General features: G+C 34.9%; 3 protein-coding genes, 1 long non-coding RNA gene and 1 other non-coding gene across 9 annotated transcripts in view; 4 read left to right on the plus strand and 1 right to left on the minus strand.

The window, feature by feature from the left end:
• Nucleotides 1-3,755: 3,755 nt before the first annotated feature.
• On the plus strand, nt 3,756-3,863 carry LOC112760876 (small nucleolar RNA R71). Its single transcript, XR_003181293.1, has one exon. It is a non-coding gene; the product is annotated as a small nucleolar RNA R71 (small nucleolar RNA).
• Nucleotides 3,864-28,570: 24,707 nt separating this feature from the next.
• On the plus strand, nt 28,571-30,049 carry LOC112756913 (uncharacterized). The gene is made up of 2 exons (XR_011874159.1): nt 28,571-28,774; nt 29,626-30,049. It is a non-coding gene; the product is annotated as an uncharacterized lncRNA (long non-coding RNA).
• A 23,251-nt stretch (nt 30,050-53,300) lies between these two features.
• LOC112758751 (protein NPGR2) lies at nt 53,301-58,442 on the plus strand. Of its 2 annotated transcripts, XM_025807490.3 has the most exons (7): nt 53,305-53,546; nt 53,704-53,797; nt 54,092-54,420; nt 54,913-55,165; nt 55,777-56,993; nt 57,381-57,534; nt 57,826-58,442. In XM_025807490.3, the coding sequence occupies exons 3-7, from the start codon at nt 54,142-54,144 to the stop codon at nt 58,134-58,136; spliced, it is 2,214 nt and encodes a 737-aa protein (XP_025663275.1). In that variant the 5' UTR covers nt 53,305-53,546; nt 53,704-53,797; nt 54,092-54,141; the 3' UTR covers nt 58,137-58,442. The 2 variants fall into 2 exon arrangements, with proteins under 2 accessions (XP_025663274.1, XP_025663275.1); XM_025807489.3 differs by lacking the exon at nt 53,704-53,797 and having other exon boundaries at nt 53,301-53,648.
• A 1,257-nt stretch (nt 58,443-59,699) lies between these two features.
• Nucleotides 59,700-62,854, plus strand: LOC112758754 (rho GDP-dissociation inhibitor 1). Its single transcript, XM_025807495.3, has 5 exons — nt 59,700-60,111; nt 60,550-60,613; nt 60,690-60,911; nt 61,201-61,325; nt 62,583-62,854. The coding sequence occupies exons 1-5, from the start codon at nt 59,866-59,868 to the stop codon at nt 62,649-62,651; spliced, it is 726 nt and encodes a 241-aa protein (XP_025663280.1). The 5' UTR covers nt 59,700-59,865; the 3' UTR covers nt 62,652-62,854.
• Nucleotides 62,855-63,019: 165 nt separating this feature from the next.
• Nucleotides 63,020-72,089, minus strand: part of LOC112758752 (phospholipid--sterol O-acyltransferase) — a 9,300-nt gene continuing 230 nt past the window's right edge. Inside the window, exons 1-16 of one of the 4 annotated variants that reach the window (XR_003179810.3) lie at nt 71,960-72,089; nt 71,405-71,540; nt 71,139-71,283; nt 70,119-70,288; nt 69,927-70,003; nt 68,446-68,659; nt 68,179-68,353; nt 67,738-67,837; nt 66,639-66,733; nt 66,247-66,298; nt 66,020-66,091; nt 65,197-65,365; nt 64,291-64,385; nt 64,132-64,216; nt 63,748-63,837; nt 63,020-63,607 (exon numbers count right to left, since the gene is read on the minus strand). The exon at nt 71,960-72,089 is cut by the window's right edge and continues 230 nt beyond it. Coding sequence is in view for 2 of the 4 variants with exons in the window: in XM_025807491.3 (XP_025663276.1) it covers nt 63,756-63,837; nt 64,132-64,216; nt 64,291-64,395; nt 65,197-65,365; nt 66,020-66,091; nt 66,247-66,298; nt 66,639-66,733; nt 67,738-67,837; nt 68,179-68,353; nt 68,446-68,659; nt 69,927-70,003; nt 70,119-70,288; nt 71,139-71,283; nt 71,405-71,540; nt 71,960-72,089 (1,807 nt within the window). In the remaining 2 variants the exon portion in view is untranslated. Of the gene's footprint in view, nt 63,626-63,747; nt 63,838-64,131; nt 64,217-64,290; nt 64,396-65,196; nt 65,366-66,019; nt 66,092-66,246; nt 66,299-66,638; nt 66,734-67,737; nt 67,838-68,178; nt 68,354-68,445; nt 68,660-69,926; nt 70,004-70,118; nt 70,289-71,138; nt 71,284-71,404; nt 71,541-71,959 lie in introns of all 4 variants that reach the window. The other 3 variants (XM_025807491.3, XM_025807492.3, XR_011874161.1) reach the window with 3 other exon arrangements.

The following is a 72,089-nucleotide window of genomic DNA, read 5'->3' on the forward strand; positions in this document are numbered from 1 at the left end:
TTTGGCATCTCACTTTATCCATTGAGGTTCAGAATGATTGGCATCTATAGGAACTCAGAGTTCAGATAGTGTTATTGATTCTCCTAGTTCATTATGATGATTCTTGAATACAGCTGTTTTATGAGTCTTGGCCGTGGCCCTAAGCACTTTATTTTCCAGTATTACCACCGGATACATAAATACCACAGACACATAATTGGGTGAACCTTTTCAGATTGTGACTCAGCTTTGCTAAAGTCCCCAATTAGAGGTGTCCAGGGTTCTTAAGCACACTCTTCTTTTGCTTTGGACCTTGACTTTAACCGCTCAGTCTCAAGTTTTCACTTGACACCTACACGCCACAAGCACATGGTTAGGGACAGCTTGGTTTAGCCGCTTAGGCCAGGATTTTATTCCTGTAGGCCCTCCTATCCACTGATGCTCAAAGCCTTGGGATCCTTTTTATTTCCCTTGCCTTTTGGTTTTAAGGGTTATTGGCTTTTTGCTCTTGCCTCTTGGTTTTAAGAGCTTTGGCTTTTTCTGCTTGCTTTTTCTTTTTCTTTTTTTTTTCTTTCTATTTTTTTTTTGCCTATTTTTTTTCTGCAAGCTTTGTTCTTTGCTGCTTTTTCTTGCTTCAAGAATCATTTTTATGATTTTTCAGATTATCAAATAACATGTCTCCTTGTCATCATTCTTTCAAGAGCCAACATATTTAACATTCTTAAACAACAACTTCAAAAGACATATGCACTGTTCAAGCATACATTCAGAAAATAAGAAGCATTGTCACCACATCAATATAATTAAACTAAGTTCAAGGATAAGTTCAAAACTCATGTACTTCTTGTTCTTTTGAATTAAAACATTTTTTCATTTAAGAGAGGTGATGGATTCATAGGACATTCATAACTTTAAGACATAGTTACCAACTACTAATGATCATGTAATGAAGACATAAACATAGATAAGCACATAACATAGAAAATGAAAAACAGAAGAAATAAGAACAAGGAATGAATCCACCTTAGTGATGGTGGCGTTTCCTTCTTGAGGAACCAATGATGTCCTTGAGCTCTTCTATGTCTCTTCCTTGTCTTTGTCGCTCCTCCTTTCCTTGCTTTTTGATCTTCTCTTATTTCATGAAGGATGATGGAGTGCTCTTGATGTTCCACCCTTAGTTGCTTCCAATAATTGTGTGGAAGAAAATGTATCCCCTGAGGTATCTCAGGGATCTCTTGATTTGCAGTCAAATGTTCTACCACTGAGCTATAGACCCTTGATGGAAGCTTTTGTCTTCCCTTTTTTCTTTCTAGAGGTTTCTCTAGCCTTAGGTGCCATCAATGGTTATGGAAAAAACAAAAAAGCTATGCTTTTACCACACCAAACTTAGAATGTTGCTCGCCCTCGAGCAAAAGAAGAAAGAATAGAAGAAGAAGAAGAAGATATGGAGGAGATGGATGGATGTGTGTATTCGGCCATATGGGTGGGATTGGGTGGGAGAGAGATGTTGAATTTTGAAGGTAGTGGGTGTATGGATGTGAGTGGTAAATGGAAAACAGAAGGAATGATCATGAATGGAAAGAGAGATGATGAGGTAGGTGGGGATCCTGTGGGGTCCACAGATCCTGAGATGATCCTGTGGGGTCCACAGATCCTGAGGTGTCAAGGCATTTACATCCCTGCACCAAATTAGGCATGTAAAATGCCCTTGCACACAACTCTGGGCGTTCAGCGCCAGGTTGGTGCCCATTTTGGGCGTTCAACGCCCATTTATTGCCATTTCTGGCGTTGAACGCCAGAACCATGCCTGTTCTGGCGTTCAGCGCCCAGAAGCTGCCCATTTTGGGCGTTCAGCACCAGAACCATGCTCTGTTCTGGTGCTGAATGCCAGACAGATGCTCCTCCAGGGTGTGATTTTTCTTCTGCTATTTTTGATTCTGTTTTCAATTTTTCTATTTATTCTGTGACTCCACATGATCATGAACCTAAGAAAACATGAAAAACAATAATAGAATTAGATAAATAAACATTGGGTTGCCTCCCAACAAGCACTTCTTTAATGTCAATAGCTTGACAGTGGGCTCTCATGGAGCCTCACAGATGTGCAGAGCTTTGTTGAGACCTCCCAACACCAAACTTAGAGTTTGGATATGGGAGTTCAACACCAAACTTAGAGTTTAGTTGTGGCCTCCCAACACCAAACTTAGAGTTTGACTGTGGGGGCTTTGTTTGACTCTGCTTTGAGAGAAGCTTTTCATGCTTCCTCTCCATGGTTGCAGAGGGAGATCCTTGAGTTTTAAACACAAGGGAGTCCTCATTCCATTAAAGGACTAGTTCACCTCTGTCAACATCAATCACAGCTCTTGCTGTGGCCAGGAAAGGTCTTCCTAGGATGATGGATTCATCCTCTTCCTTTCCAGTATCCAGGACTATGAAATCAGCAGGGATTGGCCTTCAACCTTTACTAACACGTCCTCTACTTGTCCATATGCCTGTTTTCTTGAATTGTCTGCCATCTCTAATGAGATTTTAGCAGCTTGCACCCCATAGATTCCCAGTTTCTCTATTACAGAGAGGGGCATGAGGTTTATTCCTGAACCAAGGTCACACAGAGCCTTAAAGATCATGGTGCCTATGGTACAAGGTATTATGAACTTTTCAGGATCCTGTCTCTTCTGAGGCAATGTCAGTTGATCCAGATCACTTAGTTCATTGATGAACAAGGGAGGTTCAACTTCCCAAGTATCAATACCAAATAATTTGGCATTCAGCTTCATGATTGCACCAAGGAACTTGGCAGCTTGCTTTTCAGTAACATCCTCATTTTCTTCAGAAGAGGAATACTCATCAGAGCTCATGAAGGGCATAAGGAGGTTCAACGGAATCTCTATGGTCTCTAGATGAGCCTCAGAGTCCTTTGGTTCCTCAGAGGGAAGCTCCTTATTGGTCACTGGACGTCCCAGGAGGTCTTCCTCCTTGGGATTTACGTCCTCCTCTCCCTCCTTGGGTTCGGCCATTTTGGTTATGTCAATGGCCTTGCACTCTCCTTTTGGATTCTCTTTTGTATTGCTTGGGAGAGTACTAGGAGGGATTTCAGTGATTCTTTTACTCAGCTGGCCCACTTGTGCTTCCAAATTTCTAATGGAAGACCTTGTTTCATTCATGAAACTCACAGTGGCCTTAGATAGATCAGAGATTAAGTTTGCTAAGCTAGATGGATTCTGCTCAGAATTCTCTGTCTGTTGCTGAGTGGATGATGGAAAAGGCCTGCTATTGCTAAACCTGTTTCTTCCACCATTATTAAAGCCTTGTTGAGGCTTTTGATCCTTCCATGAGAAATTTGGATGATTTCTCCATGATGAATTATAGGTGTTTCCATAAGGTTCACCCATGTAATTTACCTCTGCTATTGCAGGGTTTTCAGGATCATAAGCTTCTTCTTCAAAAGATGCCTCTTGAGTACTGTTGGATGCAGCTTGCATTCCATTCAGACTCTGGGAAATCATATTGACTTGCTGAGTCAATATTTTGTTCTGAGCCAATATGGCATTCAGAGTATCAACTTCAAGAACTCCCTTCTTCATAGGCGTCCCATTACTCACAGGATTCCTTTCAGAAGTGTACATGAACTGGTTATTAGCAACCATGTCAATGAGTTCTTGAGCTTCTGCAGGCATTTTCTTTAGGTGAATGGATCCACCTGCAGAAGTGTCCAGTGACATCTTTGATAGCTCAGATAAACCATCATAGAATATATCCAGGATGGTCCATTCTGAAAGCATGTCAGAAGGACACTTTTTGGTCAACTGTTTGTATCTTTCCCAAGCTTCATAGAGGGATTCACCTTCTTTCTGTCTGAAGGTTTGAACATCAGCTCTAAGCTTGCTTAGCTTTTGAGGAGGAAAGTACTTGGCTAAGAAAGCCGTGACCAGCTTATCCCAAGAGTTCAGGCTGTCTTTGGGTTGAGAATCCAACCATAATCTAGCTCTGTCTCTTACAGCAAAAGGGAAAAGCATGAGCCTGTAGACTTCAGGATCTACTCCATTAGTCTTAACAGTATCACATATCTGCAAGAATTCAGTTAAGAACTGAAAAGGATCTTCAGATGGAAGTCCATGAAACTTGCAGTTCTGCTGCATCAGAGAAACTAATTGAGGTTTCAGCTCAAAGTTGTTTGCTCCAATGGCAGGAATGGAGATGCTTCTTCCATGTAAATTGGAATTAGGTGCAGTAAAGTCACCAAGCATCCTCCTTGCATTATTATTATTTTCGGCTGCCATCTCCTCTTCCTGTTCGAAAATTTCTGAAAGGTTATCTCTGGATTGTTGTAATTTAGCTTCTCTTAATTTTCTCTTCAGAGTCCTTTCAGGTTCTGGATCTGCTTCAACAAGAATGTTCTTGTCCTTGCTCCTGCTCATATGACAAAGAAGAAGGCACAGAGAATATAATAATAATAATATGGATCCTTTATACCACAGTATAGGGATCCCTGTGTGAGTAGAAGAAGAGGGGGAGACAAAGAATGTAATATAATGAAAGAAACACAACTGTGAGGAGGGTTGAGATGTGAGATGAGATGTTAGTAAATGAATGAATAAATAGAATAAGATGGGAGAGAGAGAATTTTCGAAAAATATTTTTGAAAAACAGTTAGTGATTTTCGAAAATGGTTTTTGAAAAATGTTAGTATTTTTCGAAAAAAAAAAAATTTTTTTAAATCAAAAATAAAAATAAGAATAATTAGTTAATTAAAAAGAAATTTTTGAAAAAAGGGGAAGATATTTTCGAAAATGAGAGAGAGAGAGTTAGTTAGGTAGTTTTGAAAAAGATGAGAAACAAACAAAAAGTTAGTTAGTTAGTTGAAACAAATTTGAAAAGATAAGAAGTTAGGAAGTTAGAAAAGATATTTTTGAAATCAAATTTTTGAAAAAGATAAGATAAGAAGATATTTTGAAAAGATATGATTGAAATTAGTTTTTGAAAAAGATTTGATTTTTGAAAATCACAATTAATGACTTGATTCACAAGAAATCACAAGATATGATTCTAGAACTTAAAGTTTGAACCTTTCTTAACAAGCAAGTAACAAACTTGAAATTTTTGAATCAAAACATTAATTGTTATTGTTATTTTTGAAAATTTGATATAAAAAATAAGAAAAATATTTTTGAAAAATATTTTTAAAATTTTCGAAAATAACTAAGAAAAATGAAAAAGATTTGATTTTTGAAAAAGATGAGATTTTTAAATTGAAAATTTGATTTGACTCATAAGAACAACTAGATTTTAAAAATTTTTGAAAAAGTCAAATCTAATTTTCGAAATTTTAAGAGAGAAAAAGGGAAAGATATTTTTTTGATTTTTGAATTTTTATGATGAGAGAGAAAAACAAGAAAAATGATGCAATGCATGAAAGTTATGGATCAAAACTATGAATGTATGCAAGAATGCTATGAATGTTAAGATGAACACCAAGAACACCGTGAATATCATGATGAACATCAAGAATATATTTTTGAAAAATTTTTAATGCAAAGAAAACATGCAAGACACCAAACTTAGAATTCTTTAATGCTTAGACACTAAGAATTCAAGAATGCATATGAAAAACAAGAAAAGACACAAAACATGCAAATGCAAAGATCAAACAAGAAGACTTACCAAGAACAACTTGAAGATCATGAAGAACACTATGAATGCATGAATTTTCGAAAAAATGCAAGATGCACATGCAATTGACACCAAACTTATAACATGACTCAAGACTCAACCAAGAAACACAAAAATATTTTTGATTTTTTTTTTTTATGATTTTCTAATTTTTTTGGATTTTTATTTTATATTTTTCGAAAATTATTTAGAAAAGAGAAAAATAAGGATTCAGAATTTTTAATATGAATTCCAGGAATCTTATGCTCTAAAGCTCCAATCAAAGGGTCAGGCATGGCTTAATAGCCAGCCAAGCTTTAGTATGTAACTCAGACATGACACGTCTAACATGCCCTACAGTCGTATTAGACATGGCTTTACAGCCAGCCATGCTTCATGAAACACTAGAATTCATTCTTTAAAAATTCTGAAGAAAATTACATTTTTGAAAACATTTTTATTTTAAACTTTTTTTTTTTTGAAAACAAAGGAGAAATTTTTTTGAAATATTTTTGAAAAATTTTTGAAAACAAAACAAAAAGAAAATTACCTAATCTGAGCAACAAGATGAACCGTCAGTTGTCCAAAGTCGAACAATCCCCGGCAACGGCGCCAAAAACTTGGTACGCAGAATCGTGATTACACTTTAATTTTGTAAAATTCATTGCTCTTTCTTTCCCTGGAAATGGCGCCAAAAACATGATGCCAAGACCATGGTTCACAACTCCGTGTAACTAACCAGCAAGTGCACTGGGTCGTCCAAGTAATACCTTACGTAAGTAAGGGTCGAATCCCACGGAGATTGTTGGTATGAAGCAAGCTATGGTCACCTTGCAAATCTCAGTCAGGCGGATATCAAACAGTAATGGGTTTTCGAAAATAAATAATAGAATAGGGATAGAGATACTTATGTAATTCATTGGTGAGAATTTCAGATAAGCGAATGGAGATGCTTTCGTTCCTCTGAACCTCTGCTTTCCTGCTATCTTCATCCAATCAGTCTTACTCCTTTCCATGGCTGGCTTTATGTGATACATCACCACTGTCAATGGCTACTTTCGGTCATCTCTCGGGAAAATGATCCAATGCCCTGTCACGGCACGGCTAATCGTCTGGAGGCATCACCCTTGTCAATGGCTTCATCTTATCCTCTCAGTGAAAATGGTCAACGCACCCTGTCACAGCACGGCTATTCATCTGTCGGTTCTCGATCATGCTGGAATAGGATTTACTATCCTTTTGCATCTGTCACTAACGCCCCGCAATCACGAGTTTGGAGCTCGTCACAGTCATTCATTCATTGAATCCTACTCGGAATACCACAGACAAGGTTTAGACCTTCCGGATTCTCTTGAATGCCGCCATCATTCTAGCTTACACCACGAAGATTCTGGTTAGGAGATCTAAGAGATACTCATTCAGTTGAAGGTAGAACGGAAGTGGTTGTCAGGCATGCGTTCATAGGGAATGATGATGATTGTCACGTTCATCACATTCAGGTTGAAGAGCGAATGAATATCTTAGAAGCGAAATAAGATGAATTGAATAGAAAACAGTAGTACTTTGCATTAATCTTTGAGGAACAGCAGAGCTCCACACCTTAATCTATGGAGTGTAGAAACTCTACCGTTAAAAATACATAAGTGAAAGGTCCAGGCATGGCCGAATGGCCAGCCCCTCTGATCTAAGAACCAGGCGTCCAAAGATGTCAAATACAATAGTGAAATGTCCTATTTATAATAAACTAGCTACTAGGGTTTACAGAAGTAAGTAATTGATGCATAAATCCACTTCCGGGGCCCACTTGGTGTGTGCTTGGGCTGAGCTTGAGTGTTGCACGTGTAGAGGTCCTTTCTGGAGTTGAACGCCAGCTTTTGTGCCAGTTTGGGCGTTCAACTCTGGTTTTGGCTCCTTTTCTGGCGCTGGACGCCAGATTTGGGCAGAAAGCTGGTGTTGAACGCCAGTTTACGTCGTCTATTCTTGGCCAAAGTATGGACTATTATATATTGCTGGAAAGCCCTGAAAGTCTACTTTCCAACGCAATTGGAAGCGTGCCATTTCGAGTTCTGTAGCTCCAGAAAATCCACTTTGAGTGCAGGGAGGTCAGAATCCAACAGCATCAGCAGTCCTTCTTCAACCTCTGAATCTGATTTCTGCTCAAGTCCCTCAATTTCAGCCAGAAAATACCTGAAATTACAGAAAAACACACAAACTCATAGTAAAGTCCAGATATGTGAATTTAACATAAAATCTATTAAAAACATCCCTAAAAGTAACTAGATTCTATTAAAAATATACTAAAAACAATGCCAAAAAGCATATAAATTATCCGCTCATCAGTGGCCTATTGAAACAAGGCAAATGATGCTTGAACGGATTTCATCCAAAGCAACAGAACCATTGGTAAATACTCTACTAAAATTCCCCCAAAAATTTGCTTTCAAATGCTTTTAAAATACTCTACTAACTAAATAAACTTCTGTTTTAGGTTATAATTAATTTATTTGTCCTACTTGCAAATGTTAGTTTGTTCACTTGAATGTTTCTCCATTAAGAAATATTTTTCTTGATGATTAAATAGTTGTCATGTACTATTCACCATATGACTATTTTTCGATTTGGTGGGATTGCTTCATTTGTTTCACCGGATTGTTAATGTGTTTTCTTGATGATTAAATAATTGAGTCCTTGTTTCTATTTTAGGAACTTCTGTACAGAAAGGAAAAAAAAGAAAGAAAAAACAAAAACAAGTAACTTGGACAAGAAAGAAAAAGGAAAGAAAATAAAAAAGAAAATTGTCGAGACGTATTCTTCTTCGAAAGAGGAAAGACTTTTCGAATCTGAATCCGAAAGCCAATAAGTTTAGTTTTCATATTGATTTCATTTAACTTGTATTTAGTTAAATTTATTCTTATGCGCTTGTTCTTGTGTATTGCAGAGAAGAAGAAATAAAAAAAAAAACTGGAACAAAGAAAAGAAAACAACCACCGAAGGTGGTTAAAAAACAAACCAAAAAACAAAGCCTGTGCCGATAGATTCACAAAGCACAAGCGAATCTGAAAGCCAATAAGTATTGCGTAATTTCTGTGAGTTGTTTTGTTGATTGCATATGTATGACCTTTTGTTCAGCAAATGAATTAATTTCGGTTCGGTGAGCTTCTAATTTTTGTTTTAGCACTTTAATTTAGTTGGGTTTGGTGGTGTCTGTCAGTTTGGTTGACTTCATTATTACTGTCTTGTCTCCAGTATGAATTCGATGTGTTTGTCTGTATTTCAGAGAAAATGAAATCGATAAAACACCCATAATAAAAAGAAAACAACCGCAAAGGGTGGCAAAAACACATGCCCAATCTGACAAGGAGTAAGTTTCTCGAATCATATTTTCTTTTATTGATACTTACGTTTTAGGTTCCTTGATACTTATTTTATGAACTTTCAGAACTGAACAAGCAAAAGAGAATGCTGCAGAAAGAAGAAAACGAGCATTGGAGACGATAAGGGAAAAGAGATCAAAGAAAAGAAATGATGGAGCTCAGTCAACAAACATTGCTCCGGATCAGTTTGACTCTCCAAAGGCACAAAATGAATTCTCTCAGACATAAGATTCAGCTTATTATTCCCGAGTTCTTTTTCTTTCTTTGCTTACTTTTCCTACAACCTTTTCTAATTCCTCTAGATTCAATTACTAATATTTATTTATCTTGCTTAGAGTGCTGATTGTAAATCTGGATAGCGAGCAACTCTTACAGACTCAAGGAAGCTCTACACCTTCTGTAAATACCGTGAGCAATACCAGGTAAATTGGTTCACTGCATATTGTACTTTCGCTTCAGTGGTTGCCCAAAAATGAATTTAATGTGTTTTTAGACCTCTGCTTTTAATCTTGGTTTCTAATTTTAATTTGTTATCATTTTTTTAAGAAAAATATCCCGGAAAGCCCGGTCAAATATTTTAGAAAAAAAAATCTTCCCAAGAAAGACTTTTAAAACTCCACCAGTGTAAGTTAAAAATATTTATGTTACTCTTTTAGATTTAGTTAATAATTTTTGTTTAATTAATCACAAGAAAAATGTGTTTAAATGTCACTAGAGCTACACCTGATTCTGAGCTACAAATCATTGAGTTTCAACAAGAAACTCGTTCTCAACCTTTGGAAGTGTGAGTTTTTTAATGTGAAAATTCCTATTTTTCAAAACAAATTCTAATTATTTAACATTAACTTTATCCTTGTTTACATTCCTTAGACCTCCTCTTGCATTGTCTCTTCCAAGTTCTATTCAGGAAGAGTTGATCAGAGATGACTTCATATATGTCCCTCCACAAAACGAAACACAACAAACTTCTAATAATGAGTAAGTTAATAAATATTTATTCACCACATGAATCTTGTTCAATGTTTACTGCTTATACATGGTTTAATTATGGTTCAGTTGAAACCAAAAATGAATTCAATGTGTTCTTGTCTTTGGACTCTCTTCTATTTATTACAGCTGCCCTCCAGAACCCAAAAAGCAGGGTGTTACAGTGTCTCTTACGAGTTCTATAATTGAAGACTTATTCAAAGATGACTATGTCTATAAAGTTTCTAATAAAGAGTAAGTTTCACATAAAAATTATTTTTATTAATTTTAATGGTATAGGATAATAATTCTGGGTTGTTATTGAACTGTTTTCTATTTAATGCAATAGCCCTGCCAAAGAACAACAGCAACAATCCCAAGAATCTCCGGTGGCACAGCAATCAGAACAAGAAGCACCTGTTAATGTGTAAGCATAAAATTCTTTAATATCACTTTTGTTTAATATAATTTCGGTTCACTATAAGTTTGGATTTAGGTTCACTATTAGTTTGGATTTTAGTTCACTATAATGATTAATGTCATTTCTGTTAAATATCATTGTTAAATATGATAATAGTTTGGGATAATTATAGAAATGTTTACTGTTTAATGCAGCAGACCTCTGGAACAGTAACAACAGCCCTGCGAAGAACCAACAGCGCAGTAATATGAATAAGAAGCACCTGTTGATGTGTAAGTTTTACTGCTTATATAAATACCGATAATGTTTACTGCTTATACATGGTTTAAATATGGTTCAGTTGAAACCAGAAATGAATTCAATGTGTTGTTGTCTTTAGACTCTCTTCTGTTTCTTATAGCTGTCCTTCAGAACCCATAAAGCAGGGTGTTACAAGGTCTCCTACAAGTTTTGTTATTGAAGAGTTTTTCAAACATGACAATGTCTATGAAGTTTCGGATGAAGAACAATCCCAAGAACCTCCGGTGACACGGCAATCAGAACAAGAAACTCTAATCTTGTCATCATTTGATAGGTATGTTACTTGCTTTTCTTTAATATCATTTTTGTTTAATATCATTTCGGTTCACTGTAAGCTTGGATTTAGGTTCACTATAATGATTAATATCATTTTTGTTTAATATCTTTGTTAAATATCTATCATCTTGCAGTGCTACTCAACCTAGGGAAAGGAAAGATGAAAGGCATTCATTTAACCTTGGGATAAGTCCACCAGCATCTCAACCAACTCAGCCCTCTTAAACGAGTGTTTCACAGCTCGAAATCCTGGAAGAGGCGGTGGTAGATGCTGGAGTGACAGCAGCATTAAAGTTTGTTGAAGCAACACAACTTCAGAGCCATCCTTACCAGCTGCTGAAGTTTACAAAATCCTGGAGAAAAAGATAAAAATCACGAACGAGTTGATTGAAAAGTGTTATCATTGGATGACACATGTAAAACAGACAAGAGATGGTAGCAATGAATATGATACAATATTTGTCTTGAAACATGAGGCACTTTACGAGGGGTTAAGAGAATATTTTATGTCTCTAATGCCCAAAGAACACGTGCATGCCTCGGTAAATTCTTTGCCAGTTGCAATAACGTTAATGATTTTTCTAAACACTCTTATATAATATATCTCATAAATTTTTATCCTGTAGGTGGTTAGCATACAAAGCATGATTCTCAACCAAATAAAAGTTCGGCGGTATCAGGAACAAATGTACATTGTGCCACTGGATATTGAGGTAAGCTAAATTTCTTATTCACTGTTGATTACTTTTCAGTTCGGTGGGAATGTTAATAATGATTCACCTGATTGTTATGTGTTTTGTTGAGTTCTTTTACATGAAGAAAACTTTTCTCTTGATGATTGAATATTTTTCAATTTTATTCAGTATATGAATTGTGTTGGGTTCGGTGGAAATGTGATTTAATTGATATTCATTTTGCAGAATTTTATGTTGGGAACATATGGCGAGTCCTACAGTAATAAGAGGACAAACAAGGCCTACAGGTTTGATATTGAGCAGTATGCCCACCACCGCCAGTTTCTTGACAAAAAGAAACTTGCATCGCATCCATTTGTAAGTTGTAATTTCTAAAAAATTTTTGATAATTCTCTTGTTTGCTATTGTTTCGACTGAAATATTCTATAATTTTCCCAAACTTCAGCTATTTGTGCCAATTTGCAATGGAGCCCATTGGTGGTTGTGGATTGTCGATGTCAACAAAAAGAAATTCTATGTCATTGACCCTATCAATAAGCTGCCAAAAGATATACCTGATTCGAGGAAGAAACTGAATAAATTTGTTGTAAGTTATTTTCTTGTAAATTATTCAAATTATTCAGTACATGAAATGAGTTCGGTTGAGTGTTGTTGATTTATTTTTTTCAATTTTTGCATACCTTTCAGGGATTAATAATTTCTCAGATGAGGGTTTATACTGGGGTGGAACCCTTAATGGAGGATGGAGTGGGAGTAGAAGCAGAGTATATCCAATTGAATGGTCAACATACAAAATAAGAATCTTTCTCTTCTATAGTGCTATTTTTAATATGTTTTATTTTGTATACTATTAATCGTATTATACTCAATTCTTGCTTAGCTATGATTGTGGAATATACGTCATGAAATGGCTTGAAACAATTGATCCACAAAAGATCAAAAGCGCGAAGAGATATAAATATAGAGCTTGGACACAAGTAAGTACTTTATAAATTTATAAACTTCTTTCTTTTCTGATTTCAATTGGGTTCATTTCTTATATAACTAATTCCTTTCAATTGAAATGTAGGGAGAGATTGATAGCTTCAGGTACCAATATGGTCCACACATTCTGTTGCATGAAATGAACAAAATCAGAGATCAAGTGATTTGGGAATCTGAAGTAATAAGATTCCCGAAGCCATCTGCTGCCCTCTCTAGCCCTTATTGTAAATTCACATCTAGAGATTTAGATAGTAAATAGCATATACTATGATTGGCTATTGTAATTAACAATATTTTATTTAACTTGTTTAAAAAGCAAAAAATGCTTACTTCAAATGTATATATGTCAATATTAATCTAAATGTTAATGTTAATATTTATATTTGATTCAAGATGGAATACTCATCTGAGATGTTAATTCGGTTGGAATTGTTTGGCTACTGTTTCATTCCAGATTCTCAGTGATTGCAATCACTATATTTACCAATACGTTACGAACTCCAAAAGAACACAGTTAACCGAAATTAATACAATGGGCAAACCGAAAGTTGGAAACACACTGAACCCCTAAACCCTGAACCCTAAATCCTAAACTCTAAACTCTGAACCCTCAACCACTAAATCCTAAACCCTAAATACTAAAACCAGAATGTTGAACAATGAACCCTGAACCCATAAACCCTAAACCCCTAAAACACTAAACCCTAAAACCCTAAACCCTAAACCCTAAAGTCCTAAACCCCCAAAACCTTAAACCCTAAACCTTGAACCCTAAACCCCTAAAACCCTAAACCCTGAAACCCTAAACCCTGAACCCTGAACCCCTAAACCCTAAACCCCTAACCCTGAACCCTGAACCCTGAACCATGAACCCTGAACACAGTGAACCGAAATTAATACACTGGGCGAACCGAAATTTGCTCATGGGTGAACAAAAATTTACATTAATAAAAACTAAAACTTGTACAATCCTCTCTTGGATAATTAATATCTGGTGCATTGTAAAGAGTGGAGCTTGACTGAATTGATGATCCAGAGTCTAAAAGGTTCAACTACAAAAGACATAATTAATTGTATATTAGCAAAATAAACAATTGAATTTTTAACTAATCAAAAGCAAGTCAATTTTACCTCGCTTGGAGCTGTCTTTTTCTTTTTGTTTATGGAATTTGAGATCTTTTTTTCAGGTTTGATCCAAGTCTGTTCTTGGGCTGACCTCTTGTTTTGACACGTGGTGGGCTTTGAAGGTCATTCACATTGCTTAATGTCGCTTCTTCGTGGGTTAACAAACTTTTTCCTTTGCTTCTCTCTTGATATTCTTCCATCTCTGCCATGACCTTGTCAAATGCTTGGTGCAAAATTATGGTCAACTCTTCAGACTCTGATGCAAATTCACATATATTGTGCGACCAAAATACCAATTCGTCAAATCTCTTACTTCTTGGCTCCAGTAGAGGTTCATCTTGGCTGCTATTGATGTGTGTATGCCTCCTCTTTATGTTCTTACTCCAGCATTCCAATATGTATTTCGGTGCCACGTTATCTACTCACTCAAAGCTTAGGACACTTGGGGAATGGCGGCACAATATGTCCCTAGACTCAAACAGCAAGCAATGGCACTTTACATCTCGTGATACTGCGTCGTATGTGACGACAAACTTGTTAAATGTGGAGTTGAAAACCTGCTCTATGACTTCATATGTTGTGAAACCTAGGGTGAAATGCATTGATCTTGTGATACAGTTCACTTTGCCTCTGAATTGAGCTTGAACTTCCCTGAACTTCTCATGGGTATATACATGCTGAAACTGTGCCTCTATTGCTGATTTTGTTACGCACGGTATCACGGCATGAAAATCTGTAGCATCGAATTCTCTCTCTGCTTGCTCTCTACTTGCTAGGCAATTGTCGTATTGCTTCACGAATTGTCTCAAAGAGCTATTCCGTGTGATGAACTTGTTGAAAAATGAATGCATGCTCTCGCTTCTTTGTGTGCTTTTCATCCCGGCCTAGAAGTGGTGATCCAAGTAAACTGGAATTCATATATGCCGATCCTCGTACAGCTCTGTAAACCAAACCGAACCCATAAGGTGTGGTGAACCGAAAACAGTGCATGCTTTGGGAAAAAAAGATATGAGCATGAAAATAATTCAAATTGAAATCTCAATTACCTGAAAGCCACTTGTTGCCTCCGAGGCCGTACTTTCTGAGGAAATCGATCCAGTTTCTGTCAAATGCTTCTTTTGTGTACGAGTTCCAAACAACATGGCTCATCTCTTATTCAATTTCGTTGTGTCCCTTGTAGCCATTTAATTTTCTTGGTATCTTCTTCATAATGTGCCAGATGCACCAGCGGTGAATTGTTGTTGGCATGCACAACTCAATTGCTCTTTGAATCGATGCGCATTGATTGGTAAGAATACCTTTTGGTGCCTTCCCTCCCATGCAACATAGCCAACACTCAAATAGCCATTTGAATGATTAGATGTCCTCATTTTTCATCAGCGTCCATCCAAGAAGTGTCGACTAGCCGTGGTGATTCACGCCCACAAAAGAACCTAAAACCAAATTGTACCTGCATAAAAAACAAGCAGACGATGGTGAACCGAAATATATATACGCACTGAACATAAAAAATATATATGAATGAACCGAATACCTGTTTGTGTTATAGGTGGTGTCAAATGAAACCACGTCTCCGAAATAATCAAATGCAGCCCTGCTTCTTACATCAGCCTAGAATGCATGTTTAATGCAGTGATCGCCTTCAAGGTTGAGCTCAAAGAAAAAATTTTGGTTTTTCTCTTTCATTCTCACTAGGTACTTCCCAAATTCTTTGGCATCGTCTTCTTCGAAAATATTCCGTACTTCCCTTATGATGTAATTCCTCACATCTTTTTCAATAAAATCTAGTTCACGGTGGCTGCCAGCTGCTGCCACAAATGATTGGTAAGTTTTGCTCGGTCTTATTCCGGCTTAGCTTCCTCGTGGGTTTCGATGGTGTGACGCACAAACATGCTAAGCTCCCTGTGTTGTTTGAGCATCTCAGCTTGGTCTGAACAACAAGGATGTGAGTGATTTAAAACAACTTTGAAAATTGTCCAAAGACCAACATCCTTCATTATGTGTACGTAAATTCTGGCCGGACAATTTAACCCAGCTGAAGGGTTTGTCTTCAAAGTTGGAGATATCTTTGATTTCCACCTCCCCTCTCTGATGCATACAATTAGTTAATTCTTAATCTTGTCTCCGTCCCGAGTCGTGTTCCTTATTTTCGTAGAAAAACTGGCAAGTTTGGAATAATATTTGTAGAACTTTCCAACTTCTTCTAGTGTCTTGAAAATCATTCCCACCTTTGGGACAAATTTTTCATCCACAACACAGCTGGTCTGCACGGTGAATCGAAATCGTAATTATGGTGAACCAAAATTTTAATTATGGTGAAAGAATTATATAGTGCTTAGGGAACAAAACAGAATATATTCGTCTAATTTTTTTTACTCCTTTCTGCATACCGAACCGAACATATGAACATGGTGAATCAACTCTTTAGTACTTACCGAACCAAAAAGTTACTCATAGTTACTCACACTCACAGTTACTCACAGTTACATATTATCAATTCAATTCAATTCAATTCAGATATAGATCACCTCAGTCCATTCAATTCACTTCAAATAAAATTAGCAATTTCATTCCATTGAATTATATTCAAAATTCAATAATCCAAACCTCATCAAATTGATACGTTTTGGAAGAATTATCCAAATCGAACTCATTCAACTGATTTGAAGTTGATTCATTCATTGTTTCAATTCATAAGTGCAGATCGAAGAAGAAAACGAAGAAGAAGATGAACGACGAAGCTAATTACGTTGAAGTCAATCCAGATCCATAATGCAGAGAAGAAAAACGCGAATAGAGGAGAACAACGAATTTAATTAGGTTGAAGAAGAAGGAGAGCAGGAAGAAGAAGAAGAAGAAGAAGAAGAAGAAGAAGAAGAAGAAGAAGAAGAAGAAGAAGAAGAAGAAGGTACTTGGATTACGTTATATGGAAAAGTTTACGTTGAGAAAGGTTTACGTTGAGAAAGGTTGATCACGCAAAAGAAGGATTACGTTATATACGTTATATGAGGCGCGTGTAAAACAAATGAGTGTGTGGGTGGGAGAAAACGCGTGGAGTGGAAGGTACTTGGATACCATCCATGTAATTTTTACATGGATGTAGAGCTTTTTCCAATTTAAAAAAATACACCTATCTCGTTTACAATGTAATCGAAATAAGTGTATTATTATAAAAAAAAATTACGATTAAAATAATATCAATTTTTTTAAAAATTAACTCATTTAAATTAATACTCAAAAAAGATACATTAATAATTATTTCATTTATCCTGTAAACGAAATAAATAATATAATATAAATTATTAAATACGCTACAAATAATTATTTTATTTACTAAAAAAAATCCAAAAATGAAGGGGTTTAAAACAACCCCCTCCAGATATCAAGAAATTAAATTCATATTTAAGATCCCAAATTCATAACTTTTTTTTTATCAATGTGGTAAGATTTACTAATTACCGTAATTTTATTTCTTTTTTGCAGATCATTCCGATTATTCTATTGTTGCAAATAATGCAACTGACCTCATGCCTAAAGGGGACGTCAAAAACAATCAGCCTTATACTGATTAAGGTGATGCCTCGTTCTCCTTAGTATATTTTTCTTGTTCTTTCCAGACACACGAAAAAAAAATAATAATAAAAGAAAGATGTTTGTAAATTGTAGTGCTATTGAGGATGGTACATTGGTACTGACTACTGAGCATTGAATAGCAACGGATGATGGTCGAGAGTAACTACCGTCATCAATCACGCGCGTTTCTCCCTCTATTCAAGGATAAGGCTGGAAAAAACCTACTATAAAAATTAATTGTTCTTGACATTTGAATTGTAGTCTGGAGAAGTATTCTCCATAGTAAACCAGACTCAAATATTTTAAAAGATGCACTAGAGAGGATAAAAATTCTGTTGTGCACTGACTCATAGTTGTAAAAACCGGACCGGACCGACCGGTTCGATCGGAAAATCGGTGAACCGGACCTTATACCGGTCCGGTTTAGTATTCTGATCGCTTAAGGAAATGAACCGGTCAAAACCGGTACAAACCGATCAAAACCGAATCGAACCGGTCCGGTCAACAAGTGGTCAATGGTCAACCTGCGTGCCGATGACGTCATGCTGACGTCAGCATGCGGGTTGTGAAATCAGAAAAAAGGCATTGCAAGCAATGAGGGTCGAACTTGGCTCTTCTGGAATGAAGACCAAGTTAACAACCACTAGACTAACCCATTTCTTTGGCGTTTTAAATGCTTTTTAAAATATATATATCAATTCTTTCTAACTAATACATATATATATATATATATATATATATAAACATGGAAATACTTAACTCATTTTATAATTGAAGTATAAATTAATTAATTTTAAAATAAAAATGATAATGAATAAAAAAATAAAATAAAAATTACTTATTCTGAAAAAAAAAATTATATAATTATTTAATTATATAAAAATATTTAGACCTTGAAATTATTTTTTGGATATAATTCATAGATTGTTATTCTTATTGTATCTAATTAAGATACTATATAGTAGTATGAACTAATTATATGTTTATATTTGTATTAGTTATTTATAGAATTTGACTTAACTGTTCTTAAAATGTTAGTAAAAATATGTATTTCAAATTTTAATTTTAAGTTTTTGACTATTTTATATTTTTTATTCATGTGAAACCGGTTTTATCGGTTCAACTAGCGGTTTATCGGTTGAACCAATAAACCAGTGAACCAGTAACCTGATCGGTTTGATCACCGGTCCGGTTCTTACAACTATGCACTGACTTGTTGCATCACAGACCGTTGTCTAAAAGTCGGATATAAAATTTATTTTTATTCATTCTTAAATATATTTTAAAAAAGTGATTCTTAATCATTTTAAAATAATTATCTATTATTGTTAATAAAAAATAAAAAAAATTAGAAAAATGGCATTACAACTCAAGGAAGAAGCTGTAATGAAATGTAGGATAAAAGGCTAAGAGTAGTAGTGTTGATTTCTTAACTATGATGAAATTAAAAATATAAAGTATATTTCTTGCCAGATTTGCTTGCCACAACAACGCACCCTAATTCAAACTAACAATTATTCATGATAATATGACATATCTAACAAATTAAAAGTAATACTTCTACAATAGTGTCCGAATCGATTCCTTTCTCCACTTGAACATGTTATCACACGTTAGCTTTATTTTCTCAAAATTTTAATAGTGTTTTAACTAAATTCCTTCATTGCATTAAAACAAAAATTTCGTCACAAAATCAGTAAGCAAAAATAACAATATTAATTGTATCGCCATCAAATTATTGAATAATCACAAAAGTAACAAGCCAAATCCGAAATCAGAGAAGTAATCAATCAAACTAAATTAATGTGGAGGAAATCACAAAATTAACGAAAAAAGAAAAAAGCTTCCATAGAAATGCACAAAAAAACGCAGAAAGAGATTCTCAAAAAGTATCGTGTCGCGATCTCAAGAGACGCACCGACAGAAGAGGCAACTGGAAAGGAAATTGTCGAAGTACGTGGTAGCATTGGCACTAGTGACAAGGAGATGAATTGCTGTATGTGGTGGTAGTGACAGTGACGGTAGCGGCGACGGCGATAATGATAATGGCTACAATTTAGGATTTCGATCAGTTGGTCTTGTTTACTCTCTCTCTCACTTAAAGTTGCCTTATTTTGCATCTTTGATATGAACTAAGTATTTGGGTGGATGGCTGTTTTAATTATATGCAAATTTATTTAAAAAATTTTAAAAATTACTACAAATAGATGATATTAAAAAAATTTTCAAAAACTTTTACTATAAAACTTCCACCAATTAGTAAGAATTTTGTAGTAAGGCCTCATAGGCATAAACTTGGCCACAAGTGTTATATATATCCTATATCATATATTACATAATAATGCAAGATGACTAACAAATAATATCAATTTTTTTTATTTCTTAACTATGATGAAATTGAAAATACAAAGTATAGAATTGATTACGATTTATCCTTAAATGTCAGGTACGATCACTATATATAGACATGTTTTGAACTTTGATTACACACCAAGAATTACTAAGAAAGACAAGCTCTAACTAACTATTCATAACCAAATTTACTAACTAAAACTAACTAAACTAAAAACTGTTAGGTGCTGAACTATACAAACTGACTTAACTAACTCTAGTCTCTACTCCCTTATAATAGTTAATGGTCCTTCCTAGTAATGACAGCAATTAATAGATCTTATTACATAGACTTGCACTGCCATTAAATATTCAAAGGACCTCTGTGCAATTGGTAATCGCCGGTTAGCAGCGTTTGTTTTAAAAAAATTATAACTTATTTCTAGGATTTGTCCATGAAAATATATTATTTTTATATTTGTTTAAATTTTAAAATCTGGATATATAATATTACTAACGAATGAACAACTCTGAACTAAAAAAAATTGGTAAAATAATATTTATCACTTTATAGATTAATAACAACTTAATTATAATTTAGTAATAATTTTAAAATAAAATTAAGATCAATAAATATTATAGAACAAGGGAAAAAAGACATAAATGAAAAATTGAGGGAGTATTATTTTTTCAACCATAATATTAACTATCAAAGTATACATTTGCATAGAACGAATATATATATATATAACATTTTTTTTCTTTTACGGTTTATTAGTAACAATAAGATATGAACTTAGCCATGTATACCATATTAAATGTAGATAAGACTGGGAATTTATTCTTTGATAATACAACATTAAATAAAAAATATTATTTATACGTTAAAATTAATTATTATGTATTTGTGTATAAATATATATTTTATTTTATTTATTTTTAATATATATTTTATATTTAAATAAATATTTTATATTCGTAATGAATTTTGATAATTAATTTTAATGTATATCTAACATATTTATATTTTTTGATGGGGAAAGGGGCATAAGGCTCAAGAAGAACAAAAAAAAACTAAAAATTCATTACTCTAGCAAATTCAATATCCTTTCTATCTGCATCCAGCATATGAGCAATAAAAGGGATGGAGCAACGAATTGATGAAGACCCACTGGTAGGTTATAGACGTGTTTAACAAGCTCATCTACACTAAAATTAGCCTCTCTCAGAATATGATCAATTTTAAACTCTCCTGACTTGGCTTGAAGCTCTTTGTTGGCACGAATAAGGGTCGTGCTTCTATGAAGGGAGGTTGAGCTACTCTGAATCAACCTAACCGCGCAGGTAAAGTCAGATTCTATCTTAATCTTGTTAATTCCATATCAATTGCAATCTTAAGGCCCAAATAAATTCCCACAATTCTGCTTTCATAATGGTTACCTTATCAATGTTCATCATGAAACCAGTTAACACCAGACCATTAGAATCCCTGATAATTCCACCGCAAGCCCCTGAACAAGAAGTTTGGAGGACTGATCCATCAATATTAATTTTATTCCAATAATTTTTCGGAGGTTTCCACCCAACCAAAATCGACGCCATTGTTCTCAGAGTCATTCTACTTATCTCAGTAAGTTCTAGAACTTCATCATAATTCCTAGCTACTCCTTTGATTTCAGGAATGACTTGCTACTGGAATGGGATGTTTTCCTGTTGAAAAATTAAATCGTTTCTCTTTCTCCAGATGACATTACATGTGATGAGGAAGAAGGTAGGCCATGAAGTCTCACTGTCAGTGCGAGAGGCCTTATTCAGATTGTCCGTAAGCCATTCTTGAAGAGACTGGCTAAAAAACGGGTCGTGTGGATCTCTGTTTGAGTTGCTAATCCAAATACTTCGGAAAAAAGGACAGTCCCTCATAACATAGAGCAAACTCTCATCTTGATCTGGGCATCTGGGGCAGCACCCATTATCAATAAGTCCTCGGTTCCTTCTCTTGGCATTAGTTAATAGAACGTTGTGATTTAATAACCAAGAAAAAGTCTTTAGTCTCTGAGGCACTCTGGCTTTCCAACATAATCTATAAATCTTATCAGGATTTATGACTTCCACATAATAAGCCTTATAAGATCAATTAATAGAAAAGCTTCCATGTGGTTCCGAGCGCCAATTGATAAAGTCTCGACCTAGGGAGTGGTTTGGAGCTTTTAAAGTACGTATCATGTCAACAGCCTCATTTGGGAGGGCTTGAGATAATTTTTCCAAATTCCAGTAGCCATCATCCGTAGCATAGGCCTCCAGAGTTTCGTTATCCCTATCATCGCTAATTTGACTGAGCGATAACTCACTAAGATTTTCAATACCAGGGATCCAGTGACTTTTCTAGATCTTGATGCTCTTACTGTCGCCAATTCGCTAAACAAGATTGCGTTGAAAGTCGTCCCAGACTTTAACAATCCCTCTCCACACGTTCGAGCAGTTTAATCTCTTAGCCACCTTGAGGATAGGGCTATCACCACAGCCATACTTAGCCTTCATAACCTTTACCCAAAGTACTTGGTCATTATGGACTGAACTCCACGCCAATTTCATGAGATAAAGGTTGTTTGTTTCTTGAGCCTTACGCAAACCTAGGCCTCCCAACTCTTTAGGCTTGCAAATAGAATCCCAATTGATGAGATGGATCTTTTTATCTCCTGTGTCTGACCCCAAAAAAAATTTCTGCAAATCTTATCAATTTGATTACAAACTTCTTTAGTCATCTTCATAGTTTGCATAGTATAACTTGGTATCGTTGAGAGGATGGATTGAACAAGAGTGCTCCTTCCTGCTAACGAGAGGGTCTTCATATTCAAACTGGACAGCTTGGCGTGCATCTTGTCAATGATCGGCTGAAAGTGTTGCTTTCTGCACTTTTCATGAATAAGGGGTACTCCGAGATACTTTCCTAGGTTATTGGTTAGGGGAATGCCAAGGTCTCTTATGAGCTCTGCTCTAATATTGTGGTTGGCATTCTTAGAAAAAAACACATAAGACTTGCTGAGACTGACTTTCTGACCGGAAACTTTACAGAAAATACTCAAAGCCTCCTTAATGATTTGGACTTGAGCTTTATTTACATGAGCAAAGAGAACGAGATCATATAAAAAACAGAGATGAGATAATTGAGACCCATTTCTAGATAAAGTAATAGGTTTTCAACTTTTTTTTTCGACCAAGGAGTTAATTAAATGGGAAAGCCTTTTAATACAGAGGACAAAAAGGTAAGTGGATAAGGGATCTCCCTGTCTTATGCCTTTGGTCGGGATGAAAGTTTCTGAATGAGACCCATTCCAAAGCAAGTTCATAGTTGGAGAGGAAATTCAATGATAAATAACGTTTAGTATATTATCCGGGATGACAATGTCTTTAAGAGTGCCAATGATGAATAAGATATTGTCTGCACTAACCCTTCCTTGGATGAAGCTTGCTTGAGTATTAGACACGATAGCCCCTAGGGTCGGCTTAATCCTTTTAGCTATCACCTTGGTAACGATCTTATAGCAAATGTTACATAGGCTGATCGGTCTAAACTGGGCAAAGTTCTCCGGGGAAGGGACTTTAGGAATAATAGAGATAAGAGTCTGGTTCACTCTAGCAATATTTTCTGGGTTTCTAAAAATCATTTGAACCCAACTTACTAGGAAATCTGCTACAGTATCCCAAGAATGTTGAAAGAACTTTGCTGGGAGTCCATCACTCCCGGGAGCCTTCCAGCTACCCATATTGAAAACTGCGTGCTTGACTTCCTCGAAGGTGATGTTCTTGTTTAGGTGGACAAGGTCATCTTCTGCCACTCTAGGAAATTTACCTGCAATAGAAAAGTTAGGAAACACCAAAGAGTAATTATCAGTAGCATATAAAGATTTAAAAAAGGATACACCCAGGTGTTTGAGTTCATCCACATCGTCAATCCATTATCCTTCATTGTTCTTGAGCAACGTGACATAGTTCCTTCTTCTTCTCCCATTTGCTTTTTAATGAAAGTATTTAGAGTTCTTGTCCTCAAAATTGATGATATTACACCTAGACATCTGCATCCAATAGCTCTCTTCTTGAACAACAATCTTTTCGTATTCCCTCCAATGGTTGTTATGGAGTTTCTCTAGAAATAGGTTATTGTTAAAAGAGAGACTTTGGTTAATTCCATCAAGTCTGAGGAGGATTCTTTACTTCTTTCAAAATATGTGACCAAAAACCTCTTTCTTCCAAATCTTAGCTTTATCCGTAAAATTATTAATATTAGAGACAAGATCTCCCTACTTGATCCAACTGTTTTTGACTAATCTTTGGTAGGCTTCATGAAGGAACCAAGCTGCAAGAAGCCTGAAAGGTTTATCTTTTCTTCTCGTCTCTAAGTTATTGAAGTCTAAAAGGATGGGAATATGGCCAAACTTCAACTTAAGGAATGTTTAACACCGGCTGATGGGAAGAGATCATTGAAACCCAAGTTGCAAAGAAACCGATCCAGTCTTCGTTTGACTCTATTCCTCTTCCAGGTGAAGGGGGGTCCCTGGAAAACCTAAGTCCTTTAGGCCACAATTCTGAATACACTCTTGGAATCTTCTTGAGTCTTGAGAAAGATTGAAACTGCCCCCTGTTTCTTCAAGGAAAATGATAGAATTAAAATCCCCGCCAACGCACCAAGATTCTTAGATAGTCATTTCAAAATTTTCTAACTCCTCCCAAAGGCTACTCTGGGTCCCAGGTTGTGGGCTGCCGTAGACACAAGTGCAGTACTAGTTTTGATTTTTGTTATCTTTGATATTCAGATGGATAAATTGCTTATGGACTTCTACAGGTTTGATATTCCACTCTTTATTATTCCAAAGGCACCAAATGCTCCCTGCAAAACCTTCAGCTTCGCTTCTACACCAAGATTCAAAACCTAGCTTGTGGATAATCACCTCAACTTTAGATCCTAAAACATGAGTTTCAAGAAGGACACACAAATTCAGATTATACCGATAGGTTAAATCTTTAATAATAATGGGGAATCCTTTAGCAGACACACTTCTACAGTTCCAAATTAAAATATTCATGAGAAAAACTATGATGAAAACAATTTCAAAAAACTCCCTTAAAGAAAAGGATTCACTGAGCCTCATTGGCTTGCTGTTGATGCCTTGAACGTCCATCTCTACATTTTGATAAGCGACTTCTCCCTTTTGGAGATCAAGTTCTTTTATGTTTTTTTCCTTCCTTTTGGAGCTGGACTCGCTTGGGTTGGAGATTTGTTCCCTTCTTCCTTACTGACCTCATTATTATACCCACTTCCCATGATACTAGTGATGAGCACTTTAGTTGTATGATCTAAAGAGCCCCCTAGGAGAGTTGGTTGCACATACTCAGCTTTAGCAATCTCCTTGTTTAGGTAAGAAAATTGTCTCCAATATTCATCATGAATTTTATCCTTGCCTTTCTAATTCTTTTGGGAAGCTTCATGACTGCTTTGGTGTGCTTCTATAATTTTCTCTTTATCCTGATTTCTGGGGATGCTTTGGATGATCTTGGTCTTTTTCCTAAACTGCTTGATTTGCTTAGCGGCGGGTGTTATTTTCTTACTTATTGCTGTATATTTTCCTTTAATGATAGGAATGGAATTTTTTTTTTCTGTTGATTTTTTTGTATATGGTGAGTATTTCTGTTTCTGAGATTCTGATTTGCTGTTATTTTTTTTGCTAGGTTCTGCTGGACATGCGTCCTTGTCATCTCCTGAATTAATAGCTTGGGTCCCATTTGAGGGTAGCTCTTCATTGGAATGATTATCTTCTTGATTTGCCTCTGCAAGGATGTGAAACCTTGAATTTTGGAAACCTTCCTTTCTTTTTTTCTTCGAAGAATCAGCTTTAGTTTTATTCCTTCTTTGATATCTTTTCACAATCATCCATGGCCCAAAGGAGTTACCATTTTTCTCCTCATTAATGCTTTTCTGATTGGTGGCCATATTTTGGGAAACTTGCTTGTTTTGGTGCCTAGCCTCAGGTGTGATTGGTGGGTCATTCGTAATAATTGCTGCGAGATTTTCTTTCCTTTCTAGATTCGATTGTTGATTCTGTGTGTCCTGATTTGTCTCTTGACCGTTAAGAGATTCTCGATGGCCAGACCGAGTGCCCTCCGTCATCCCGGCAGCAGCTTCAGTGGCTGTTTCGATCCTCCTCGTTACAATACTCTATTCTGTGCCCATACTTACTGCAGTTGAAACATATTTGGTGTAATCCTTCATAGACAATGTTGAACTCTTTCCCAAAGGCTGTGATAGTCAGAACCATCTTCTTTCGCAAATCAATTTCCACGCATATCCTTGCAAATTTCCTTTGAAAGTGTATGGAGGTGAGTTCATCCACTTTGAGCATTGTTCTGAGAGCTTTCCCAACTTTCTCTAGAAAGAATTAATTGTATAATTCCGCAGGAAGGTGGGGATCCTAACCCTTACTGCTACTTTCTGAATATCTGTCTCCTGTGGTAAGAAGAGTGGTCTCCACCTTTGCACCAAGAGATAATGATCAGCTATCGTCCAAGGACCTTCAAAGAGTGCATGTGCATAGTCGTCTTGATCCGTGAACCTAACCAAGAAAAGTTACCAGCTAGATCCATGACTCGTATCGCTCCTTTTTTCATCCATCTTCTCTGTACCCATCTATCAAGAGCTTGAAGGTTAACGGTTTTTCCAAGCGGCTTAACAATCAACGATAGTTTTCAAGGTCTACACCACTCGTTATACTCTTCCAGAGAGACATCAATGTTGGGCTTAGGATCGAAGGGAGCTTCATCGTCTATAGAAGATTCCATGACTAAGTCTTCTGAGTTATAATCTTCTGAAACCATTTCTACAATCTCTTGTGGATTTAGTTTTCCGAAGCCATTCTCCACTACCATGTCATGGTAGGATATCTTGGGCTTCATGAATTTCTCTGAATCACCTTTGTTCTCGGTTTAATTTTTATCTTCAGTCTCCTTTTTCTATTCTGAGGCGTGGTGTGGAATTTAAAATCCACAAACTAACCGACAAGTGCACCGGGTTGTACCAAGTAATACCTCAGGTGAGTGAGGGTCGATCCTACGGGACACAAGGATTGATGGATTAAGCAACAATGGTTGAGTGATTTATTTAGTCAGACAAACAGAAAATGATGTTGAGAGTTCAATGGCATTAAACAATAAATTCAGAGAATTAAAGACAAACACTAAAATTGATATGAAGAATATAGGAGAAAACAGTTAAGGTTTCGGAGTTGTTTATCTTCTGGATTTCTATTTCTTACCAACTATTTTTATCATGGAAGATTCAATTCATGGCAAACTATATTTGACTAAACCCTAATTCCTTAGTAATTTAGTCTCCTCTAACCTAGTTAACCGCCAATTCCTTGGTCACTCAATGTCAATTAGAGGTTTAAGTCCAATTCTAGTTTATTAGCCACAAAAACCCTAATTACCCAAAGCTAACAAGATTATATGTCATGTATTCCAATTAGTTCATGTAATTAGCAATTTAGGAGGAATTTATTTTTAAGCTGTGTTTAGGTGAGAAACGCATCTAGAATAAGGGTCATACTTCCATTCTACCCAGATTCATAAAATTAAGTACGAAAGTAATCCTTAAAACTAAATCAATACATTAATTAAAATAGAAAAGAAATAATTTCAATCCATAGAAATAAACAGAGCTCCTAACCTTAACAGTGGAGGTTTCGTTGCTCATGGCTCAAAGAGAAAACTAAGATTCAGAAAAACTATAAAGTGTGGAATGAGGTGCGTAAAAGAGAAGAGCCCGAAGAGCTAAATATTTTTCTTTTATATCTAATTCTAATTAATGTAGAATATATTTTCTAAAACTAAATAATATCTTTTCCTATTTGTAATTAAAATAAAAATTTTAATCAAAATAAAAATATAATCTTCAAATGCTTCTTAGTTAATGGATGCGGGACCAGTATTTCCCTTTGAATTGGTGCCTAACTTCAAGAAATTGAAGTTAGGCATGGCCTTGGCAGCATGCTTTGGAGCGCAAGTTCTTCTTCCGGCGCCTAACTTGGGATTTTCCAAGTTAGGTGCCAATATGACCGTACAGGTTAGAGAAGAAGTGTATACTATTATATATCATTGGAAAGCTCTGGAAGTTAGCTTTCCAATGCAACTAAAACCGCGTCAATTGGACTTCTGTAGCTCAAGTTATTTCTGTTAGAGTGCAAGGAGGTCAGGATTGACAACATCATTCACTTTCTTCCTTTTTTGTACACAAACTTGTCAAATCCATCCGAATGCTACCTGAAATAAACATAATTGCAAACAACTCAAAGTATCATTCATAGTGGCTAAAAAAATATTTAAATCTTGATTAAACTTGACAATTCAAATGCAAATTCACTAGGAAAAGATAGAAATGATGCTCACGCATCAAGGCACTTCCTCCTTTTTCCATGTCATCCGTTACCTGTTCTTCTATGTTACCTTCATTCATATTTAATTTTTTGTACTCCTTAAGACCAAATCTTCCTCTTTCCGGCGAACGTTTATCAAGGTCAGAGGGAGAGAGTCAAAGCTCATTGAGAGAGAATGCTAGTAGGCTTTTAGTAAGGCTAGCATATTTATATTAAATAACAGTATAAATAAAAATTACGAATGTTTTGAAAACTGGACCAAACTGGTCGGTCTGACCAGTTCAACTGTGAACCATTAGCTAAAACGGTTCGGTTTGCCATACAAAATCATTAATTTAAAAATTAGATTTAAACCGCTAAACTGGCTGAGAATCGATTGGTTGGACCGGATTGGGACCCAGCCGATTCTCATGAAACGATGCCGTTTTGCGCTAAACAAAACCAAAAAGAAGCACGCGTGAAGCCACAACCAACCCTTTCTCCAATTCTTCGATCTGCTTCCTCCTCTCCAAAGAAACAAAAACCCTAGCCTCACCACCGCAAGGAGTGAGCCACCTACGCCGTCCGTCACAATCAGGGGCTCCTATCTTCGTTTCGTCGGTGTCCTGCAAAGAAGAACCCTTGTTGGCTCTCAGTCTTCGTTTTCTACTATCGACGTCGTCCAGTCGTCCTTCGAAGGTTAGTACTCACTGCTCGCAGTCTTCGTTCTCTTCTACATCGTCCTTTGTCCTGCTCGTCACCTGGTCTCCGTCGCGCTTCTGTACCTCGGCTTAGACCACTCAGAACGAAGACAAAGGCTTCATTTTCTTAAATTTTGTTCTCTATTCTTCATTCTTTACTCAAAACATTGTTTATTTTTGGATTCTGCTAATGCTACTCAGATTGGAATTTGAATCTAGCTGTATTATACTCGATTTTCTTATTTTGGATTGAGTCATTGAATGATTAGTTGATTTATTTTGCTGGTTAATCTTTGTTAAAATTGTGTTGATTCAGTTGATTTAGTTCATTGGTTAATCTTGTTAATCTTCATTAAAATTGTGCTACTGGTTTTTGTTTTGTATTGTGCCTCAATTGTGCTTAGATTGTGACTGTCTTAATGACTTAAAATTGTGCTTAGATTGAATGATTAATTGATTATTGATTAGCTATGGCTGTTTTGCTGTGTTGTTGTTTTGTGTTTTATGATTTTTATATATAGTGATGTGTTGTTGTTTTTTGTTTTGTGATTTAATTGTACTTAAATTTAATGATTAATTGATTGATTAGGATGATTCTTCTGCTATGCTGCTATTTTTTGTTGTGATTTTTATATAGGATGGTTGTTCTGTCATGTTACTATGCTAGTACTAGGAAATATAAATTATGTTCTATAAGCATACTTTTATTTGGGTCTTAAGAGTGTGTAGCTTCACAAATTATTTTGGATCTTAAAAGTGTGTAGCTTCACAAATTTATGTTGCATTATGACTGTCTTAAGTGTAACCCCACTCTCATGACTCCTTCGAACAACGGTTTTCATTTCCAAGGGCCCAAAAAGTCCAGCAGAAGAAGCCCACATAGGCCCAAAAGGAACGACACGCGTCAAGAAGAAGGAGAGGGATGAGAAAGAGTCGTCGAGGCTAGATGAAAAGAAGAAAAAGAAAGAGGAGGAAGTGCTGACAGCCGGGTACCTTGCCCACAAGTACCTTATGAAAGGAACACTTTTGAGAAGAATGTGGGACCCACAGCGCCATGAGAACTGCTACAATTACGTGAAGCTGGCCCAATTATTGAAGATCGGTAGGGCCCACTTTTCCGGCGTCGTTAACCCTGCCCAATTGATTTGCTATCTCCGCCCCTCACCACCACCATCATCCTCAAAATTGGAATTGTAAAGTTTAAAGGGAAATATCTCTTATATTTAACTCACTATTATTAATTATTATTTATATACGTAAACTGTAAAGTGAAGTGATTACGTTGGAAAATAATAATAATAATAATAATAATAATAATAATAATAATAATAATAATAATAATAATAATAATAATAATAATGTGTGATTATATATATTATTAAATACTGATAAAGCAACATCATTTTACATATATCATTAATTAAAATAAAAGATTCTAATTAGTTATTTACATAGTAAGTGGGTATTCATCTGAAATAATAGATTTGGTTCACAAGATTCAAGAGTTTTTATTTTGTTCTTGGCTTGTTCACGTTGAGTGGGTGTCCCGAGAGGCAAATAGAGCTGCGGATTGGATGGCTAGATATGGTGCTAAGAGTAACTCTAATCATGTTATTTGGTTTGAGTCTTATGTTGTTCTCCAGCAAATCATCCGCTCATCCGCTCGAATATAGGATAGTGTTTGTTTTGTTTATTTTCATGTTTAGACACCAAAAAAAATTTTCATATATCCAAAAAATAATTAGAAATTATTACAAATATCAATAAAAGAAAAAGAGTTACTCAACAATGTCAATTTTTTTATAGACCTGTAATATATGTTAATAATAACTAAAATAGTAATATTTATATAACGATACTTTTTTAGAAGATATAATATATATTTTGATATTATTTATGAGAATTACTGAGACCAAATTTTTATAATTTAAACAAATTTTAAATGCATTATTTCTTAAATTTCTTTTGAAAAGAATAAAAGATGACCTAAGAAGTATATGTGAAAAAAATATATAACTATTATTATACTTGTACATATTTAAAAGATACAAATAGAAATATTTTTTTTAAAAAAATTTTATTACTCATAAAAATTAATATAATGGATAGTTATGCATCAAAAAGTAGTAGATAAGATTAAGAGTTGCAATAATAATATAGAGTAATAATTAATGATAAGATGGAAGGAGAAGAAAAAAACGAGAAAAGAAAAGAGAACAAAGACAATATAATAATAGTAGTGTGACCTTGATAAATATATGTATAAAGAATGATAATAAAAAAATACAATGTGTAATATGAGATATAATAAAAATAAATATTAATAAATTTAAAAGAATAATAAAAAGATTACTTAATATGTTAAATATAAAATTTTCCAAAAAAAAAATATTTTTTTATTTATGAGAATTACTTATAGAGATAAAAAAATTTGGTTTAATTTTTTTTATATTTACTTCAAATTTGAAATAGGATTGAAAAAATAAATAAAATTAATAACATTTATAAATAATAATTTTATAAATAATATTTGTAAATTTTTATTTTGATTTTATTACACATAATAATGTATTAATTTTTAATTATATTTAATTTAATTATTTATTTTATATATTTTAAATGTTAAATAATTTAAATAATCTTTTATTTTATATTTATTTTTAAATAATTTACTATTTTTAATTTTTTTATTATTAATGTCAAATTAATATTTTTAAAAATAAAAATATAAAAAAACTAAAGTTGGAATATGTTTAGTTTTTACCGTCCACTCCTGAAACTATCGCTTTCTAATTTCAGTAAGGATCTTCATGTAGGTCAGACATAGGTAGTCATACATCAGTTTAATGACATTAGTACACTACTGTATACATGCATTGATATTTGGTGCAAACCTATCAATGAAAAACTTAAGATTAGTAGTTTACTAAAAAATTATTTGAAGTAACCTATAAACTTCAATTATATTTAGATTTTTTAGACATTTTGGCAGAATTTCATCTATAACTAGAAGGTGCTAAAAATTCTATTAGTCAACAATTCACTTAAACAACTCACAAATAAACCAATATCAAATTATAAAACTTAAGCAGCAACATCTATCAACAACCAAGAATTCTCAAACACTTTTTTAGCAGTTCAAACCTACTATAACCTAATCAAATCAAACCTATCTTAACAACCTAAATCTACTAAAACCAGAAAAATGAGTGTAACTAAATTAAACTAACTAACTAAAATAAAAAATTTAAGATTAGCAACCACATATGTTGAATAACAATGTCAAAATAGTTTGCGTATAAAAGACTTAAAATAGTATTCACACCGTCAAACTATAAGACTAAATCGTCATCCGTACGATGGGAGGAGGAGGAGGGGTATCTGGCTGAGATCCGTGAGAGGATTCTGGCACCGTGGTGTCTGTCACTGGAGGCGTCGTCGTCGAAATAGTGAGTTGCTGAGCAGATGGATGTGGTGGAGGATTCCACTTTGGTGAAGCCGCCGGACAACTTCCTGGTGGCAGGGGTGGCACAGCAGAAAGAGCCACGTAGTTGGGATCAGGGACCATGATGAACGATTGATTTTGTGCACCCATTGACTATGACGTCCCAAGGATAGAAGGCAATGACTGAAAAGTCCTAGAGGTACCAATAGACATGCTCCCTTTACCACGACACGAGGTCGGTTCATGCTACCTCTACCTAGGGCTGGAAGTGAGTCAAGCCAGCTCATAAGTCAGCTCGAGCTCGACTCGTTAACAGCTCGATAAGCTAAGCTCATGAGCTGGTGAGCCAAGCTTGGGCCTGAAATTGAGCTCATAAATTAAATGAGCCGAGCTTGAGCTTAGATAAGCTCAGCTCATTAGCTCGTGAACTGGCTCGATTATATATATATATATATATAACAATCTTAATTATTTAATATTTATATTTATTTTTTACATATAATTTTAATATAGGACATAAATAAAAAATTTATAATTTATTGATAGATAAACAATATATAAAATTGATCTTTTCAAATATTTTTAAAAATATATAAGTTATAATTTATTGATATAAAATTATAGATTATGTATCTATGTTTCTCTTATTTGAGCCAACTCGTGAGCTCGAGCCAGCTCATAAGATTTTGGTGAGCCGAGCTTGAGCTTAAGAAATAAGCTCGATTGTTAATGAGCCGAGCCGTGAGCCAAGCTCAATTTTCGTGACCCGAGCTTGAGCTTGGTCTAGCTCGACTCAGCTCGGCTCACTTCCAGCCCTAGGCTCTACCTGTCGTCATATTTGCAAAGAGCAAACTAGCAAACACATATTTCACAAAAATAACATAATAGCAAAAAGATGTCACGACCTACAACCCAGAGAAACACATGGATGCAATGTAACTGATGAGCGGATAATTTATACGCTTTTTGGCATGGTTTTTAGGTAGTTTTTAATATGTTTTAGTCACTTTTTATTATATTTTTATTAGTTTTTAAATAAAAATTACATTTCTGAACTTTACTATGAGTTTGTGTGTTTTTCTATGATTTCAGATATTTTCTCGCTGAAATTGAGGGACCTGAGAAAATTCTGATTCAGAGGCTAAAAAAGGACTGCAGATGCTGTTGGATTCTGACCTCCCTGCACTCAAAGTGGATTTTCTGGAGCTACAAGAGTCCAAATGGCGCGCTCTCAATTGCGTTGGAAACTAGACATTCAGAGCTTTCCAGCAATATATAATAGTCTGTACTTTGCTCAAGGATAAACGGCATAAACTGGCGTTCAACGCCAGTTCCATGTTGCATTCTGGCGTAAAACGCCAGAAACAGGTTACAAGTTGGAGTTAAACGCCCAAAACAGGTTACAACCTGGCGTTTAACTCCAGAAACAGCCTAGGCACGTGTAAAGCTCAAGTCTCAGCCCCAGCACACACCAAGTGGGCCCCAGAAGTAGATTTCTGCACTATCTATCATAGTTTATTCATTTTCTGTAAACCTAGGTTACTAGTTTAGTATTTAAACAACTTTTAGAGATTTATTTTATACCTCATGATATTTTCGATATGAACTTTGTACTCTTTGACGGCATGAGTCTCTAAACTCCATTGTTGGGGGTGAGGAGCTCTGCTGTGTCTCGATGAATTAATGCAATTATTTCTGTTTGCTATTCAAACACGCTTGTTTCTATCTAAGATGTTCATTCGCACTTCAATATGATGGATGTGATGATTTGTGACACTCATCATCATCCTCAACCTATGAACGTGTGCCTGACAACCACCTCCGTTCTACCTTCGATTGAATGAATATCTCTTGGATTCCTTAATCAGAATCTTCGTGGTATAAGCTAGAATCTATTGGCAGCATTCTTGAGAATCCGAAAAGTCTAAACCTTGTCTGTGGTATTCCAAGTAGGATTTAGGGATTGAATGACTGTGACGAGTTTCAAACTCACAAGGGTTGGGCGTAGTGACAGACGCAAAAGGATCAATGGATCCTATTCCAGCATGAGTGAAAACCGACAGATGATTAGCCGTGCGGTAACAGCTCACCTAGACCATTTTCACTGAGAGGACGGATGGTAGCCATTGACAACGGTGATCCACCAACACACAGCTTGCCATAGGAGGAACCTTGCGTGCATGAAGAAGAAGACAGTTGGAAAGCAGAGATTCAGAAGACTAAGCATCTCCAAAACTCCAACATATTCTCCATTACTGCATAACAAGTATTTATTTCATGCTCTTTTATTTTTCGCAATTCAAACTGATAATCATAATTAATCTCCTGACTAAGATTTACAAGGTAACCATAGATTGCTTCAAGCCAACAATCTCCGTGGGATTCGACCCTTACTCACGTAAGGTATTACTTGGACGACCCAGTGCACTTGCTGATTAGTTGTGCGGAGTTGTGAAAAGTGTGAATCACAATTTCGTGCACCAAGTTTTTGGCGCCGTTGCCGGAAATTGTTCGAGTTTGGACAACTGACGGTTTATTTTGTTACTTAGATTAGGAAAAATTTTTCTTTTTGGTTTAGAGTCTTCTATTATTGTTTTTGGTTAAAATTTTAAAATCCTTATTTTATTTTTCTAAATTATTTTTGAAAATTTTCAAAACCAATAACTTCATGATTTAGTCCTCTGTTTGAGTTTGGTTTCATATTTTAAGTTTGGTGTCAATTGCATGATTTTCTTTTTCTTTCAATTTTTCGAATTATATGTTCTTAGTTCTTTCTTAATTCTCAAGTTGTTCTTATTTATTTTCCTTGTTTGATCTTTAGTTTTTCTTGTTCTGTGTCTTTTCTTGTTTTTCTTGTGCTTTTTCAAAATATCAGTTTCCAAAGAAAATTTTATTTATTAAATACAATATTAAAACACATTAAATTTTTAGCTCAATTGGCTAGAGAGTTGTGCCTATGTTCTTGGTAATTGGCTATCTTCTTTTTAAAACTTTTCTAAAAATAAATTTTCTTTGATTAAATCTTGTGCCAAACTTTAAGTTTGGTGTTTTCTTGTTAGCTTTTCTTTAGTTTTCGAAAATTTTATTGTGATTTTCTAAAAATTTTAAGTTTGGTGTTCTTTCTTTATGTTCTTGTTGTTCTTGTGAGTCTTCAAGGTGTTCTTGAGTTTTCCTTGTGTCTTGATCTTAAAATTTTTAAGTTTAGTGTTCCTTGGTGTTTTTTCTCCAAAATTTTCAAAAATAAGGAGCATTAGATCTAAAAATTTTAAGTCTTGTGTCTTTTTATTGTTTTTCTCTTTCCTCATTGAATTCAAAAATATCTTTCTCCTTTATTTTAATTGATTTTTCGAATTTTCCTTTTTAAAAATTCAGATTTTATTTCAAATTTTTTATTTTATCTTATCTTAGTTTTAAAATTTCAAAATTCAAATCTTTTTCAAAAAAAATTCATATCCTTTTCAAAATCTTATCTTATCTCATTTCAAATTTCAAATTTCAATTTCCAAAATTCAAATTTCAAATTTCAAAATTTAAATTTCAAAATTCAAATTTCAAAACTTTTTAATTTAAATTCCTTATCTTCTCTTACCTAGCTTATCTTATCTTTTCTAATCTCAAATCTTTTTCATATCTTTTCTTTTTTTTTATTTATTTTATTTTTATTTTTATTTTCTTACAAGTATCTTTTATTTTAAGACATATCTTTTTCAAAATTTCCTAACCAATTTCTTTCTCTTCATTTTTTTTCGAAAATCCTCACCCACATCCTTTTCAAATCTTTTTAATTAATTAATTTAGTTTTTAATTTTCTTTTATTTCTTTTTCTTCAAATTTTCGAAATTATAGTCCATTTTTTATTTATTTTATTTTATTTTATTTAATTTTAATTTTAATTTTAATTTTCAAAAAAATAAAAATAAAATAAAAATATATTCTATTTGCTATTCATATCAATTTCCTTTTCTCCATCATGGACCTAAGTGGAAATGAACAGTCCAGAAGAACTCTGGGGTCATATGCTAACCCCACTACTGCTTCATATGGGAGTAGTATCTGTATACCCTCCATCGGAGTCAGTAGCTTAGAGTTGAATCCTCAGCTCATTATCATCGTGCAGCAAAGTTGCCAGTATTCCGGTCTTCCACAGGAAGAACCTACAGAGTTTCTGGCACAGTTTTTATAAATTGCTGACACAGTACATGATAAGAAAGTAGATCAGGATGTCTATAGATTATTACTGTTTCCATTCGCTGTAAAAGATCAAGCTAAGAGGTGGTTAAATAACCAACCTAAAGCTAGCATAAGGACATGGAAACAGCTGTCAGAAAAATTCCTGAATCAATACTTCCCTCCAAAACGGATGACACAGCTAAGGCTGGACATCCAAGGCTTTAAACAAGGAGATAATGAATCTCTTTATGATGCCGGGGAGAGATACAGAGAGATGCTAAGAAAATGCCCCTCTGAAATGTTTTCAGAATAGGTGCAGTTAGACATCTTCTATTATAGGCTTACAGAGAAAACTCAGATTTCTCTAGACCACTCAGCCGGTGGATCTATACATATGAGAAAGACAATTGAAGAAGCTCAAGAGCTCATTGATACAGTTGCCAGAAATCAGCATCTGTACCTAAATAATGAATCTTCCATGAAAGAAGAGGCTAAAACAGTAACTGTTGAACTCAGTCCTGCAGAACAAATTACTGAATTCAATCAGCAATTAGACTTTCTAACAAAACAGCTGGCCGAATTCAAGGAGATATTACAAGACATATGAATGGCTAATATAAATATGGAGGTACATTTGAAGCAAACAGAACAATAGTTATCAAAATAAATAACAGAAGAGTGCCAGGCAGTTCAATTAAGAAGTGGAAAAACATTAAATACCTCACTTTAGAGCAGCAGAAAGCCAAGAAAAGAACAACTGACAGAGGATGAGCAAAATATTGTCCAAAATCTCTCTGAGGACAGTAAGAGCCCAGAGAGGAATGATTCTGGCGTTCAAACGCCAGAAAGGGATGTAAAGCTGGCGTTAAATGCCCAACCCATGCACAATTCTGGCGTTCAAACGCCAAAAATAGGCAGGGAATTAGCGTCAAACACCCAATGGAAGCTCAGTTCTGGCGTTCAAATGCCAGGAACAAGTAAGGAGTTGGCGTCCAACACCAATCCAGCTTCTAACCCTGGCATTCAAATGCCAGTGAGGGATATGACACACACAAGTGCTGATAGCAACCCCTCTAAAAAGACTTCTCTAACCACCTCTGTAGGAAATAAACCTGCAGCAACTAAGGTTGAGGAATACAAAGCCAAGATGCCTTATCCTCAAAAACTTCACAAAGAGGAGCAGGATAAGCAATTTGCTCGCTTTGCAGACTATCTCAGGACTCTTGAAATAAAGATTCCGTTTGCAGAGGCACTTGAGCAAATACCCTCTTATGCCAAGTTCATGAAAGATATCTTGAGTCATAAGAAGGATTGGAGAGAAACTGAAAGAGTTCTCCTCACTGAAGAATGTAGTGCAGTCATTCTAAAAAGCTTCCCAAAAAAGCTTAAAGATCCCGGGAGCTTTATGATACCATGCATATTAGAGGGAAATTGCACCAAGACAACTTTATGTGATCTTGAGGCAAGCATCAACCTAATACCTGCATCCACTATCTGAAAGCTTGGTTTAACTGAAGAAGTCAAACCAACCCGGATATGTCTCCAACTTGCTGATGGCTCTATTAAATACCCATCAGGCATAATTAAGGACATGATTGTCAAGGTTGGGCCATTTGTCTTCCCTACTGACTTTGTAGTGCTGAAAATGGAGGAGCACAAGAGTGCAACTCTCATTCTAGGGAGACCATTCCTAGCAACTGGACAAACCCTCATTGACGTCCAAAAAGAGGAGATAACCCTGAGAGTCAATGAGGATGATTTTAAGTTGAATGTTGTCAAAGCTATGCAACATCCAGACACATCAGAAGACTGCCTGAGCATTGATATTATTGACTCCTGGTGGAAGAGGTCAATATGACTGAGAGTCTCGAATCAGAGCTAGAGGACATTTTTAAAGATGTTCAGCCTGATCTAGAGGAACCAGAGAAAATAAAAGAACCTCTGAAAACTCCTCAGGAAGAGGAGAAACCTCCTAAACCCGAGCTCAAACTACTATCACCATCCCTGAAATATGCATTTCTGGGAGAAGGTGACATTTTTCCTGTAATCATAAACTCTGCTTTAGAGTCACAGGAAGAGAAAGCACTAATTCAGCTTCTAAGGACACACAAGACAGCTCTTGGGTGGTCCATAAGTGATCTTAAGGACATTAGCCCAGCCAAATGCATGCACAAGATCCTATTGGAGGATGATGCTAAGCCAGTGGTTCAACCACAGAGGCGGCTAAATCCCGCCATGAGGGAGGTGGTGCAGAAAGATGTCACTAAGTTACTAGAGGCTGGAATTATTTATCCTATTTCTGATAGCCCCTGGGTGAGCCCTGTCCATGTTGTCCCTAAGAAGGGAGGTATGACAGTGGTTCACAATGAAAAAAAATAAACTGGTTCCTACAAGAACAGTTACAAGGTGGCGTATGTGTATTGACTACAGAAAGCTCAATACAGCCACCAGGAAGGATCACTTCCCTTTACCATTCATAGACCAGATGCTAGAAAGACTAGCAGGTCATGAATACTACTGCTTTTTGGATGGCTATTCAGGTTACAACCAAATTGCAGTAGATCCTCAGGACCAAGAGAAAACAGCATTCACATGTCCTTCTGGAGTGTTTGCCTACAGAAGAATGCCTTTTGGTCTGTGCAATGCACCTGCGACCTTTCAGAGGTGCATGCTCTCTATCTTCTCTAATATGGTAGAGAAATTTCTGGAAGTCTTCATGGATGACTTTTCAGTCTTTGGAGACTCATTCAGCTCCTGCCTTAACCATTTAGCACTTGTTCTGAAAAGATGCCAAGAGACTAACCTGGTTTTAAATTGGGAAAAATGTCACTTTATGGTGACTGAAGGAATTGTCCTTGGGCATAAAATTTCGAACAAGGGAATAGAGGTGGATCAAGCTAAGGTAGAGGTAATTGAAAAATTACCACCACCCACCAATGTTAAGGCAATCAGAAGCTTTCTGGGGCATGCAGGATTCTATAGGAGGTTTATAAAGAATTTTTCAAAAATCGCAAAACCTCTGAGCAATCTGCTAGCTGCTAACACGCCATTTGTATTTGACACAGAGTGTCTGCAGGCGTTTGAAACCCTGAAAGCTAAGCTGATCACAGCACCAGTTATTTCTGTACCAGATTGGACATTACCTTTGGAACTAATGTGTGATGCAAGTGACCATGCCATTGGTGCAGTATTGGGACAGAGGCATAACAAGCTTCTGCATGTCATTTATTATGCTAGCCGTGTTTTAAATGATGCCCAGAAAAATTACACAACCACAGAAAATGAGCTGCTTGCAGTGGTTTATGCCATTGACAAGTTTAGATCATACTTAGTAGGATCAAAAGTGATTGTGTACACTGACCATGCTACTCTTAAATATCTACTCACAAAGGAGGATTCAAAGCCCAGGCTCATAAGATGGGTGTTGCTTCAGCAATAGTTTGATATAGAAATAAGAGACAAAAAAGGGACAGAGAATCAAGTAGCTGATCACCTGTCCCGGATAGAACCAGTAGCAGGAGCATCCTTCCCTCCTACTGAGATCTCTGAAACCTTTCCGGATGAGCAATTGTTTGCTATTCAGGAAGCTTTGTGGTTTGCAGACATTGCAAACTATAAGACACAAGGTTCTCCTTCTGTAACCATGGAGAGGAAGCGTGAAAAGCTTCTCTCACTGCAGAGTCAACCAAAACCCCCACAGTCAAACTCTAAGTTTGGTGTTGGGAGGCCACAACTAAACTCTAAGTTTGGTGTTGAACCCCCACTGTCAAGCTATTGACACTAAAGAAGCGCTTGTTGGGAGGCAACCCAATGTTATTTAATTATTTATTTTCTATTGTTATGTTATTTTTTTAGGTTGATGATCATGTGGAGTCACAAAAACTACTGAAAAATCAAAAACAGGATGAAAAATAGTATTAAAAACAGCACACCCTGGAGGAGGAGCATTCTGGCGTTTAAACGCCAGAAACAAGCACCAAGCTGGCGTTTAACGCCAGAAACAAGCATCAACCTGGCGTTAAACGCCAGAAACAGGCTACATTTGGGTGTTTAACGCCAGAAACAGGCAGCAGTCTAGCGTTAAACGCCAGGATTATATACAGAGGGTGTTTTACACGCCTAATTGGAGCAGGGATATTAAGTCCTTGATCCCTCTGGATCTGTGGACCCCACAGGATCCCCACCTACCCCACCTCTTCTTCTCTCCTCTTCACACATTTTCATAACACTCTTCCCCAAAATAACCTCCACCAATCACCTCCATTACTCCTCCAACCCACCTACACCCACCCACTCAAATTCAAACCATTCACACACCTCCATCTTCTCTATCTCTTCTTCTTATCATCCTTTCTTTCTTCTTTTGCTCGAGGACGAGCAAACATTTTAAGTTTGGTGTGGTAAAAGCATTGCTTTTTGTTTTTCCATAACCACTAATGCCTCAAGGGATGCACTTCCCTCCACAAAACTATTGGGAGCAAATCAACACTTCCCTAGGAGAGTTAAGTTCCAACATGGGACAACTAAGGATGGAGCATCAAGAGCATTCCATCATCCTCCATGAGATTAGAGAAGATCAAAGAGCTATGAGGGAGGAGCAATAAAGACAAGGAAGAGACATAGAGGAGCTCAAGAGCACCATTGGTTCTTCAAGAAGAGGAAGACGTCACCCTCACTAAGGTGGACCCGTTCCTTAATTTCCTTGCTCTTATTTTCCTGTTTTTCATTTACTATGCTTTATGTTTATTTATGTTTGGGTCTTATTACATGATCACTAGTATCAAAGTGTCTATGTCTTAAAGATATGAATGTCCTATGAATCCATCACCTTTCTTAAATGAAAAATATTTTCTGAAAAAGAAAAAGAAGTACATGAATTTTGAATTTTAAAATAGTTTAATTATTTTGATGTGGTGGCAATACTTTTTATTTTCTGAATGAATGCTTGAACAGTGCATATGTCTTTTGAATTTGTTGTTTATGAATGTTAAAATTGTTGGCTCTTGAAAGAATGATGAAAAAGGAGAAATGTTATTTGATAATCTGAAAAATCATAAAAATGATTCTTGAAGCAAGAAAAAGTAGTGAAGAACAAATCTTGCAAAAAAAATGAAAAAAAAAAGAGAGCAAGAAAAAGAAAAAGTAAGTAGAAAAAGCCAAAAGCTCTTTAAATCAAAAGGCAAGAGCAAAAAGCCAATAGCCCTTAAAACCAAAAGGCAAGGGCAATAAAAAAGATCCAAGGCTTTGAGCATCAGTGGATAGGAGGGCCTAAAGAAATAAAATCCTGGCCTAAGCGGCAAAACCAAGCTATCCCTAACCATGTGCTTGTGGCGTGAAGGTGTCAAGTGAAAACTTGAGACTGAGCGGTTAAAGTCGGGGTCCAAAGCAAAAACAGAGTGTGCTTAAGAACCCTGGATACCTCTAATTGGGGATTTTAGCAAAGCTGAGTCACAATCTGAAAAGGTTCACCCAGTTATGTGTCTGTGGCATGTATGTATCCGGTGGTAATACTGGAAAACAGAGTGCTTAGGGCCACGGCCAAGACTCATAAAGTAGATGTGTTCAAGAATCAACATACTGAACTAGGAGAATCAATAACACTATCTGAATTCTGAGTTCCTATAGATGCCAATCATTCTGAACTTCAAAGGATAAAGTGAGATGCCAAAACTGTTCAGAAGCAAAAAGCTAATAGCCCTGCTCATCTAATTAAGACTGATCTTCATAGATGTTTTTGGAATTCATTGTATATTCTCTTCTTTTTATCCTAATTTGTTTTTAGTTGCTTGGGGACAAGCAACAATTTAAGTTTGGTGTTGTGATGAGCGGATAATTTATACGCTTTTTGGCATGGTTTTTAGGTAGTTTTCAATATGTTTTAGTCACTTTTTATTATATTTTTATTAGTTTTTAAATAAAAATCACATTTATGGACTTTACTGTGAGTTTTTGTGTTTTTCTATGATTTTAGGTATTTTCTGGCTGAAATTGAGGGACCTGAGAAAATTCTGATTCAGAGGCTGAAAAAGGACTGCAGATGCTGTTGGATTCTGACCTCCCTGCACTCAAAGTGGATTTTCTGGAGCTACAGAAGTCTAAATGGTACGCTCTTAATTGAGTTGGAAAGTAGATATCCAGGGCTTTCCAGCAATATATAATAGTCTATACTTTGCTCAAGGATAAATGACGTAAACTGGCGTTCAACGCCAGTTCCATGTTGCATTCTGGCGTAAAACGCCAGAAACAGGTTACAAGTTGGAGTTAAACGCCCAAAACAGGTTACAACCTGGCATTTAACTCCAGAAACAGCCTAGGCACGTGTAAAGCTCAAGTCTCAGCCTCAGCACACACCAAGTGGGCCCCAGAAGCGGATTTCTGCACTATCTATCATAGTTTATTCATTTTCTGTAAACCTAGGTTACTAGTTTAGTATTTAAACAACTTTTAGAGATTTATTTTATACCTCATGACATTTTCGATCTGAACTTTGTACTCTTTGACGGCATGAGTCTCTAAACTCCATTGTTGGGGGTGAGGAGCTCTGCTGTGTCTCGATGAATTAATGCAATTATTTCTGTTTTCTATTCAAACACGCTTGTTTCTATCTAAGATGTTCATTCGCACTTCAATATGATGGATGTGATGATTTGTGACACTCATCATCATCCTCAACCTATGAACGTGTGCCTGACAACCACCTCCGTTCTACCTTCGATTGAATGAATATCTCTTGGATTCCTTAATCAGAATCTTCGTGGTATAAGCTAGAATCTATTGGCAGCATTCTTGAGAATCCGGAAAGTCTAAACATTGTCTGTGGTATTCCGAGTAGGATTTAGGGATTGAATGACTATGGCGAGCTTCAAACTCACAAGGGTTGGGCGTAGTGACAGACGCAAAAGGATCAATGGATCCTATTCCAGCATGAGTGAGAACCGACAGATGATTAGCCGTGCGGTGACAGTGCACCTGGACCATTTTCATTGAGAGGACGGATGGTAGCCATTGACAACAGTGATCCACCAACACACAGCTTGCTATAGGAGGAACCTTGCGTGCGTGAAGAAGAAGACAGGGGGAAAGCAGAGATTCAGAAGACTAAGCATCTCCAAAACTCCAACATATTCTCCATTACTGCATAACAAGTATTTATTTCATACTCTTTTATTTTTCGCAATTCAAACTGATAATCATAATTAATCTCCTGACTAAGATTTACAAGGTAACCATAGATTGCTTCAAGCCAACAATCTCCGTGGGATTCGACCCTTACTCACGTAAGGTATTACTTGGACGACCCAGTGCACTTGCTGGTTAGTTGTGCGGAGTTGTGAAAAGTGTGAATCACAATTTCGTGCACCAGTAACTTAGTAAGAAAAACACATTAATTAAAATGAAGTACATAACAAGTATAGTTCAATATAACTTGAAATTTTCCAAAAAGATGTTAACAGGTCAAATCATCATTCCAACTTCACAATTTCAATGCATGCCAAATCAATTACCTAAACTAAGCGAAGTATCAACATTCAAAAAATATAGGTTCTAGTATGTCCACAACAATTAAGTGCATGAACTTGATAACCAAAGCAATAATCAATATGAACAAACATCACCAAGTAAGAAGCAATAATCAATATGAACAAGCATCACCAAATGATTCCAGCAGCATATTCATTAGAACTTAAGAAATTTCAAACTCTTCTAGCAGTCTCAAAACCTAGTTATATTACTTATTCTAATCCTATGTTAACCACCTAAATCCACTAAAACAGAAAATAACTCTAACTAAGCTAATTAACTAAAAATCAAATTAATGAAACTAAAGCTAACCAAAATAGTAGAATTGATAGCGAAATTTGATTAAAAACCTAGATTGCAACAGCAGAAAGGAAATTAAGCTCAGGGAAGGAGTTGTAGTGGCTGCCAGAGGGGAATGAGTTGCATCGAAGCTCACCTGAAGGAGAGACGGATGTCGAGAGGAGGCTGCTGGAGTGGAGGGCGGCCGGAGATGTCGCTAAGGGAGAGACGTGAGGGTTAAAGAAAGAGTGAGAGACGAGAGAGCGGAGTTGCGTCGAAGCTCGCTTGTCCGAAGAGACGGACGGCAATAGGCCGTTACCAGAGGGGTTGCTGGAGACGTCTTTAACGGGGAGAGAAAGAGAGCCAGAGTCGAGAGGGTGAGGAGAGTGAGTGAGAGATGAGATGGTGAGGAGAGAGAGACTGTAATTCAAAATGAGGGGCAGAGACAGTTTTCGATTCGAATTTAGGACACGATTACCATCTGATTTACTGGCAGATTTATCCTCCGCCAGTAACAAATCAACGAGTAAACAAAATGCAGCGTTGCACTAACTAGATTTACGGTCAGAAAAATCAAACCCTAAATTCGATAGTAATTAACACACCAATTTTTCTATTTTTTTTCAATTATTATGGGCAATTTTACCGTCGGAAATCCTAATCCACCGGTAAATGTTTTGCCCGACAAATTTGTTGCCAAATTTGATGGTGAATCCGACGGTAAACCCGCGGCTAATTTGCGACGCTAAATCTGACGGTATTCAACGCTTTTCTTGTAGTGTAAGAAATTCTTATGTCATAGTTAACAAATTCTTGTGTCATATAGCTAAAAAATTTTGGTACTATTTTTGTTTCTGATAACTTCTAGTTGGTTAAGAAATTTATTTTGGTATTATTTTTGTTTCTGACAACTTCTAGTTGGTTAAGAAATTTCAGTGTCAAAATTAAGGAACTTTCTGTGTCACAGTTAGAAAATTTCAGTGCTATTTTTCTGATAAATTATGCACAATTCAAAACTCTCCTTCCTCTCTTCTTCATCGTCATCATCTCCTTTTTTTTCTTCTTCATCTTCATCCTCTCCTTCTTGTTTCACCTTCTTATAATTATTTTTGTTTCACCTTCTTAATTAACAAGAATCAATATTACGGTTAAGAAATTTTAGTGTCAAAATTAAGAAATATTTTGTGTCACGATTAAAAAGTTTTGGTGATATTTTTTTGATAAATTATGTACAATTCACAATTTCTCTCCTCTTTTTCTTTTTGTTGTTCTTCTTTTTCATCATCATCTTCTTCTTTTTCTTCTTCATCTTCTCCTTTTTGTTTCACGTTCTCATCATTCTTTTTATTTCATCCTCTTAACAAGAATAAAAACAAGAAATAAAAAAAAAATTAAAAAAAAAAAGCTACAATAATCACCAAGAGAAGAGAAAGAAAAAGGAGGAGAATAAATAAAAAAATGTAGCAATAGGAGCAATAAAAGAACAACAATGAAGAGAAAATTCTTGTGAGTGATTTTCGTTAGATTTGGATCAATTTGGTTAGACTAAGTTGACAAAAATGCTTAGATATATAACGTGATTTAAAAAATAAAACCAAATTGTAAGTTAAAAATTGTAAGAAAAAATGTAAAATCAGTACTGTAATTCTATCTACACAACTACTATTCTCTTCTTTTCCATTTTATTCTCTATCAATGTGAATTAATTTATTAACGTTCCAATCCTTAAAAAAAAAAAAGCCTAATACTTTGAAGTTGCTGAGTGATGAGTGTTTAATCGAAGACTTGTAATTTTTTTTTTAAATTAAATAAGAGAAAGAAAGAAGCAAAGTACAACTCAAAGAGCTAACGGATTCCGTTGAAGAGTATTCTCAATCTTAGACTCTGGAGATAAGAATTTCATATAATCTTGGCATCCCAAAACACCTGATTTCGTTAGATCATCTGCAACCTTGTTACCTTCTCGCAAGATCAGACTAAAATCCACCTCCCAATAAAAAAGAAGCATATCTCGAATCTTCAAACTCAGATCACCATTGTCACTGGCATAAGCAAAGGCGCGGTTCTTATAAGCCAAAAAGACATCCAGGAAATCAAATTCACAAATAATAACCGGCTTGAATTCACATTCCCATGTAAATACTAGAACTCTCCACACTCCAAAAAACTCATCTCTCTTTTAATAATATATTTCTTGTTGCTTCAATTTTTTTTGGCCTTAAAATAATATTTTTTTTATTATTCTCCTAGTATTATGCTTGGATTTTGTTTACTTTAATAATATGATTTGTTTTTATTCAAAATATATATAATTAAATGTCCACATTAATTAGTCTAAAAAGAATTTTAAATAAAATACTTTACTCCTTTCGGATTATTTTTCTGCTATTTTAAAGATTAAATAATTTACTTTATAATAATATTTTTAAATTTAATTATTTTATAATAAAATTTATTAGAAATAATAAAACTTAATTAAAAATGATGAAAATACTACTACTAATCTATACAACGAAACTAATTCTTAAAAGTTTTTAAAATAATAAAATTTTATTAAAAATCAAATTGTTGCATACAATATTTACATTGACTGCTTATATATTCAACATAACAAATCGAACTTTTATTTGTCTCTGACAAACGAGGAGCTTTTTAGGGCATCTATCTATCTGCCACCATTATAGATCAGACTTACACTTTGATTTGTTTAGCTATGTGTCTTCTTTTGCTGCCAACATGGTGTATGTGTTTAATTAGGTCCTTGATTATTTTAGTCTAAGACTAGTTTCTATGCCTTGCTTGCTTAAGGTTCAAGATTACAATATGGAAAAGTATAAGTAGATAATGAAAATACTAAACAAGGTAGATAATGGATATATCGGATGTTCATCTCACTAGGTGTGCGGATAGTTATTCTAATATAAAGATTTAGGTGAATAATTTGGAGGTGTAGTGTGTTTTAATTTGATTAGTGATTATTCATATTGTTCAAAAAAGTTATTGATTACCTACCATAACCCTTACTATATATATCCGTACGAGGTCATCATGGAGAACATACAAGAAAATAATAATTTAACACAGTCTAGTCTTTATTAGAATTTGACCCAAAACAAATTTCTTTTTTTCAAAAAATGATACTATAATATAATGTAGCAGTGTACAAGTAGTTCATCATATATACTAAACAATTATAACATGGATCGGAGTTGGAAGATAGACTACAGAAAATATAGCAGAATCTTAGGTATGATGAATTGAACCTATGTTCTTATTCAAATATAGTAATGCTTTGTTAGGTTTCTTAGAAGAGACACAAAACTTTCTACGGCATTTTGATTAAGAAACTTTATTCAACATCTATATATTTTATAAATATGTATCATTATTTTATTTTTATTTTTGATTTTATAAATATATAAAAAATAATTATACATAGATTTTAATTGTTTATATTTATCTGCGATCTATCTATTATTATATAAAGGAGACGTGATATATAGGAGTTTGATACATAAATTATAAATTGAATTCATTTATTTTTTATGGTTTCAAATACGACGGTGATAATATACATATACTACGTACTAGGATTCGAGTTGTAACGCACAATAACCTAATTTACTAAATCAAATTGAACTTTGTATGTCTGAAGCTCGCATGATGCTTCTTATTGCAACATAAACTGATGAGATTTATTTCTTCATTATTAGTTTCTCCAATTCTACGAGTCTTCTTTTCTCGAATCTGATACCTTTGAAAACCTAAACCTAAATGCATGTTTAATTTGTGTGCTTAGCTTTTCCCCTCTAGGCCTAATATATATATCTTCTATCATATATATATTACAGAATAATGTTCGTTCCATAACTACTAAATAATATCATTTTTGGTTAACAATTAATCCGTAATAATTCATATCCATATTTATAGGGTGTTTTGCATGAAAAAACATATAATTTATACTAATATTTATTAAAATTTACACATATAAATTAATATTATTTGTATCTATATATTTTAAAATTTACACACATAAATTAATAAAATTTATTTGTTAAAGACAATTTAGTATTTGTGTTGGTCAAGTGATGACCAAAAATACTAAAAATTGATGCCACAAAATTTTATTATTATTATTATTATTATTATATATATCTATGGATCTAACAAGTGTTTACTTTTTATTAAAAAAATTTATAATGTGAATATAAATAATAGTTTTATACGTATTTAATTATGTCACAAAGATGAAAAAAATAATGTATATTTAATAACATGTAATAATTAGATATTCATATAAATAAAAAATTCATGTATATGTATAACAATCGGTAACGACACTAATCTTATATATTAATTCCTGCATAGCTACTAGAATCTTCTCTGCAGCCACATTTGGCTCCCACAAATTAAAGATGACAATTGTTGAAACTTGAAGCCATTGTTTATTTCATTTTTATTTTTATTTTATTTTTCCTTTTCAACTTTGACACCTCGACCAAACACTATAAAACCAGGTTTATGCAAGTTCCACTTATCAGCTCTCAAAACCTAGGGAAACAAAAAGAAAGATATATAGAGTTTCAAAACTACCTTATTATATATATATTTGCAGGAAATTAAATCCGATCCATTCAACAGTTGCAATCAAAGCATCAAATTTGAGAGCAATAATATCACCATATATCAAGTAGTGTTTAATTTGTTTAGAATCATGGGAAATGGAACCTCATCAACATCATCAAAGTCGTCCAAGGTTCAGCAAGGCCAGCAAGTAATAAAGGGTGTTCATTATTATGCTAACAACAACAAACCAAGAAGAGAACAACAACAACAACAACATTATGGTCTTGATGGTGGTGCTGTGGAGCTTCTAGAAACTGATGAAGCTTTCAGTGAATACATCCGAAGAGCTAAGCAAAACATGAGAACCGTGTCGTACGTTGGTAACGACGAAGATCATAGTAACTACCCTGCACCTGTGGTTAATAATAATGTGGAGAACGAGAATGAAGAATTTTCGGAGTTTATTCGGCTTACTAAGAAGAAGTTGAGAAGTACTACATCAAGAATTGGAGGGAATGATGCTTCCTTTCAAAGAGGCTGATGAATGAAGAACATTATATATTATTCTTTGATATATGTTGTTGACTTGTTGGAGTGCAAAAATAACGAGTTCCTATTAGGGCATGCAATCAAGTAGATATATACTTACATTTAATTTATTCATTCATTTATTTATTTGTTATTATTTGAACTAATTGTTGATGCAAGATATATATGTACTGCTCAGTTTATTATGTGGCTTTGGTTAGTTATTTATTTTGGATGATTTCTTATTGGCTTTAATGCTTTCATTTATATATACTAGCTACCCCTTTTATTATCGCAACTACTTTCTATGAAGATGCGAAAAACATCTTCTCATGATGATCCTTGTTTAAAAAATATAACTTATTTATTTAGCAACACTTTAAATAAAGGTAACACTTTTACTTCAAGTAAAAATTAAGCCCTACAATCTATCATCCAATGGTCAAAATAAAATATCTTCACATGATGACAATCATAAAATCTTCATTGGAGTAGTCACCTTTATTATTCATCTATACCCCTTTTATTTCTTTCTTTTATTTCATTTATATATAAAATTCATTTTTTTAATAACAATTAAATGTGAAATTAATCAAATAAATATTGTGTACTCTAATTAAGAATTTAGGTTCAAATTTTATACTATTAAACACTCTTTATAAATTATATAATAAAAGATGATAGTTTAACCAACTTAGGTTGGTCGAGTGGTCAGCTCATTCGTCAGTTCAGATCTGCCACGGATTATTTAACTATGAATATCAATAAGAGTCGGCTTCTAATTGTGTTGGGAAGTGAATTTTTAAATAATTGTTTAATAATATATATAGAAAGAGAGAAATTTTGATGGTAGTGTTAACAGAAAAATTACTTAATTTTTTAAAAATATAAAACCTAAAAGAATAGAATTTTAAATTATATATTATTATTTAAATTACTATTTTTGTGTTTTAATTTGTATATTAGATATTTTGAAGGCTAATCATATTTTATAATAACAAAATATAATCATAACAATAATCATGCTATATGTACATAAAAAATAATTATTTGTATAAAATATATATTAAAATATAAAATATACATTAAAAATAAATTAAATAATACATGTATTTATACACAGATATATAGTGATTAATAGATAATTTAATATTTAATTTTTTATATACACATATTATTTTTATTATAAAAATTATTATCATATTATATAAATTTTGTCTCCACTACCAAAATTTTTTAGATTCGTCACTACTCTTTTTTAACAAAAATCTTTCGTTATCTTTAATTGTTTGAATATGTTCATTTCTATGTTAATGATGAATTTTGATTTTATGATCCTTTTTATACTTTTTTTTTGGACAAATTTACGAAAGTATTTTATCTCTGAAAAAAAATAAAAATATAAAATAGTTTTGGTGCATAATTTTTTTATTTCTAAAACAAACTTTAACATATATAATTTATAAAAAGTTATTAATTTTAAAAATTAATTGTGATATATTGTTGAACTAACACATTTAAATTATTTTATTTAATAACTAAAATCATGATTACGATTATACAAAATCAAATATTCTTTTTTAAAAGCAAAAATCTGTATTTAAATAAAGAGGTAAATACTAAATTGGTATTCGAAAAATTTTAACACTAATAAAATGGTACATGATTTTTGTTATTAACAAAATGGTCTCTAAAGGATTTAAAATTTGATAAGCGTGTCCCCGAGCTCGCCGGAATATATCTCCGACGAGCACAATACTGACGTAGCTACCGTATTTTGGTGACCTGGCAAAATCCCAACTTCTCTCTCCAAAACAAGTTATAATCAAAACAAGTTAATACAGCAAATCACCAATAAAATAAGAATTGAAAAAGCAACTTAATAGTTATACCACCACCAATTAAAACAATAACTAAAAATCAACAAATGGAGAGGGAGATCAAACTTTATAACTCAACGGAGATGGATGAACAGCGACGGAGCGAAAGCTGAACAGAGGCTGGGCCACGCAACAGAACCGAGGCTGAGCAGAAGCTAGAAGACGAGGGTTAGAGCACGGTAAAATAGAGGCTAAACAATGGCAGAAGCATGGCGTAATGGCAGCGGAAGCACAACAAAACAAAGGGAAAGTTCGCTAAAACAGGCGGAACCACAGCGAATAACGGCAAAACCGAAGCGTCGCGATGACATTAGAGTAGCGCGGAGAGAAATGGTGGCTGGACAAGTTGAAGAACGAAGACAAGGCCAGAGAGCTGAGGGAATTATGAAGTGGAAGCTGCGTTGGTGGGGAGGGAGAGGGGGAGAGTTCGTTATGGAGAGGAAGGAATTAGGGTTGGAGGTTTGTCAAGTTACCAAAACACGGTAGCCATGTTAGCATTATGCTTGTCGAAGAGATGCTCCGGTGAACTCAGGGGCACGCTTGTCAAATTTTAAAATCTTTCAGGAACCATTTTATCAATAACAAAAGTCACGTATCATTTTGTCAACGACAAAATCTTTCATATACTGATTTAATATTTACCTCTTAAATAAAATTAGAATCCAAAATATTAAAATGGGACAAATTACATATTTCGGTTGGTGCCTCTTCCATTCACATTATATATATATATATATATATATATATATATATATATATATATATATATATATATATATATATATATATATATATATATATATATGATGATATTAAAATAATACTTTTTTTAATTAAGTTCAACTAAATTGATACAAGCTAAGTAAAAAAAATGCATAAATGTGTTACTACTTTTTGTTTGTGCTTCTTCAGCATAGAATTTTTGTTGGAGAGTATATAGAAACTTATTAATATAGTATAAAAAATTTTGCACCTAACACAAATTTTTGTATATAGCAGTAATAGCACAAATTTATTGATATAGCATACAAATTTTTGTATATAACACATATGTTGTGCATAGCATATAAATTTTTGTTATAAATGTATTTTATTGGTCAGGTGAGTCAATATTCTGGGTACATAGTCATGTAAAAATTTTTATGATGTGTACCAAAATTTCTGTATTGTATTCTAAAATTTTTGTGGTGTGCACCAAAATTTCTGTGTTGTATACTAAAGTAGTAAAATTTCTATACTCTAACTAATTTTCTAAACACATATAGGAGAAGAAGAAGATGATGACGATGTTGATGATAATGAAAGAAAATATGGAGAAAAAAGAAGAGGAAGAAGAAACCAAATAAGAGAAAAAGAAGACGTTGAAGAGAAAAACGATAATATTAAAGAAGAACAAAAGAAAAAGAAGAGACAATGATGACATTGTTAAAAAAAATGTGCAAAAAAATATAAGTATGACAAACAAATTTGATTTAAAAATTGTTTAATCGTCTAATTTTATTGATATTTTAATTATTAAAACAAATAAAAAATATTATTTATATATTAAAATTAATAATTAAAATTAATTATTAATATATTTATATATAAATATATATTATTCAATTTATTTTTAATATATACTTATATTTTAATAAATATTTTATATAAATAATTTATATTAATGATTGATTTAATATACATCTAACATGTTTGAAAACAAATAAGCAATTAGTAAATAATGCTTACATCAATCGTCTTCTTCAATCAAATCAAGTGATCCTCACCGCGAATTTTGTCTATAATTCCTTAATTTTTGCAGATTATATAAGAATCATATCATATCCCTATATATCGTCTTAATTAATTATATAGAGTAGTAGTTGAAATAATTGCAAACAGATGATCCTTCGCCTAACCTTTTTTTTATTGATAGCCATTTTAGCCACCCTTCGTCTAACATTGACCTTAGCAACTAGCAACGCAAGTGAATCATAACTTAGTTTAACTGCCAACTACCTTTGGTTAGTGAAGTGAGTAAGCAGTAGTTGGTAAATGTGTTTAAGGAGCACTTAATTGCCAGCTCATCACACCATGAAAAACGCACACCGCCACGTGGCAAGCACTTAACCTCCCCGCCTTTTTCACCATTCAGGTAGGAAAACCAAAAAAAAAAAAAAACAACTTTCTTCTTCATGCGATTCCGTTCCCCTTTCTCTGAAACTGTGATCCTTGTAACACACGCATTCTGTTCCCACTAACTTGTTTCTTTCTTTCTTTCTTTTTTTCTTTATTTCCCCACTTAAAGTTAAAGGTTTAAAATAAAAGGAAGAGAGATGAAATAGAAGATTAAAAAAAGAGTGAGGGGTGTAGAAGCTTTTGGAGTGCTTCATTCAAAGGTGCCTTTGATGGATGCATTGCTGGAATTTCAGCAATGGCCGTTACTGTTCATCTCCCTTCTGATTTTTCCCTCTACTTTTCTTTTTCTCAAATACCAAAAGGTTACTTCTTACTTTCCTCTAATCATCGCTCTCTTTTATTCTTTCTTTTTTTCAGTTTCAAATTTTCTTTTTCTTCTTTTGTGTTTCCGACTTCTCCACCGGTTCCTGAGTGGAGAGCTCAATTCAATTCAATTCACCACCGAAGTCATGTACGAGATTCCTATTTGATTGTTTAGCGAATTTATTATTTTTGCATCGGTTTCGCTTCAGTTTCGTGACGTTACTTATTTTTCCGTTGAATTCGTTTGATTCTTATCACTTTTCAATTTCGGATGGTGTGATTTTGATATGATTTCCCTGAACATATAGCTGAGATTTCCGGGTTTTTTTTTTTTTTGGAAAACTAATTTAGTTTAAATGTTTAATTGAATAGGAAATGGAAACAGTTTTTTGTTGTTTTCGGTGATGATTTTGTGATTTCGTTTGAATTTGATATGTGACAGTGGTTCAACGGTTGTGGCTTGTGGGAAGTTATTGGGTGAGTTGAGAAAGCATGGGAAATGGAAATAGGCAGGGGAGGAGGAAGAAGAGGAGGAGTTTGAAGAACATGATGCAGTGCCTGTGCTCAGGGGAGCAGTTGAGACGAGAAGGAGGCATGGATGAGATGGCAGTTCCTTCGCCATCGGATTCTCTTGCTACTAAGGACTATTATTCGGCCACGACTGGTAGCGGCCGTTCTGGACAGGATGGACAACTTCCAAGGAGGCTGGATGCAGGAAATATCGAAGAAGCTGAATCGTCATTGCGTGAGGCTGGCTGCTTGAATTATGAGGTTGATGCTGCACTGAATGATTAATTAGACTTTATGATACGACTTGCTCTGTGTTATTTACTCTAGAGGGATTGCATAATCATGTGTATTTGCTTGCGTGTATCCAAGTATTCATCATCTCATGCTTATTTTATTTTCTTCACAGGTATTTTCTATAGTAATGGTTCATCATTGGATGTAATAGCAGATACTGACTGATGTAGTTAGTGGTACTTAGTGGGAAAATGTTGTGTCATTGATGTATTCATATTTACACAAACTAATCTTTCAGTGTATTGCATTCATTTGAGGAAGAGGGAACTTAGCATCTGTCAATTAATTGTATAACACAAGCATTCATCTTACATCATTTTACTGTCAAGGAGTTAGTTTCACTCAGATCATGACCGAGGCTGATGGACATCTTTATATGATAATCTATTTATTGGACTTAACATAAGTTTCTTGTAAGTTTGGTATCTGCTTAATGAATAATGTGCTGAAAATTTGCAGGAAGCTAGAGCTCTGTTAGGAAGATATGAATATCAGAAAGGGAATATAGAAGCTGCTTTACATGTTTTTGAGGGAATAAATATAGACTCTGTGACTCCAGAGATAAAAATTTCTCTTGCCAAAATAAAAGAGAACCACAGGAGACATTCCAAGAATTATGTTCTGCCGCCAATGTCTGTACATACTGTTGGCACACTGTTTGAAGCAGTTTTCCTTAAAGCACAATGTTTGCAGGCTCTGGGAAGGTTTAAAGGTGCCCACCCTTACTTGATTGACAGATTAGCTCATTGCTTTTTAACTTAAAGAACCTGTTAGCTTAGTTTCTTTTTGATATGCACATTGATGTCGTTTATTTGTTGTCTGTCTTATTTTCCAGTATTACTTCTGTTGCATACTTTGGTTTAAGTATGTAACTACTACATTTGTTATGAAACTTATTTTGCATGCTTTTTCATTGTCAGGCACCTGGATTGCAGAGTGTTTGTTTGGAACATGTATAAGCTTTCTAGATTCTATTAAGATATTTGTTTACCCTATGCACCCCATCACTTGAGTTGATTAAAGTGTTAAATCATCCACGTTGTTTACTTGAATATACTGCTTGTTTGAGCCTGCTGTTAAATTTTCCTTTGCTAAAATTGCGTTTTCGAAAAATACTTTCTTAAAGAACACAAATTACCCACTACTGCTGCTAGCACTTTTATACTTTTTCTCAAAATCTCAAACTCCATGTAGACAATCATCTCTTAATAGTCTGATAGATATTCTCTCTCCAATATTCTAAAAGAAATTTCTCTTTAGAATGTTTGAGCTGTATGAGAATCCAAAATATTCTCTGATGTATACTTCCTAAAATTCTTGCAGAAGCTGCCCAATCTTGCAAAGTTATTCTGGACATAGTTGACTCTTTGTTGCCTGAAGGCTCGTGTAAAAATTTTGGTGCTGAATGTAAATTGCAGGACACTGTAACTAAGGCAGTTGAGCTACTTCCAGAATTATGGAAACTTGCTGATTGTCCACGTGAAGTTATCATGGCTTACCGACAGGCTCTCCTACGTCGGTGGAACCTTTCCTCCGAGACCATAGCAAAGATTCAGAAAGAATTTGCTGCTTTTCTTCTCTATAGCGGAGCGGAAGTAATCCCCCCAGATCTCCGTTCACAAAAGGAAAACTCATTTGTGCCCAGAAACAACATAGAAGAGGCTATACTAATTTTAATTATTTTGCTAAGAAAAGTCTCTTTGAATGAAATTGAGTGGGATCCTTCAATTTTGGACCACCTTTCATTTGCTCTGTCGGTTTCAGGGGATTTGACAGCTTTAGCCAATCAATGGGAAGAATTGCTTCCTGGGACTATTAATCGAGGAGAAAGATATTATGCCCTTGCTCTTTGTTATTATGGTGCTGGTCAAGACCTGGTAGCATTGAATCTTCTTAAAAAATTATTAAGTAGCAACGAAGATCCAAAACATGTTCCAGCTTTGTTGATGGCTTCTAACATTTGTTGCAAGAACCCCAATCTTGCAGAAGATGGGGTCAACTATGCTCGCCGAATGCTAGAGAACTTGAATGGCAGATGTGATCAGTTGGAAAGTCGTGCAAATTGCTTACTTGGTATTTCACTTTCAGCACACTCAAAAATAGCTGTTTCTGATTCCGAGAGGATTCGGAGACAGTCCGAGGCACTTCAGTTTCTGGAAACTGCAAGGAGAATGACTAGAATGAGAGACCCATTTATATTGTACTATCTTAGTTTAGAATATGCAGATCAAAGGGAGTTGGATTCTGCACTTCATTATGCTGAGTGCTTTCTGGAACTGGAAGCTAGGGCTAGTATTAAAGGATGGTTGTTGTTAGCCCGGATATTATCAGCACAAAAACAGTTTTTGGATGCTGAATCTGTTGTTAATGCTGCTTTGGATCAGACTGCAAAATGGGATCAAGGAGAACTGTTGCGAACAAAAGCTAAACTGCAAATTGCACAGGGCCAGTTAAGGAGTGCCTTTGAGACATATGTTCAGCTTCTTTCTATTCTTCATATTCAACGGAAAACTTTTGGTCAATGGAAGAAGCTGTGTAAGGTTGGTCGGTTGAAATGCTTGTTGGTTTACTATCTTGAGTCGTAAGCTTTTGTTCTTTTGATTACTAGAGATTTATAGGTGCTCTTAGAGCAAGAAGGGGGTTGTGTTTTGATCTATTGATATCTAACATTTCAGCTTTTTTGGGTCATCGTCGTCTTTTGACTTTAACTTGATTTACAATTGTCGAAGTGTCGATCATTTAATGGAAACGTGCACCACTCTTCTTGCTGTAGAAGCACCAAAGTATATTGTTCTGTGCTTATTGTGATAAAAACTGGCTGGATATGGTCTCCCATAAACCTGTAAAATTTATTTCTACAGAGATGCATTTTGGAAGTAACATTGTTTCTAGCTGCTTAACCTTATTATCCTTACTCTTTGGAGCAGGATTCTAGAGATCATGCTTGGAACTTGGAAGTGGAATTATGGCATGATCTTGCTTATGTCTATATATCTCTGTCATGTTGGCATGATGCAGAGATGTGTCTTTCTAGATCTAAAGCCATAAAACCATACACTGCATCAAGGTTGCATGCACTGGGTAAGTAAAATAAAATCCTTGAAAATGTGTTACCTGAGCATAACCTTTTTGGAAATAACTTGTGGTTATCATCTGATGCATGGTTTTATATTTTTATAGCTATCTAATGCATTGGATGTTTAATGATGCGTGTATCTTACCGAAGAAAAGCATGCCACAGAAAATAGTTAAATAACTCTTAACAGTCTAACATGTTCCAAATTCGATTTTATGATGATATGATACCCTAACCTAACCTCACAATTGAAACATCTTGTGGAAAACTTCTAGTGATTGACATGATATTCACAGGTACAATGCACGAGGCAAAGGGCCTTTACAAGGAGGCTCTAAAAGCATTTCGAGATGCTTTGGATATCGATTCGGGACATGTCCCTAGCTTGATATCCGCTGCTGTGGTTCTTAGACAGTTCAATGGTCAGTCAAATGCTGCCATCAGAAGCTTTCTGATGGACGCACTACGGCATGACAGGATGAACGCTTCTGCATGGTACAATCTTGGCATTCTTCACAAGGCCGAGAATAAAATATCAGAAGCTGCAGAATGTTTTGAGGCAGCAAACTCCCTAGAAGAATCAGCACCAGTTGAACCATTCAGATGACAGGGTCTCCAAGCACTTCTTAACGTCCAGTCAAAATATTTTTGTGGTGTTCATTTCGTGCGTCATGCATCATGCGTGGTTTATATTTTTAATAATAATGAGGTGATTCGTTCATTTACCCTATCACCTTTGAATTTTAGTGTAACCTTCACTCTAACATCCAAATTATTTATTTGTTATCATTTGATTAGTCCTTGTCCTGTCCATAGCTCATGAATTTGTGTTCAAATATTAAATAAAACTTGTTTGTAAATAGACCTTAATAGAGTCATTGACATAAAGCATGAAAAGTATTGCCCCCTTTCACTCCTTCCCTCGCAGTCACGTATTTCTCTTCTGCATTCGTCTGTCTCCAGCACTGAAAGTCTGAAACTGAGAAGCACATATTCAGTGGTTTATGCTAGTAAAAAAATGGCAAGCTACACCAAAAACATTTGGGCGAACTCTATTACTATTAGGTGATGAAAAAAAAAATAAAAGAAGAAAACAACTACTTTTGTCACATTTCATTTTTCTAATACATCTTTATGCAAGATTAGTCACCATTGCCTAAGTTTTTTCAACCATAGGTATAGAGAATAAGTGCTTGTTTGGACGCCATTATTTTGATACTGGTTTAAAATAGATATTAAAATAAAAAATTCACATTAAAAATGAATTAAACATATATTTATACACAAATACATAGTAGGTGTTTGTGGCTAAGTTTTAGTTTGTATATAACATTTTTGAAGTTTTTTATACACCATTGGTTTGTCCCATTCTTTCTTGTTCTTTATTCGTCATTTTTTATAATATTATTTTGAAATAAAAATGATGTTTTCTGTCGCTTTTGATTTTTCGTGTGGGAGAGAGAAACGTGTATGACAATATAGTGTGAGGAGAGGGGTGTTTTATTTGGCTATGGGATGACACAAATCGAAGGCACCGATTTGTTTGCATTGTTTTGTTTTTTAAACAAACAACGGTCCGATTTGTGATTTCGAAAATAAAAAAAATTTAATGTTAAAATTGGACCGTCCGATTTTTATTTTAACAAATAAAAAAAATAAAAAATACAAGTCGTACCCTCCGATTTAGAGTTTATTTTTTTCTTCAAGCAAATCGGACTCTCCGATTTGTAATTTATTTTTTTTCATCAAACAAATCGGACCGTCCAGTTTGAATAAAACACCATATAAAAAAAAACACCCAATTTTCCAATAACAATGTATTACACATATATTTAATCAATATAAAAAAATTAGCCGTTTCCTTAATGTTTTCTACAACAAACACCGTACCACAATACCTAGACAAGGGTCGTTTCTGTATACCAAAAATGGAGACACTAGATTGGTTGGTTACTTGTACAATTCACATTGGTAAAAGGGAATTAAAATATGATGAGAATATTTGTGACGGAATAGCGACACAATTGAGAGAAGCACATGGCGACAGAGTGGGGACAAATTGTGAATGAAAAACGGTGAAAGTCAAAAGACACAGATTGATATGTGTCTGTCATGTCAGTCAACACTGCCAGTTGCAGTCACAAAACTCTGACTCTTCTTTTTCTTTTCAGTATTTACACACACAATAACTTTGTCTCTCTTTGATTATTGTGCCAACAATAAAAAAAAAAAAAAGAAAAAGTAATAATCCATTGGAAGATAACACTAACACAACACATTATTACAATACAAGAGTCAAGAGCTTCTCTTTGTGGTGGTGGTGTTGAAAAGAGAGAATGGAGAGTGGGAATAGGAAGAGAGCAGAGGAAGAAGAAGCAGGGCCATCATCATTGATCTCTACTGCTTTTAGGGTTGGTGAAAGCCACCAACAACAACTGAATCAAAAGCCAATAAGGGAAGTGGAAGAAGAACAAGCAGAGCAAGAAGAAGATGATGAACAAAGCTTTGGTGGTGATCACAAAAATTGTGGCTTTGTACCTGGTCCTTTACTTTCTCTCAAGGAGCAGATCGAACGGGACAAGGTTCTTACTCCCCATCATTTTTTGAAGCTCTTTGTTTATTCTGCACTTGTTTCTGTGGGATTGAGGGAAGGTTAAAACTTTTGTTCTTTGTAACTGAATTTCATTGACTACAAGTCTACACTGGATTTTCAGTTGTCACTAGTTACTTCTATATTAACTTACATAGTTTTTTTTTTTAATTATTTTGTTTGATGTCTATTCTGTGTTTGGTAAGAAGATAGTGAAAATAACAAAGAGTATTAAACATAATGTGGCATTGGGGCATTATTTTCATTTCAGGCAGCTGTGGCTTAATTATTCACAATGCATCATAAAGAAGATATGATGCATTTTTGCATGCAGGTGGTTTCTCATAGGTTGATTATTAGAATCACATTCATTGGTCTGTTATTTGTTACCTGTACCGGTACTGATTTCGAGGTCAATTGTGGTATGCAGGAGGACGAAAGCCTAAGAAGGTGGAAGGAGAAGCTGTTGGGTTGTTTGGAAAGCGATTTAGATGGTTTGTTTTGTCATCCTTGTTTATGCTTCACTGAACCTTTTGCTCAGTTTTGCTTAAGTTGTTTCCTTTTTATTAGGCCAATTGGATCCTGAAGTGAAATTTCATTCCATTGGAATTCTCTCTGAGGATTTTGGTGAAATTGTTATCCCCTTACCTGTGGACGAAAATCATAACGGCCGAAATCTATTCACTCTCAAGGAGGGATCTTGCTATCAGCTTAAGCTAAAATTTAGTGTTCTACACAACATTGTTTCTGGCTTGACATACTCCAACACTGTGTGGAAAGGAGGGCTTCAAGGTATTCAATTGAAATTTTTGCTTTTGTTAGATAGTTTTGAATTTGTAAGGCTTTTAAAAAAATCAGAAAAATTAAAAGCCTCGGATTATGTTTATGATTATTAGTTATTAACGCCAAATAACCACCGATTTCTTGACTAAGAATGGTTGAGAACGTGAGGTTTGGAAAAGGAAAGAAAGGAATGAGAAGAACAAAGACTATGAAATAATATGAAATTGGTCAATTAGAATGACATTTTTTTTCTTGGTGTGTGTTACTCAGATGTTGATTATGCTCTTGTGCTTTTCAGTTGATCAAAGCAAGGGAATGTTAGGGACTTTTGCTCCTCAAAAAGAACCATATGTCTATGCCTTGAAGGAGGACACCACTCCATCAGGTGCACTTGCAAGGGGTGTTTACTCTGCCAAACTTAAGGTATGAAGAAACAAAAATGAATGCTTTTTGCTCATAATTCAGTTTATGCCAAGCCTTCACTTAATATATGGAAAGAACATGTAGTGTTATTCATCATCTTTTTTTAAGATGTTTTTATCAAAGTATAGTTGATTCTATATCATGAAGATTCAACAAAGTTTTATGTATCCGGGCTTGTGGGCTTGTGATATATGATATTGATCCATGTAGTTGACCCCATCTAATGGGATAAGACTTTATTATAGTTTGTTTTTTTATAGTTGATGCTATTATCAAATGTTTGTTATCTTAAGCTTGTTTTAATGTTGTCATGCTCAGAGCAATAAGCATATTCTGGAATTTGGAACTTCAATTTGATGTGCATGCTTTTTTCCGTTATGTTTATCTTAATCGGAATTATGTTAAGACCAGCATTGATATTAGGTTGGCGTTGGTTTGTAGGAGAATTGAAAAGTAGAAAATTTGGAATAAAAACCCTTTCTCTCCGCTAAATCCCCAAAGTGGTTATTGAGATTCACAACATGCACCGATTTGGTCCCCGAAGTTCCAATTACACTATTATCGTCCTTGGGCACCATAGTGGTCCCTCGACCTCTTTTCGATACTCAGCAGAGTGATGAACTTGCACTAAAATGCCATGCTGGACACAGGTGAAACGACATTGTTTGCTTTTGGCACCCAATAAAAGCAGATGGAACGTCGTTTTGATATATGTTGGCATTTAAAACAGTTTTCGAATATATGAAAATGACGTCGCATCTGTTTTCATTGGACGCCAAAGACAAACGAGATCATTCCACCAGTATCTAGCGTGGCATTGGTCCTGAGTCACTGCAAGAAAGGGGTCGAGGGACCACTATGGTACTCAGAGATCATTCTCGGAAATGATAATAGTGCAAATGGAACCTCAAGAACCAAACTGTTGCATGGTGTGAGTCTCAAGAACCACATTAGGGATTTAGTCCCTTTTCTCTTGTACATTACACATGCTTAGTACAATTAGAACACAAGGAGGTGAAAAATAACGTGTGCATATGTCACATAGTTAATAATATTTAGTTTTCATTAATTTATTTTACAACCAACATAGTTCAATCTGCCAGAGGCTATTGCAAAATTGAAATTTCAAGCCAGTGTATATGAAGATGTGAAGACCTTCCATTGTTGAAACTATTTTTAGACAATATCTACACTTTGTACAATTGACTCAAGTTGATGTCTAAATAAAGTTGTTTCTCTTTTGTTGGTGTCTTACAGTTTGAAGATGACGACAAAAGGTGTCACATGGAGCTCAAATATTTGTTCGAGATAAAAAAGAGAAGCTAGCCCTGGTTTTATTTTAATGACACGTTTTGTTATGCATATTTGTATCTTAAGCTCCAAATCCTTAGTTATATTTTTCTTTTCTTTGTTGATGATGCTACAGGTTTATATTTGCTTGCTAATAGTCAAAAGAGGGATGAACTCCATTGTGATGGCATATCTTTAACAACTAGAAAATAATTATAATGGATCTTTGTGTGATAAAATAATGATTAGCATCTTGGTGGTAAGATCAATCTTACAAGCAACCACTTTTAAGTTGTGAAGCAGTGGCTTCTCGATGAGTAGTTTGTTTTATAACTTACAAGGAATCACACGGTTTTACATCCAAGGATCTTGTTCACAAATTAAACTAACATCAAACTAAACAATTTAAGTCATGGTTAACACTCCTCAAATTATATATCTTGCACATAACCTAAGTTTCATATGTTTATGATGTCAAACTGTATGACCAGTTTTAATGTACAGATCCACCAAAATTATGACCTGATATTTCTCAGTAAGCAAAATGGGAAATGCTCACTCAAGTAACCAGCAGTAAAAAATTGCTCCTAACTTTAATCATTAACAGAATAAATCGTGTATCTTAACAAATACAAGACCATGACCTAAACATTGTTTTGTTAAGCATTTGAAGGTACACATATTAGATGGTAGATGCCGCCATTAACATGCCACTGAAGAGGTTCCCGCAGCTACATATACTAGACTACAACATTACAAATCTCTGTAATCTGAGCCAAAATATACTGTGAAAATGGTGAATGTGGATGAAAGATGAGCTGAGGAATGGGTCAAAAGTTCCACACACGGGAAAAAAGAATTTGCTGGCATTCAGTGGCGCTACAAGCCGCAGGAAAACAAGGCCAAAAATCAGTTATGGAGGATCTGTTCTAATATTCATGTGTAGCATGTTGTGCGGTGGATGACTTGCCTGGGGTTAGCCCCACCAGTACCTAAGGTAACAACAGAATCTTTTAACAGACAAAGAGACAAAAATCATGGGGCTGTGGTGGTGTTCAGTCTAGTTCAAAATCATGTAGCAGTGTACATTCAAGCCATAGAAAAGAGAATATTCATGAGGAATACAAGATACCTTCTTATTTACAAATAATTCAACAACTGGTTAGTTGAAGTAGATTTCAACCTACAGCTTTGTCCCAGGTGAACATCACCAAAGACATACCTGCATTATTATACATCTGACAGGTTAAAAGAATAAAACCAAAAGCAAGTTAACTAAATTTTAGTGGGGGAATTCCATTAAATGAAGCTTATAAAAAATATTCCCAATTAACAAATATTGCATTTTATGATCTAATTCAGCTTAGCTAACCATTAATCATTCTGCAAGAAATAATTAGCCTTATTATTTGGTTAACTCCCCAAAATTGGAAATATGTTTTGCCAAGATTTCCACTCATAATCTTCCTGAAAGGTAAATCAAACCTTAAATGGAAGGGAAAAAGTTAAAAATGACCTATATTCACAATATTCTGCCCAGGCACAGCGAGCTTTGCCATAATCCCAATAACAGTCATCATCCCTCAAGGGTCCTCGCTTAGCTGTAATGGCACAAAGTAAGCGGAGATTCTTGTCTGAACCTTCTAAAATTGTTTACAAATATAGCATGAAATACCTTTTGTGACAAATTTTGATTTTGCATCAGGATGGACATCATGCCACATCTCAAGCCATAACTCTCGCATTAGCACCGGTGATCTCACAATGTTCCTGTGATTTGCTACACAAAGATTTTGTCAATTTACTTTTATGTATCCCTGTCATAAACTACCTTTGTAAAGGACATGCAGACAATGGCCTGGCAGTTCAAATCTCTCTATTCCATACCTATTCATTTTGGTTTTTGAAATAACCGAAGCATATGGAGTTTTTGGAACTACAATTGATGTCTTTGTCACATTAGCTAAAACTTATTTGTTTTTGTTCCTTTCGGCTGTGTTTGGAAGGGAAACTGACACTGAGAGACTGAAACTGGGAGATAGAGACTGAGAGACTGAAACTAAATTAAGTCTCTGTATTGTGTTTGGTATAAAATGTACCGACTGAGTTATGTCTCAGTATTATGTTTGTTTAAGATAAATATGGAGATTGAATAGTAGATTTGGAATTTGAAAAGTTAAATGAGGATATTTTTGAGAAGAAATATTATAAAGTTTCAGTCTCCGTCCTCAAAAATTTCAGTCCCCTGTGTCCCCACTTTCTGGAGGTACATTGTGTCCCGAGACTGAAATTTTAGTTCTAGTCTCTGGTCACCAACCACAGTACTGAGTCCCAGTCCCCCAGTCTCAGTTCCACTCTCTAAAAGCAAATGCTTCCTTCTATCACAGCAAGATGGACTTTGCCTAGACTAAGAATGGACCAATAATTCTTGCTCATCCATAAAAACTAGTAGTCAATGATGAACGGCAGCTTTTACGGAACTGATGAAAAAAGTAACGAATGCAGGTAAATAACTCAGTTTTTGTAAGCCTCAAAAAAAAGCATCAGTTAGTCCATGACAACTCAGAGGGCAGACTCTTACCTTTATCAAGCTCCCAAACTGCTGTCCTCTTTCCTGGAAGACTCTCAGAATCTTCATAATATGTTATGTACTTAACCTTTGGTGATCTTGTCATGTTTGCAACAACATCTTCATCATGGTGATGTTCTACATTCAACTCAATTTGTACATCAGTACCATCATGCTCAGACTGAAAATAAGAATAGATAGATAAAATGGTCGTCATTCAATACAATGTTAACATGTAATCAAATGACAATATGACAGGTAAATACATCTTAACAAGAAATGTTAAAGTTGAGAAGATAAAGCTTTCTAAAAATCAAAATGTGAATTCATTTAGTAGCTGCCACTCTGAGATGTTGGTTTCAGGAAATTGATAAATCGGAAACTAACTGAACAAGATAATTTAGAACAGAGACAACAAAACAGATAACTATGTCAAATTGCCATATCAGAGTGAAGAAATTAGCAAATATGGTTCTAAAGCTTCTGGACCCTAGAACTTTTACACATACAGTTAAAAAGACACAAAAGAAACCACATCAATTCTGAATAGACATAATGTAATGTCAATTGCAGCTTGTTTTCCAAAACTATGTAACTCATTTACATCAAACACATCATCTGGGCTTATTATCCATGATCACACTCCCAGTAAACTAAACAAACAAGGGGATGCCACACTATTGTAACACTGTAGGTCCCAGCAAATTAACAATTAATAACACATGTTTGCTACTATATGCAACTTAACCACACAGCATAATTCTGAATGAAAACCCTATAATCATAGTTAATTCCAGATGAAAAGGGCAACCAAATGCTTTTTAGACTGGCATACCTGAGGCGCTCTTGTTATGTTCACCTTTGGTCCAAGCCAGCTCTTGCACCATGCAAGGGAGTTGTATGGTACCTGTAACGGGTTGAATATATTGTAATCTAATTGTTGTATGTAGGTGCTGTCCTCGCAAATCCATTAACAGCACAAGCAGTAAACTAGAACAGCCAACATGTTATGCCTTCCTTCATAAACACAACCACATAAAAGGAAACTTAATCTAAGCTAACCGTCTCATCTCCACTTGTGGCTCCAGGATTCCCTTCAATCAGATTCCCTGACCTGACAGTTGAGACAAGTTTTTAATATGTTCAAATAGGATACCAGAACAGCATACAAAGGACAGACTGTAATAGTAACATCTGTTTGACCACCATATATGTGTTGCTTTACCACAAAAATATCAAAATGAAAGATAAAACCACAAATTTGATTTAACAAACCATCCCCCTACCCCCTCCCTCCCAAAATAAAGGATGACCACCAAAAGTTAACAAAGTGCAGTCAATCTCTTGTAGGAGTTGACGATGACAAATTTGCAGATTCATGACCCTGAGTATAGAGAACCGTAGAATTTTGGTTCTACTAAAAAAACTTTCAAACCAACAAAAAGAAGGGGTACCTTGAGTATAGAGAACCTTCAAACTCATAAATGATATCCGTAATTATCCAGTTATCAGGGTAAGGCTTGCCACTAGGTGCAAAGTAGTAACCAACCTGTTTTCAATAATTGAGGTAAAATTTATCATTTGCAATGGCACTATCAGCGATCAACAGAATCCACAAAGATTTACTGTATTTATAAATCAAGATCCAGGGATACGGGTAAATCATCAAATGTTGGCAAATCAGGAAAAATATTTAATATACTAGATTATGACATTATTTACGTAGCTAAATAAAATATACAAATATTTTAGCTGTAATGACTGCGTGCTCATTTTGGAAAAGTTATCGGCACATTATTAAGTTACCAGTAAATCAGTCTTACCCCAATACCAATGGAAATTACCGAAAATGATCTTAAAGGAAGCAAGGACCAGAATATGTAACCTTACATGCTGAACTCAATCTCTCTAGAATGTTAAACACTATTGAATTGTCTAACACAAAGGAGTAGCCATTTAATATTCTCTAAGAATATAAAATATTTGACTATCTTTTCATTTTAGGCATGAGAGCAGGATTATCTTTTCATTTCCCAGTCATGCAAAATGCTTCTTTATTGTATATTCTTATATGTGGCCTCTGCTTAACACAATTAACCATACTAGAGGAAAGCGATAAGCTTATGGATTGGTAATAATTAATAAACATGACAGAGAGTGTACAATGATGAAATTGGCATTCATCAATTCATATAGTACTTGTAAGTTGTGACTCCACAAATGTGTGAGAATAATGTGAGATATACCATAGAACTAAAGGATTAAGGCAATCTACAGCTGTCAAAACTGAATAAAACTTACTGTTTACATATGCAGTTCAACCAATTCAGCCCAAAGGCAAACTATAAATGAACTTGGCAGAGTTCACAACCCAACAACATGATGGGGACACAAGAATTAAAAAAACCCAGTGCAAAAGTTTTCAAGATTTTAGACCTATTGAACAACTTAACCAAACTAATAGTCACTCACTTCAATGGAATTCCTTAGCATATTTTCAATTATTTAGATATTATAAACCAAAGTGTGCTCAGTTGTAGAAGTAAATTGTACCTTAGTCTTTGAATCAGTGCCATAAATGCAGAAGACATTTTTTATTGGTGGCCGGTCCCAAGGTGTCAGAGGATTAAGAACAGGATCATTGATATATGATCTGAAACATCGAAGTGTTCAAACATTAGCCAGTTTGATGGTAGAGCTATAATATAGTGGCATATTTCTCTTCCTTAGAAGTAAAGTATTCTAAAAACATACTTTGTTAGATTATTCTTTGTTGTCGAATCTTTTTGATGTTTATAGTAATCTTTATATAAATAAACCAGATGTAACTATCTTGGTAAATGGATGGCCATTCTATGCACTACCTTGTATCTAAAATTTTGTAAATATAAAAAAAAAAAATGAAGCTTCAGATGCCTTAATCTTTTGGCATCTTTGTAAAACAGTCAATTATTTGATGCAAAATATATTCTTCTGATTAGAGATATCACATACTTTTCTAACTGGTACAACAGCCTCTTGCTGTCTGGATCGTAATCTTCAATTGCCTTGAAAAAGGTTCCATCTGACATTTCGCGAGCTGAAAAAGATAATTGTGTAGGTATTCCACACTCCATGCTAGACAAATTAGACTGAGGTATTTCTGTGATTGAAGGGTATGCATCAAATCCTGTGAGCAGTAGAAACAAAACACGGTTGAGGACCACAACCCCCATAACAAGACTCCCCACAATTACATACAAAATAATCATCAGATTTTACCACGAGTTGAAGGAATTTCAATGTTGATTAAATTTGTTGGCCATCCAGAGAAGTTTGACTGAAATTCCTTATCTTCACAGTGATACGTGTGGTTACCTACATGCCTTGCCCCAGAAAAATGCTTCCAATAATTACTATTTGATCTACAGTACTTGGAAAAGGGCATCATCCACAATGACGAAGAAAAGGAGTTGAACATCAATCGAGCTGTTCCCTGATACCTTAAAGAAATTATGATAAGCATGAATTAAGACAAGAATATAACTGCATAAGAAATAGTAGCACAGAATATATGTCCAAAACATCCATCAGTTAACATGTCTATCTGCTGGGACTGGTAGTTAATCATCAACTATATTTTAAAGATGACAGCAGTGTGTAAGAACTAGCATCAGTTAAAGATTAAAAATATTAAATCTCTGGATGTATTAATGGAAACTGAGATTCCAATGAGGGATTCATCTCCAGCAACTGGAAATTGGTGTGAATTACAATATGAAATGGAAAAAAATAGAAGAAAAAGGTATGGAAACTCTCCTGGGTGGTTCAGGGACCCTTCAATTACAGTTCCTTCCCCTCTACAGGTATAAAGCAGCGTCCAATAAAACCAGACCAAATGTTCTCACACTTCCTCTTCTATCTGATGCTACTTCAGAATAACTAACTCCCCTTGCCTCAAGTCCCTGCTGTTTCAGGCCCATCCAAATTCCTCCTCACATATCCATTTGTAATGTAGGCCTTGGGGTTTCTATAACATAACAAGATGCAACTTGAAGAATGCACAACTAAAATCTAAAGCTGAGATTATTTGTTGATTATCCAGCTATGGTCAGTCACATATTTTCCAGCATGCCTAAGCTCAATAATCAATTATATAAAGTACCATGTCATCTAAATGATTCTATCTGCATTCCACGGATGAAAAAGATTTTGGATTTGAATCAAGCAAGTATGGGATTCCCGAAAACGAAGTAGCCCAAAAATATCATGGAACTTAATTAACTGCATGCCGAAAGCAGACATTTGAAGCACAAAACATAAGAAATAGCACTATTCTTCAGAAATCTCGTGGGCTTGAGACCTCTACAATGTATAACATATACCACTCTCTGGTGCATATTCTGTTATCAACTACTGTTTAGTTGCTATACTGTTGTATATTTGCACATGTTCACCATATCCCATGCAAGCTTATACCAATAATTTAATAATAAGAACATTAAAATGTATAATTTATGTTTTCTCTGATTATTCTTGAGCTTAAGGAAGGATTCCCAGGCTCTGCCCAAGAAGAGGGCATCAGAAAGTTATGTAGTAGAATAACTGTGTCATGTCAGATAAATATATGAGATCCTGATCAAGTAGAACTAAAAACCTAAGAAAGGGGTTATAGAAACCTACAAGGTTAAACAGTTCATGCCTATATTAATTAATAAACATATAAAAAATGAAAAGAGAAACTATAAAAATTAAAAGCAAACCTCTGAAATAGGAAGACCAAATGTGAATCCTGAAAGTGTTGCTTCAACAGTTTCAGTTGCACCAAGAAGGGGAGCTCCTGATACCCAATCAAAGATCAAAATTGGGTATATTAAGTTATTGTTATTATCAGCCATTAGAGTCTACATCAGCTTTTTTATGGATTATAACAAATTAACATAAGCCAACCATACCAACAGCAAAATAGGCATGGATATGTTGATCTAGCCATTGGATATAGTGCTTTGGTGCAATTTCTAGTTTTAACCACTCCAAGAAATAACGAAAGACATGATTACCCAATGAATGGGCAAAAACCAATGAGGGGCCACCACGAAGTTTATATGCAGTTTCAAATGTCAATCTGCAAAGAGAATTACAAAATGTAAATACAACAAATCAATTTCATGTAATCATCTGCCTTTTGAAGAGAGGGGATGGGGAGCGGAGGATTCTAACTCAGCTCTGGAATAGTAGAATAACATTCTGGTACACATATACTGTGAGAACCTATCCACTCGCTACTAATCAGTATTAGCATACGTATCATTCTAGCGCTCTCTTCAAGTGAGTATATTTGTCGTTCTGCTAGTCTTATACTACACAAGATTCTAGTTTTCAATACAGATTGTGTAACCAAATTATTGTGCCAGTCATGCACTAGAAATAAAAGAGGTAGAGTCCTAGAATTTGAACAGACGTGGATTAATGAAGTGAGGATAAAAACACTTGCTCGGAAAGGGGAAGGAAATTGTAGAGAACTGTTCAGCAGTGAGCAGTGAGCAGTGTCGCTCTGCTTTTATTTTAAAAAATTTTCTTTGCGATTTCACCACATGAATTCTGTTACTTAAAGATTATAAGGGCTATAACAAAATTTTACAATCATAACTTCTATCTTCCAGAGTTCCAGTTTCTTCCATCGTTAATCATTTGAAAACTTGAAAAGAACCCATTGTCTCTAGAACTTCTAAACATCAATCAGACTGATGGAAGACAGAACATATATCATATTTGCCTATGATGTTTGAACAGATGCAAACATAGAACTACATCATATACACGATTATTATGTACACATTAAGAAAACCTCTAAACATTGGAAACCAAATGGCCCTTTACCAGCAGTTAGAAATCAGCAGCACTGGCTCCTAAAATTTTTTGCCAAAACTATAGCAAGCAAGACATGTAATTGAGATTCAGAGATGTAGGCATACTTGAGTTTATGAAAGTAAAGGTCTCGCTCTTCAAGCATTGATGGTGACAATCTCCAATCATAAGGAACAGCCATTATTGCATTAGCTTCTATTCCAAACTCAATACACCACTTGATCCACTCTTTCCACACCGAAGAAAGAGGCCCTACCAAGAAAAAAATAAATAAAGGGGTTCATGATCAAACTACAGAACACAAAATCCACAGCAAACAAGTTATGAAATCATGATTCGCCCTACACAGAGGGGGACAAACAAGAAAACCCACCTGTAATATAACCTGGATCAAGTTCTGTAATACCAGAAAGACCACTATCAGGGCGGGACTTGCAATCAGGGTGATCAGTCTGATTGTATGGATCAAGCAACATGCACTTAAGCCAGCAATTGACAGCAGAAAGAAGCTATAAAACAAATGAATTGATCAAAATCTGCTCATATATATACACTAGTCTAAGTGTCTATGCAAGTTTATTAAACTAGCTTATTTTAATTTTAAGAAAGAAAATGAAAATTAAATTCAAAAGCATTCCGAGGCAGCTTAAGCAAGAAACCTACTACTAACATGCTCTTACTAATTAACTATCAAGCGATACTCGCTCATTATCTGAATCTGCATATATATAAATAAATGACTCCTTCGAAACAACGGAAATGGAATGCTGAAATTGTTCGAATTACGTCCATATTATTCTTTCATGCACGTCCTGCTCAACCTCACAAGAAAAATCAACCATCGATGAAATTAAACACACACAATATACATTAAGTATCGTTATTATTAAAATGCAACGTAAACGAGAGAGAGAGAGAGAGAGAGTACTTTGGTGGTGTCGAGCCAGACCAAATCGAGAGGGTTGAAATCGAGGGGAGAGAAAGGGCAGTCGAGGATGGACCACGCACGAAGCTGAGTGGACGCGAAGCCTGGGATTATAATGCCCGATAGCTTCTTG

Source organism: Arachis hypogaea, chromosome 16 (assembly GCF_003086295.3).
Source record: "Arachis hypogaea cultivar Tifrunner chromosome 16, arahy.Tifrunner.gnm2.J5K5, whole genome shotgun sequence".
In the NCBI taxonomy this organism is placed as follows: Eukaryota; Viridiplantae; Streptophyta; class Magnoliopsida; order Fabales; family Fabaceae; genus Arachis; species Arachis hypogaea.

Bases quoted from the DNA above. Each gene is read 5' to 3' on its own strand.
- LOC112758754 (XM_025807495.3), top strand. From the start codon at position 59,866: ATGGAGAGTGGGAATAGGAAGAGAGCAGAGGAAGAAGAAGCAGGGCCA. The intron at 60,614-60,689 runs GTTTGTTTTGTC...CCTTTTTATTAG, and splicing joins TTTGGAAAGCGATTTAGATG to GCCAATTGGATCCTGAAGTG. The intron at 60,912-61,200 runs GTATTCAATTGA...TGTGCTTTTCAG, and splicing joins GTGGAAAGGAGGGCTTCAAG to TTGATCAAAGCAAGGGAATG.
- LOC112758751 (XM_025807489.3), top strand. From the start codon at position 54,142: ATGGGAAATGGAAATAGGCAGGGGAGGAGGAAGAAGAGGAGGAGTTTG. The intron at 54,421-54,912 runs GTTGATGCTGCA...GAAAATTTGCAG, and splicing joins CTGGCTGCTTGAATTATGAG to GAAGCTAGAGCTCTGTTAGG. The intron at 56,994-57,380 runs GTTGGTCGGTTG...TCTTTGGAGCAG, and splicing joins AATGGAAGAAGCTGTGTAAG to GATTCTAGAGATCATGCTTG.